Genomic DNA, 62,106 nt, shown 5'->3' with positions numbered 1-62,106 from the left:
TATTGCAACCTCCAGTGCATTGGTTACCGGATGTAGGTGTTGAACATCAGTGGCTGCCAACACCAATAGAAGTGACCACCAGACATGATGTACCACTTGGTAAATGAACACATGCCTAGAGTCTCATCAGTCCAGTTCAGTTCAATTCAGTTCAGTCCTGTCCGACTCTTTGCAACCCCATGAACTGCAGCACGCCAGGCCTCCCTGTCCATCACCAACTCCTGGAGTCCACCCAAACCTATGTCCATTGAGTCAGTGATGCCATCCAACCATCTCATCCTCTGTCGTCCCTTTCTCCTCCTGCCCTCAATCTTTCCCAGCAACAGGGTCTTTTCAAATGACTCAGCTCTTCGCATCAGGTGGCCAAAGTATTGGAGTTTCAGCTTCAACATCAGTCCTTCCAATGAACACCCAGGACTGATCTCCTTCAGGATGGACTGGTTGTATCTCCTTGCAGTCCAAGGGACTCTCAAGGGTCTTTTCCAACACCACAGTTCAAAAGCATCGATTCTTTGGTGCTCAGCTTTCTTTATAGTCCAACTTTCACATCCATACATGACTACTGGAAAAACCATAGCCTTGACTAGACAGACCTTTGTTGACAAAGTAATGTCTCTGCTTTTGAATATGCTGTCTAGGTTGGTCATAACTTTTCTTCCAAGGAGTAAGTGTCTTTTAATTTCATGGCTGCAATCACCATCTGCAGTGATTTTGGAGCCCCCCAAAATAAAGTCTGACACTGTTTCCACTGTTTCCCCCTCTATTTTCCATGAAGTGATGGGACCAGATGCCATGATCTTCATTTTCTGAATGTTGAGCTTTAAGCCAACTTTTTCACTCTCCTCTTTCACTTTCATCAAGAGGCTCTTTAGTTCTTCTTCACTTTCTGCTATAAGGGTGGTGTCATCTGCATATCTGAGGTTATTGATATTTCTCCCAGCAATCTTGATTTCAGCTTGTGCTTCTTCCAGCCCAGCATTTCTCATGATGTACTCTGCATAGAAGTTAAATAGGCAGGGTGACAATATACAGCCTTGATGTACTCCTTTTCCTATTTGGAACCAGTCTTGTTCCATGTCCAGTTCTAACTGTTGCTTCCTGACCTGCATACAGGTTTCTCAAGAGGGATCCAACCTGAGGCTCTAGCTGCTGATTTGCAGGAAATGCAGAGAATAAAAAAGCAAACTGAACTGCACCCTCAGCATAAAACCAGCAAAATCCAGGCTGTGGAAAAACTACAGATCAAACAGCCCAGGTTCCTCAACAGATAAACTGTAAGGAAAAGACAGGGATAGAGGAGACTCTTCAGATTAAAAGAGATGCATCAAGTTAAAAAACAAAAACAAACAAATAGTACAACTATGGAGTTCCCTGGTGGTCTAGTGGTTAGGACCTGGCGACTTCACTGTCGGGGGCCCAGGTTTAATCCCCAGTTGGGGAATTAAGATTCCATAAGCCCAGAGGTGAGCCCAAAAATATAAATAAATAATAAAGTGGGTTTCTGTTTTTAAAAAATAGTAAAACTACCCTATAGAGTATAGGGATGCACACGTGGGTGATAAAACAATAAAAGAAACTCAAGGAAGTGGTTTCAGTGAAGGTCAACAAGTTGGAAGAGGGGAGTGGGGAACCTGGGAAGGTGGGTAAAGCTCTATTCCTGTCCTGGTGGTGGTTACAAGGGTGCTCGCTTTCTAACAATTCACTGAGTTCATCTGCTTGTTTATTGACCAGTCCCTGAAATCTCAGAGTCTGGGAAGCACTGATTTAGCGCAGGTGCAGAAGCCGAGGCAGGAAGGGCTGCTTGCTGAGCAAACTGAATGCATTTGACCTCCCCGGAGCTGCTGGAGACGCAGTTGACTTGAGTGTCCTTGAAACATTGAGCTACCGAGCGTGTCTGTTCTTTTCTACTATGTCATTCGAAAAAGGAGTTGCAGCAGATTATAAAACAAAACACAGTATAAAGTGAGACACAGCACAATCAGCTGTTAGAAGGGGCAGAGAGCTGGATGGTTCCAGGAGAGCCTTGATTTGTAAAATGTGATTCACACTCACCTTCTCGGAAGCATCTGCTAGAAAGGGCGTTGTTTCTCCACTGTTTTTAGCTTATTGAGGCCACCAGCATCCTCCATTTAAGCATATAACCAAGAGCAGGGTGCCATGCACCCACCACACATAGCCAAGACCCACTGGACCGTTTGCAAGTCAGTCACATGACCACATCCAGGAAGGCCATTTATCTCCAACTGGCTTGAGCACTGGCTCAGGTAATCAGCACCCACAAGCTGGAAGGAGGCAGAGGAGAGATACCCCCAGGTTACCTATACAATACTGCCCCCTCTTGCTGCTCTGAGATGTGGTCCTGTCATGGGTGAGTCTGCCCTGAGTGAGACCATACATGTGGTTATGAGCACATACTCCAGGTGACCTGTTCAGACTGCACGATGCATTGGGGACACGCAGTTGTCATGTCTTAGCCCAGTAGTTACGCTCTGACCCCAGGTTTCCATTCCACAATCAGACAAGGAGGGCTCGGAGCAGCAGCATTCTTCACAGGTGCACATGTGCACAAGGAGGGCCGCATACAAGTGGTATGGCTTTGGTTTCTGGTGTCTGCAGCGTGCGTTCATTCATTCAGTCCACATCTACTGAGCACCAGCAACGTTCAAGGCCCTGGGATACCTGTCAGCCTTTTGTCTCCCATTTTGTGGGCTCACACATCTGCTCTCCTCCCTGTCTGACTTAACACTAGTACTAGGCTTCCCCATGCATCCCAGTCGGGAGGGCACATTCACATAGCCACGCCTTTGCCCATGCAGTTCGCTCTACATGCAACCTCCACTCATCTAAAAATCCTGCATCCTAAGCAGATATGGTCATGGTGAGCAGTATCTCTCTTGATGTCATGCTGCTGCTAAGTTGCTTCAGTCATGTCCGACTGTTCGACCCCATAGACAGCAGCCCATCAGGCTTCGCCGTTCCTGGGATTCTCCAGGCAAGAACACTGGAGTGGGTCGCCATTTCCTCTCCAATGCATTAAAGTGAAAAGTGAAAGTGAAGTCGCTCAGTCGTGTCCAACTCTTTGCGATCCCATGGACTGTAGCCTACCAGGCTCCTTCATCCATGGGATTTTCCAGGCAAGAGTACTGGAGTGGGTTGCCATTGCCTTCTCTGATCTCTCCTGATGTCTTACTCCCCCCGAAATACTTGCCTCTGAGCTCTCTGAGGACAGGGCTTGACACAATACGGTAATAACCATGACCAGCATTTACATACACTTGACCTGTTCTACGTATACATGCAGAGTTATTCAGTCCTCACAACAAGCCTATGATACAGTCACTATTACCATTCCCATTTCATCGACAGTGAGTAAACAGCTTGCTTTCTCAGTCCCAGTTGCAGAGCAAGGATTCAACTTTGGCCCACAGTTTGTGATGTTAACAATTGCCAATGAATTCACATATTCGACAGACACCTACTAGATACAAAACAGGTGTCAGTTAGTACTTCATGAACAAAGTCGGTCGGGTTCTTCCTCATAAAGCTTACGTTTAAAATTAGCAAATAACTAGTATTTGCAGGTTACAGGTGTTAGGAAGGAAAATAAAGAACAGGGAATAAAAAGTGACTTGGTATTTTAGTGGTCAGGGAGGTCTCTCTAAGGACATCTGAGCAGAGACCTGAATCCAGTAAGGGAGCAGCTCCAAAGCCACAAGCTTGGAGTAAACAGTGCTGGTAACTGCCGACGACTTACGTGATGTGTGGCCTTGGGCAAGTGACTAAACTTCTCCAAGTTTCAATTTCCTCACTTAGAGAATAATCTAAATTTGCCTTGCAAGTTGTGAGGAAAAGGGAGAGGTGTGTGTGCAAAGCATTTGGCTTAAGGTCATCTCTGGCCGAGCGCCCACAACACACATGTGCTCTGAGGCACTTTCCCTCCCACTTCCCCAACCTCAGCTTCCAAAAACACCTGGACTCCCGCGACCCGCTCACACCCCCTGCTGGCAGGACGGTGCACTGCGGCTGCCCCGAAACCTGTTGCTTCCTCACCTCTTCAAAAAGCCTCACCTGAAGAATGCCTAACCTTCCCTGGTAGCTCAGACGGTAAAGCGTCTGCCTACAATGTGGGAGACCCGGGTTCGATCCCTGGGTCAGGAAGATCCTCTAAAGAAGGAAGAACCCAAGAGTGCCCGGCTGCGACAGCGCAGGAGCGCCCAAGAGGAGCTACCCCACGTCCAAGGTCAGAGGTGGCGGCCGGGAGGAGCTAACCGCTCCCGAGGCCATGGGAGGCAGCTAAGAGGACCAACCCCACGTTCAAGGAGTGGCGGCTGCACGGGGACAGGAGGGCCGAGGAGGAGCTACTCCATGTTCAAGGTCAGGATGGCCGTGAGGAGATATCTCTCGTCCACGGTAAGGAGCAGCGGCTGCGCTTTGCTGGAGCAGCAGTGAAGAGATACTCCACGTCCAAGGTAAGAGAAACCCAAGTAAGACAGTAGGTGTTTCGAGAGGGCATCAGAGGGCAGACACACTGAAACCATACTCACAGAAAACTAGTCAATCTAATCACACAGAGCACAGCCTGATCTAACTCAATGAAACTAAGCCATGCCCTGTGGGGTCACCCAAGATGGGCGGGTCATGGTGGAGAGGTCTCACAGAATGTGGTCCACTCGAGAAGGGAATGGCAAACCACTTCAGTATTCTTGCCTTGAGAACCCCATGAACAGTAGGAAAAGGCAAAATGACAGGATACTGAAAAAGGAACTCCCCAGGTCGGTAGGTACCCAATATGCTACTAGAGATCAGTGGAGAAATAACTCCAGAAAGAATGAAGGGATGGAGCCAAAGCAAAAACAATACCAGGTTGTGGATGTGACTGGTGATAGAAGCAAGGTCCAATGCTATAAAGAGCAATACTGCATAGGAACCTGGAATGTTAGGTCCATGAATCAAGGCAAATTGGAAGTGGTCAAACAGGAGATGGCAAGAGTGAACGTCGACATTCTAGCAATCAGTGAACTAAAATGGACTGGAATGGGTGAATTTAACTCAGATGACCATTATACCTATTACTGCAGGCAGGAATTCCTTAGAAGAAATGGAGTAGCCATCATGGTCAACGAGTCCAAAATGCAGTACTTAGATGCAATCTCAAAAACGACAGAATGATCTCTGTTCATTTCCAAGGCAAACCATTCAATATCACAGTAATCCAAGTCTATGCCCCAACCAGTAACACTGAAGAAGCTGAACGGTTCTATGAAGACCTACAAGACCTTTAAGAACTAACACCCAAAACAGATGTCCTTTTCATTATAGGGGACTGGAATGCAAAAGTAGGAAGTCAAGAAACACCTGGAGTAACAGGCAAATTTGGCCTTGGAATACAGAATGAAGCAGGGCAAAGGCTAATAGAGTTTTGCCAAGAGAACGCACTGGTCATAGCAAACACTCTCTTCAAACAACACAAGAGAAGACTCTACACATGGACATCACCAGATGGTCAACACCAAAATCAGATTGATTATATTCTTTGCAGCCAAAGATGGAGAAGCTCTATACAGTCAGCAAAAACAAGACAGGGAGCTGACTGTGGCTTGGATCATGAACTCCTTATTGCCAAATTCAGACTTAAATTGAAGAAAGTGGGGAAAACCACTAGACCATTCAGGTATGACCTAAATCAAATCCCTTATGATTATACAGTGGAAGTGAGAAATAGATTTAAGGGACTAGATCTGATAGACAGAGTGCCTGATGAACTATGGAATGAGGTTCGTGACACTGTACAGGAGACAGGGATCAAGACCATCCCCATGGAAAAGAAATGCAAAAAAGCAAAATGGCTGTCTGGGGAGGCCTTACAAATAGCTGTGAAAAGAAGAGAAATGAAAAGCAAAGGAGAAAAGGAAAGATATAAGTATCTGAATGCAGAGTTCCAATGAATAGCAAGAAGAGATAAGAAAGCCTTCCTCAGCGATCAATGCAAGAAAACAGAGGAAAACAACAGAATGGGAAAGACTAGAGATCTCTTCAAGAAAATCAGACATACCAAGAGAACATTTCATGCAAAGATGGGCTCGATAAAGGACAGAAATGGTATGGACCTAACAGAGGCAGAAGATATTAAGAGGTGGCAAGAATACACAGAACTGTACAAAAAAAGATCTTCACGACCAAGATAATCACGATGGTGTGATCACTCACCTAGAGCCAGACATCCTGGAATGTTGAAGTCAGGTGGGCCTTAGAAAGCATCACTACGAACAAAGCTAGTGGAGGTGTTGGAATTCCAGTTGAGCTATTTCAAATCCTGAAAGATGATGATGTGAAAGTGCTGCACTCAATATGCCAGCAATCTAGACCAATCTAGATAGCATATTCAAAAGCAGAGACATTACTTTGTAAACAAAGGTCTGTCTAGTCAAGGCTATGGTTTTTCCTGTGGTCATGTATGGATGTGAGAGCTGGACTGTGAAGAAAGCTGAGCGACGAAGAATTGATGTTTTTGAACTGTGGTGTTGGAGAAGACTCTTCAGAGTCCCTTGGACTGCAAGGAGATCCAACCAGTCCATTCTAAAGGAGATCAGTCCTGGGTATTCTTTGGAAGGAATGATGCTAAAGCTGAAACTCCAGTACTTTGGCCACCTCATGCGAAGAGTTGACTCATTGGAAAAGACTCTGATGCTGGGAGGGATTGGGGGCAGGAGGAGAAGGGGACGACAGAGGATGAGATGGCTGGATGGCATCACTGACTCGATGGACATGAGTTTGAGTGAACTCTGGGAGTTGGTGATGGACAGGGAGGCCTGGCGTGCTGCGATTCATGGGGTCACAAAGAGTCGACACAACTGAGCGACTGAACTGAACTAAAGAATGCCTGTCACCAGGGAGGGAGATGAACCATAGACCCTCTCCACCCTCTAGAAGCTCAGTCTAAGAAGTGGGCCCAACGTGAAAGCAGACAGTGCCAACCCAGAAAGGAAGTCCTAGCATCTAAGAAACTACCGGAGCACAATGAAAGAGATTAACAGTACCCAGGGAGGAGTTAGCAGGTGATTCCCTAAGAAGTGGGCCCAACGTGAAAACAGACAATGCCAACCCAGAAAGGAAGTCCTAGCATCTAAGAAACTGCAGGAGCACAATGAAAGAGATTAACACTGCCCAGGGAGGAGTCAGCAGGTGATGCCTGAAGTAAACCCTGAATAAAGAACACAAGCAGACATGAGGGTAGGCATACCAGGCAGAGGGAACAGAACATGCCAAGTCAGGGAAGCATACAAGAGGACACTGATTGGCTTGAGGGGCTGTACGTGATTGATTGTGCTACACCTCTGGAGCTTCCTGCCAAAGCAGCTTGGCTGAAAAATAAAAACACATCAAGCTGACTTACGGGGCCTCCCCGATGGCTCAGCAGGTAAATAACCTGCTTGCCAATGCAGGAGACAAAGGAGACACAGGTTCAATCCCTGGGTCAGGAAGACCCCTTGGAGGAGGAAATGGCAACCCACTCCAGTATTCTTCCCTGGAGAATCCTTTGGACAGAGGAGCCTGGTGGGCTACACTCCATGGGGTCTCAAAGAGTCAGACATAACTGAGCACACCACACACAAGCTGATTTCTGGGAAACTGACAAAGCTCTATCACCTGCCACGCTGGGAAAAAGCTTTCTTTCCCGAGGGCAGACAGATCTCATGTGTCCAGTGTTCCCGTATCTGGTCTTTCTTACCCTTAAGAAATGGCCCATCCTGTCTCAGTCAGTTGACCATCTTTGCAACTTAGGTCTTTTTCCCCCGCCTCAGCCTCCTCCTCTGGAAGGTGGGAAAGTAACCCTTATTTGCATTCCTCTCAAACAGCCATGGGAGCTCCTGGCACCACAGTGGATAGGATCCAGGACCCAAAGCCCCTCATCCCTCTGGGCAGGCCTGCTGAGGCAGGCAGTGCTACAGCCCCTTCCTCTCAGATCAAACTGTGCTCTCCACCACCACTCCACACAGCCCCCACGCCAAAGTCAGGGGCCCACACAGTTTTGTTTCAGGTGTTTTATTAAGTGGGCCATACTGCAGCTGGTTTGTAAGTTGCAAAACAACATAAATTTAACAGTAATAACAGCCAGTTAGACTGGGACAGCTTTTTCTTTCCTTAAAAAAAATTGAAAAAATAAAAGAAAAAGACTTAAAACATACAATGGAGGGTTAAATAAATAATACATTTTTAAAAAAAAGGAAAACCTGTTAAAACATGCTTATATTTACTTCTGTGCAACTGTGTGCCAAGAGGAAACGTGATTCTCCGCACGATGATCTATCCCGGCATGTCACCTTCCCAAATAATACTGACAAAACAGAAAAGACGTAGGGCTGACTCATCAGTGCTTACAGAGGCACTACTAAAAATCCCTTTGATTGGAGTGTGGGGATTCCTGCTCAGCACACCTGTGTGGCCCGTGAAAGCCAAATATCTATAATGTTAATATAGAAAACATTAGTTTAAAAACGATGTGGAATGGCCTCATTAACGCGGCAGGGCGAGGAGGCAGAACTGCCCCGCGGCGCCGCAGGCTCAGTCCAGGGAGGCCGCAGGCTCCAGCGTGGCCACGGCGAGGGAGGGCGCCAGCTTCAAAATAAGCGGCACCAACCTCACCTCCCTCTCCCTATCACTCTTTCACATGAAAGTGTGTAAAAAGCAAATCAGCAAATAAACTCTAAAATAGATTATTTATTCCAAAAATCCTCTACTTTTCTTTTTACAGTGAGTGTACATCTCTCATCTCCTGCACAACTCGCTTAGGTCCCTCTGGGAAGAAGGGGCGAAGTTGCAGGCGAGTCTCTGGGTCCTGCTGCTGGCTGGTGCTGGGAGGTCAGATATCGATGCCCTTGACCAGAGACGTCTCCAGTGTGATGTTGAACTCCTGCAGCGTCTGCAGCACGCGGATCAAGGAATTGACAAGTGTGTGGTCTTTGATCAGCGCCACATCCTCATACATGTGTGCAGTGATGGGGCAGTCGGCCAGCAGGGCGATCCAGTGGTGCAGGAGGTGGTCTCTGGCAGGAAGGATCCGTTCCGATGGGTCAGAAGGACGGGAGAAAGTTAGCGAAAGCCCAAGGGGGAACCTGCCCCATCACCTCCTGAACCAAGTGTGAAGCAGGAGAAGCAGGTCTCTCCCCACAGTCCCCTTCCCCCTCCCCTAAGAGCACCTGGTGAAGATGCCTTATAAGGCTTTAAAAGGCTCCTACTGGGAGGTACCTGGCTTCCCAGGTGGTTCAGTAGTAAAGAACCCGCCTGCCAATGCAGGAGACTTGGGTTCAATTACAAGGTCAGAAGATCCCTGCAGAAGGGAATGGCTACCCATTCTAGTATTCCTGCCTGGGAAATTCCATGGACAGAGGAGCCTGACCAGCTAGTCCATAGGGTCACAAAGAGTCAGACACGACTGAGCATGAGCACAGTCAGAATCTGCTTGGGGGCTACCCAGTCCCAGGAATGCTGATCCAAACAGACCCTGTCATCCGCACAAGGCCTGCTCCTCCTCCCCTGCTGCCCCCTCTTCCCTCCAGACACGCCGTCAACCAGACACTACATCTCCTCTGCATCACATCCTCCATCTCCTAGAACCTCACTCCTCTCCACAGCCACCACCACCAAAAATACACAACAAGCTGACACACAAATAGCACTTAGCATGTGCCAGGCCCCTTTATAAGAGACAACCTTCATGACAACCCTATGATGTGAGGGAGCTGCTATCAGTGCTATTATTATCCCCATAGTAGAGATGAAGAAACATCTACTGGTTGATGGAGACAAGCATTTATTCAAGAGCACACCGCCAGAAAGTAGCTGATCTGCGATGCGAACCTGGCAACTCTGGTTCCAGAGTCTGTCTTTAACCACTATGCCAACTCCTCCCTTCCACGGCCTAAATAAACCACCCTGTTTATCTGGTCTTTGTGCTCTCACCTGACCCCTGGAATAACCCCTAACAATCTTGTCCACTCTGATGTGTGCCATTCCTGATATCAAATGACTATCATTTCAGTCCCCTGATTAATCAACCCTGTCCCAGCTCCTCAAGGCCCCCATCCTACTACCGCCCATCCCACCTTCTGCCTGCTAATTCCTAACCCCACATCCTCTGCTTCGTTTAGGGGCTCTCTGCTAGTTTCGTCTGCTTCAAGTCCCCTCCTGACGTCTATCCTTTTGTTAAGGCTCACCTCAAACGCCACCTCTTCCTCAAAGCCTCCTCTGGTCTTTCTCCTCTGCGTTTTCAGCAAACCTTATCAATGAGTACTTTATCAAATTCTCCCAAGCTTCTGCTTTGTGCTGTACTTAATTAGGACAAGTGAACTTCTAAATGGTAGGAACCATGTTTTTATTCAGCTTTATTCCCATACCTTCCATGAGACCTAGCACATTCAAATGTTTGTTGAAGGAGTGACTAGATACATATACTCTGCTTCAGATTTTACCAGGGGGGCAGTTTTATTCCTTCCCATCAAAATGTGGCCCTTCCTCCCCAACTAGACATATGTTCTCATCCCCACACCCCCCACACACATGGTATATGAAGGAAATTAAGGGCGTCCACCAAGCTCACAAGGCCTTACCCAACCAAGGGCATGTGGTCGCAGGATATTCCCCACCCCCAGCACCTCTAGCACCACCTGCAAGGCTGGCTGCCTGCATGCTGGGCCACGGGGCTGCAGTACCTGGCTCCCAAGCACACCAGCATCTGAAACTTGCCATCCTTGCCAATGTTCCGGGGATTATTGTTGATTGCTGTGACAAATCGGCAGAAGTTCCGGGCCCTCGTATGCCAGTTTTCCTCAGGGACAAGTTCGTTCTGCTCCAAAGTCTCATAATAGGTTTGTGCTTTTTCTGTGAAGAGGAGAAAAGCTTGCCAGTGACAGAGACTTTCAAAACGAACCTATCCCTGACTGTCCTACCTCAGGCCCCTCCATGTCAATGCAGGTAACTCAATGAGAACAAGGGTGTTCTGATGTCCCTGGTCACAGTTCAAAATGATCCTTCTGTTCCCTAGCTCTGTGTTCTAAATTCCTTAATGTGCTTCTTGATATAAAGATGGTCCTTTCTCAACAAAACTTCTGAGGAAGAAGCTTCTTGCATCTATTTCTCCAGGTGGGGTCTAACAAAGGGCTTGGACTCCAGTGCTATCAACTGGCCTCTTGGACCTACAAGTAGGAAGTATGAGGGCTCATGACTAAGCCCGTATTATATATAACAGATGCCTGGAAAGAGTCTTTCCAATCCAGTTCACAGGAGATGAGGGGTGAACGGTGGGGTAGGGTGGGGGTAGGGGTGTTGTCTCATTACCTTCAAGAAAAGCCAGGGCCACCAAACAACAGATCTAACCTGAGACTCACTTGATTTGGCTTCTGTATCTCAGACCCTGGTGGTCAGCACCCACACATTAGGCTGATGATCCCCTCACGTCTGCATGCTTTTCCCACCCTCAAATCCTAGCCCAACTCACCCAAAAAATCCCAAATGAAGACATTTTTGAAGAGCCGTGGTGACTTAAATCCATGCTGGAAGGCCTGTTCCAGGGCCGAGACAAGGCCGCATTCTCCACAAAGCAACAGCGTCAGACTACCTCGCTATATAAGGAGACAGGGGAGAGTGCCAGGCTAGCGTGATCAAGATGCCCTGCAACCACTATACCCCAAGCCCACCACCCAGACCTGGGACGGCAGCAACACTCAGGCAGGGACCTGTCTAGTCTCCCAGCATCTGGAAGGGCCCAACTCAGAGCCAGTCTCAGTGAAAAGCTGTTGAGTGAACAGATGATAGTTCTGGGTCCCCAGTAGGAGCCAAAGCCAATGTGGCCGCTATTAAGGAGATGCAGACAGATTCATAAAGACGAGAGAAATACACACACTGGACTCTGCTGTGTTGTCAAAATGTAAGGAAAACAGGGTAACCCTAGGCACAGGTCCCCGGAGGAAGGAATATGCTGAATCTCAAACTAACTGAGGCACATCTTTGAGCCTGGAACAAAGTTATTCTCTCTTATTCAATATAAGGCCCTGGACTGGAGGGTAGGGAGGCTCACCTCTTTCTCAGGCTTATGGAAGTGCTTCACGATGCCATTGACTGCCTCACCGATGGACTCTTGGATCTGCCCAGTGTTCAGCTCTGATTAAAAATCAAGCAGATATCCAATCTCAGAGGTTAATAGTGCTTGGTTGACAGAGCAAAAGACTCAGGACATAGGGAAGGCCCACAGGAGAGGTGGGGCAGCCTGGACCCTGGGAAGAGTTGAGTTGCTCTTGGCTCACCCAACTTTGTGGAGCTAGCTCTTCCTAAAATCTTAGGACAAAAAGCAACATCTGTGATACCTTGGAGTCTGGTCTCTAACAGATGCTCGGAAAATTTATTATTTGCCCTGGAATTCTGGCAACCAAAAGAGTGCCAAACCTTGACAGTGAAGTCAGGAACTTGATAGTGAAAACAGGCAAGGCCAGAAAGTAGACCCCTCTCCTCCATAGGGTCACATACAAATAGCACAGAGGATTGGGCCTGGCTCCAGGAGCTCTCCCCTCTCCTCCCAGTCCTCTAATGGGAGTGCCAAATCCCTGCACTGCTTCATGAGAGGAGGGTGGCAACGCCTGATGCTGCTTTGCAGAGGTAGTTCCTGAAGCAGCTGTGCAGGCACGGATCTGGGCTCCCTCATCAGGGCTCCCAGAAATCTGCCCACTCTCCAGGCTGGGCAGTGTGAGGGCCCAGCCCCACCTTCCACTTACTGGGTCTGTTGTTGGGTGAGATGGTAACGAGCCTCCGGATGACGCTGGGAGACTGCTGCAGGGGTGGGGTCCGGCACGGCCTCTCATCCACCTCAGGCTGGGATGTGAGCAGCTCCCCGACCAGAACCCGCTCCAGGCTCCCGTCATCCATGCCCTTCCCCAACCAGCGGCCACATGGAAACCTGAGGTTCAGGCAATAGCCTGTCAGAGCTGTCAGCTCCTTCACTGTCTTTCCCTTTGCTGATCCACAAAGGCCATCAACAAAGCCGATCCCTGGCGACAGGCTCTGAAACTGGCCTGGGACCCCTCGTGGCCCTGCTCCTCATCCCATTGTGAAGCACCAGGGAAGCCACCTGAGTGATGGGTGGCCTGGACAGTGGTAGCAGACACATCCACTTGGAAAACCCTTTTTTGTCTCTTCCAACAAGAAGACTCAGCCTATCACACCTAAAAGGTCTCCCTGAGAAGCCCACATACCCAGGCATCAAACACAGCCCCTGGTAGTACACCAGGCCCCACTGTCTCAGGGCAGAGCTGAAGAACACTTACTTGTAGGTATGTCCTGTGATCTCATTCCTAACCATCACATACTCCACCAACCATTTGGCGTAGAGTCCAGAGTTATCATGGCCTATCTGCACAGTAGTGAGTTTCCCCAAGTTCTGGCACTGTAAGAGAACAGGGAAACAGAGATGATAGGAAGGTCAAGAAAATAGGAGAAAAGTGCCACACTGCTCAGAGGCAGAGATCTGACTAGCTGCCTGCAAGCTGCAGAGCTCATAGCTCCACCTGCCACCAAAGCTGGCAGTACAGTACTATCTCATGAGGAATGATGCTGAGAAAGAAAGATACTACAACCTAGAGGAAGAACTAGGGCCTGGGAACAGAAAGCTCTGGAAGTGGCAGAGCAGTCTGAGGTTTCTGTGAATCCTTGGGTTCAGCAGCTGAAAGAACTCTTGAGAATTCCTCAACACGCCATGGACAGGGAGGTATGCAAGTCCCGATGGGTGTTTTCCAGCCAGAGACCATTTACACAGGACAGGCTCCCTCTCCTCAGCTCAACCCTTGGCTCTGGCCTCTGGTCATCCTGGGACAGGTCAGCTGTGCTGAAACATAATACTGTATAGAGCAAGGCCTCTATAAAACTCTGGAGGAAGGTGCCAAAGTAGCAGCTGAAACTCAGACGCCCAGAGCCTGGGGATGTGGTCCCGGGTAACACATACCTCGAAGGTCATCTCTAACAGGTTCCTGGGAATCTGCAGGATCTGTGTCTCACCCAGTTCTCCTGAGATGCAGATCCATGGGTTGGCGGTGAACATAGAGCCCCCCAGCTTCTTGCTCGGTACGATCAGGATGTGGTAAGGAATCACTGTTTAGGGGAAGGCATAAGGCGTTGGAGGAGATCAGGAATCCCTCCCTTACCTGAGAAGGCCCTGGCCTGCCCCAGGTGTGCTGGCGTGTCTGCAGCTCCTGGTGCAGAGCCTGGAGCAGCAGGGCCTGAGGCCAGTTTAGAGCATTAGCCAATCTTCTCAGTCTCACTCCTCCCAGGGTTATCACCCAAACGTCCACGCCCATCTGTGAGCTCAGAGCTAAGAAAAACTGTCCCTTAAACATGACTGCCAACTCAACACTACTGAATGGCTTTTCAGAGCACTTTTCTATCTGTCATCTCAAGGACTCTAGTAACAATCTCCAGGGAAGCCAGGCAGGCATCACAATCCTTTCCTAAGCCCCCGAGAGGGAAACAGTTTCCCTCAGACCTCCTACATTCCAGTCCAGCGCTGCTTCCACCAAAGCCTATGACCCTCTTCCCTGGGGAGGAGAATGAGTGTCATATGAAAACAAGAGTCCACAATGCTGAGTCACTAGCCAAACAACTAGCCATGGGCAAATTCAGACTCACTTCAGTTCAGCTCCTCAGTCATGTCCAGTTCTTTGCGACCTTATGGACTACAGCAACTGTTTACCTAACAGAGCATCCTGGGCCTTTCTGAGACCATTTCAAACCCTTCTCCTCACTCTGCAAATAGGGAGATGGAGGCCCATTGCAGGGGCAGACACAGATCCATAGTGAGTTAGGGCAGAACAGGGTCCAGACCCAAACCTCCCACAGCTGTCTGGAGTTCTTCCTGCTACTTCAGGAGCTACTTTTCCCTGAGGGCCAGTCTGAAACTTTCTCTGATATTGAATGACTTTCTCAACCCAAAACAAAAGGGAGATTTCTTTACAGGTGTGCAGAGCAGGCAGTGAACTTCACCATCCCCACCCCACTCCATCTTAGGCCCCCAGAGCTGTGCCCAACCACCGTGATAACACAATGGCCAAAAGTATGAGCATCCTAGTTCAAAACAAGAAGAAACTTCAGAGAAAAAACAACCTCCAAGGAGCGCTAGTAAAGACCTCTCTCCCCACAGAAGAAAGGACAAGTGATCATCTTCTTGATTTAAAAAGGGGTCAGTAAGTTAGCCTCTGACAGGTTCATGAAGACTGGCAATGGGAAGGCTAGGGGGGAGCACAGGGCCACTCACGGATAGTAGTGAAGACATTGGTGAAGCAGAAGTAATCGACGGCATTGAAAGAGAGGAGGTGATAGAGGAACTGTTCCTTCTCGTCGTCACAGCGCAGGAAGGCGTAGCGCTTGTAGAGTTTTCTGTCGGAGAGGAGGTAACACATCAGTCTCTCAGCCAAAAGTAGGGGAAAGAGGCTAGAATTATTCAGTTCCGGAGGGAGATGGCTAAGGAAAGAACATGAGGGCAAGCCTCAAAGTTCTGTAGCCACCTAAAAAAGGAACAAAGCCAGCAACTCCATCTGAGGGGTAACGTGAAAGTAGCTTAACCTATAGAGGAACAACAAAAGCCAAGCTCTACTCGTGTCCAAGAGCTGACGTTACTGTAAAGTGTCAGAGGTTGTGGGACCTCATTGCTAACCTGAAGGCTTCTACAGGGCATCATCCCAGTGTGTGGCATGCAAGTAGCAATGGCAAGAGGTCGTGGTCAGCATTCCTACCAGAGCTAGTCTCAGACCCTCAGCAGACCTGAGACCCAGAGGTCAGAACACTGCTCTGAACATGTCAGAGGCAAGGAATGGAATGATCCAGGTCTCAGGTAAGGAAAAGCTGTACAGAGAATGTTCTTACCCTCTTTTCAAACTTCCTCCCATCCCCATCCGTCCACTGCTCACTCCTCTGCTGGACAATGCAGGCACAGAGGGCCTATCTTCCCTAAGTATCAGGGACACAAAAAGCCCAATGCAGAGGACCACAGCACAGAGAAACACACAGAGAACAAAGCAAGGTCCCTGTCCTGCCTGCCCAGACTGCCATCACCATGCCAGAGAAGTGTGGGATTCAGCAGACCTGTGAGGTTCTACCTAGACAGTTTATACAGTTCTTCACACAGATAATTCACCAACCCAGGAGCCAGAGAGGGAAGCCTATCCTCAAATACGGTCTAGATGAATAAACCTGCTCAAGGCCACAATACATAACCTAACAAGTTGCCAAATAAAAGGCTCTAAAAGGTTCTCTCCGGAAACTGAAAGAGCCGTAAGCTTTGATGGTCCTAGAACAGAAGGGGCCTGAAGGACAGTACATTCAGACAGGGGTTGCAGAAGGAGGACAGGGTATAAAAGCCAGTTTAGCTAGAGTTGAGAGCTCGGGGAAGTAAACAGTTAGCAAGAGACTGAAAAGTCTGGCTAGGGTAAAATGAAAGTCAAAGTGAAGTCGCTCAGTCGTGTCCGACTCTTCGTGACCCCACAGACTGCAGCCTACCAGGCTCCTCCGTCCATGGGATTTTCCAGGCAATAGTACTGGAGTGGGTTGCCATTGCCTTCTCCGTAAAATGAAGGCAGGCCTAAATATTCAGGCTAAAGAGATTGCAATCTGCCCTACAAGTAATAGTTTTCTTAGAGATAAAGGGAAAGACATGACCAACTTCAAGAAATTTAAATTCAGCACAGCTGAAGGGTGAAAGTGGCATGAAAGTGAAACCCAGGGAGTGGCAATAAATAAGGAGACAGATGGAACACCAGCTAAGGACCTGAAATGTGTATGTGGGAGGTAAAGCTAAGCAAGGGGTCACACAGACTCAAAACCAGGAACCTAAGTAGGGAAAATGCATACAAGGAAAGGTGTATGGTTCCCACCTCCAAAGAAAGCAAATTTTATTTTATTTTTTGTATAGCAGAGTTTTACTAAAGTATAAAAAGGGACAGAGAAAGCTTCTGACATAGACATCACAAGGGGGCAGAGAAAGCCCTCCTCGCTAGTCTATGCAAGGAAGTTACATACTTTTAAAAATTAGTTATAAATCAAAAGAATGTCTCAAGTTTGTAAAGATCTTACTAGACCTACTCCCATAATTTATATTTTAAGATAACAGGATCAGCCAGGTTTCAGGAAGGAGAAACTGTCCTCAATCAGGATACACTGTTGTTATATAAACCTTAGAAGAGAAGTCGCTCAGTCGTGTCTGACTCTTGTGATCCCATGAACTGTAACCCACCAGGCTCCTCGGTCCACGGGATTTTCCAGGCATGAATACTGGAGTGGGTCACCATTTCCTTCTCCAGGGGATCTTCCCGACCCAGGGATCGAACCTGGGTCTCCCGCATTGTAGGCAGATGCTTTACTGTCCAAGCTACCAGGAGGAGTTTAAACTGAATTGTTTGTTGTGTAATCATCAGTTCCTGGCTTAAAGGAAAAACTGTTTTATGTAACTAAGACTAATGAATGTAGAGAAAAATAAAAAGGAAAAAGATGTTTGTCCTTTCCTTCTCCCTGAGAATTTCAGACCCCATCTCTGCTTTGAGAGCCACAGACCCCTTTCTCCTCCTCCGGTACCCTGGACTTCTTATCAACCCACCTAGGAATTGACTCTCTCACCCCTTCTCCTTTTACCTTCCATCTTTCCCAACATCAGTTTCTCTTTTATTTTTTAATTTATACTTTAATATAAATTTATTTATTTTAATTGGAGGCTAATTACTTTACAATATTGTATTGGTTTTGCCATATATCAACATGAATCCGCCACGGGTGTACATGTGTTCCCTATCCTGAACCCCCTCCCACCTCCTTCCCCATACCATCCCTCTGGGTCATCCCAGTGCACCAGCCCCGAGCATCCTGTATCATGCATCGAACCTGGACTGGCGATTCATTTCACATGATATTATACATGCTTCAATGCCATTCTCTCAAATCATCCCACTCTCGCCCTCTCCCATCGAGTCCATAAGTCTGTTCTATACATCTCTGTCTCTTTTGCTGCAGAGAAAGCAAATTTTAATAAGTGGCAAACAAATAACGATAATGATAACACACCCCACCTGTGGTTTAAAAAAAAAAGGAATGAACAAGTACTGTAACAAATGCTATGGGTGCCTGGGGAGGAATGGACCAGGTCGCTGGGGTGTCTGGGCAGACCCCAGCAAAGAAAACTTGTGACTAGGCCCTGAAAGAGCTTAACACATCCTGAGAAGTATGAGGGGTCTAAAGTGGCTGGAGCTGTAAGCAAACTGACAAGAAAGATGAGAGGGGTAGGATGGAGGAGTAGGTAGGTTTTGATGAAGTATCTTTCTCTCTCCCTATACCCCACCCAAAATGCAGTCTGTGGCAGCAAAACTCTCCTCATTTTCTAGCCACTGAAGTAGCACAGGGGTCAGAATATCATGTGAGAAGTTACTATGTAGTAAATGAATTCTGAGCTGTCGTCCTCTAACAGGGCCACAGTTTAAAAAAAACAAAATTAGCCTCCTCACCAAGGTCTGGGCCCTGTCTGCTCCTGCCTAGACCTTTAAGTTTACAGGCCCTAGACCCATCTACTGCCCTGGACTCTATCATAAAGTTCCTGGACTGGGGCCCCTTTCAGCTACCTCTGTACCCTGTCCTCCTGCCAACCTGGAGCCATCTCCTAACAGACAATGCCCACACCACCCCACAGGAATCTCTCCTATCCTGTCAGACCCCAGTGCCCACACAGCCACAGATTTTTCTAGGACACACAACTGGCCTCCAGACACTGGTATGCAACTGACTCCCTTCCAAACTCCAGGCTGTTTTCTTTTAGTTGTCTCCCAATCTTCTTTTATTCCTATACCTTTTCATCCTTAAAGGGAATCAAATTCAAGCACTTTAAGAACTGCTATTTCATAACCTCTCAAAATGAGCTCCCTAACCTATCAAGCTTTTGAAACTAGCCTCTTGTTGTGATTTAAACATACAATAAAGTCTTTAAAAAAAAATCACAGTTTCACTTTAAATAAAAACAGATTCTACAGTTTTAATCAATTCACTTACATAAAATTTCTGCTTCTCTGCTTTATCATCAAGGTCTGCTTCTCTGCTTTATCATCAACAAGCAAGTCACATAATAAAGGATACCATTAAAAGATGCTCAAGGAAATAGCAAAAAGAAAAATCCCCAATAGATTTGCTGATGATGAAAGAATCAAAAGTATTACATATAGGAGAAGACTGAGAGATGGTAATCAGAGAAGGGGGACAGCCGCCTTCTCCCTCCTGCTCTAGTAATCTGGGTACAGAATGAATGCAAACATAAAATCAAGAGAAGAGAACTGTAGGGTTAGTGGTTCTAGGAGCGAGGAAAAGCGAGAACTTAGCTACTTTGGGCTAGCCCTAGGCTCAGGAGAGAACAAAAAAGGTAAGCGGATATATTAGAAGTTTCTTTTCAATTCTCCAATCCTTTCCCCCTGAAGACAAGAGAGAGACCAATAAAACATCCTATGCCCAGGAAGTATGTAGGTCATTTGAGTGCCACAAAGAGAGGAGGACCCCCAAAACTCTGAGGTACTCAATGAGGGTTCCATTCTTCTCACTACCTCTGCAAGAAAGCTATTTGGGGAGGTGAGAGATGCAGGTTGAGAAGACAGGAAGAATAGATAACAGATAATAATAGAATTATCTTCTACAGATAAAGAAGGAGAAGAAGAAATGCTGCATCACAAAAATCACCCAAACAAGAAAATCCTCCCATCTTCTTTATGGGAACTGACCCAAGGTAGAACTCAACAAGAGCTCACTGGCTGACCAGCGGCTGAAGGAGCCAGAATAGACCACAGGAGGTCCCATAAAAGGAACCAACAGCCAGAAGGGAGGACCAGTGCTTCCGGTAGTGGTTGTGGCTTAGTCTGAAGAATCCAGGCCTTCAGACTCAGTTCAGAGAGCACCCAGTCGACTGCTTATGTCTGAATGTTCCTACTAAAACAAGCATGCTGTGTTGAGCACTGCCAGAAGAGTTATTATTCAACAACAGGAAAACAGAAAACATATTTTGCAGTGTAGTACACAATAGTGTTCTACACAGAAAGGAATAAAGAAAAAGAAGAAAGGCTGCAAAACCTTCCCATGCAATTTGAGTTTAGCTGAATTCAGCAGTAATGATACACCACATACTCTCCTTTCCCATGGGTTTCCAATCCCTCCCACCACTCTCAGGAGCTGGTTATACTCCAAGTGGAATGGCCTTACTTGGTGAGCTCATGGTCTGAGAGAAGCTGCTTCAGGTGTCTGGAAAGTAACTTTTTTTCCATGGACAGACGCACCCACGCTCTGGCTTTTCCCACATCAGTCTTGATTTCTCCAATGTTCTGGATGTGCCTGAAGGACAAATGGGGAAAGCGAAGTGGAGGGTGGGGTGGGAAATGAACTCACTACCAACACCTCCCCTATAATGCCAAAGGAAGCCTGGTGAGGCAGTCCCACCCTGTCCTGAGAGACTCCATCTCTCTTGTTCTCAAAATCCTGAGCTTCCATGAAGCTTTGAAGGATAGGCTCACCATAACTTAGGGGGTTGGTGAGGAAGACAGTACAGCTTTCAAAAAGCAAGGCTAACCCCAGAGCTCTTAGGCCTTGAAACACCCTGATATAATTCTCCAAAAATCTATGGAAACACAACTGCTTGTACAGCTCTACAAATGCATCATGAAACACAGGACCATTGAGGAGGCTTCCTGGTTAAATGAGAGGCTGTAGAAGCCCAGGTCACTGAGACTCTGCTATTTAAAGTGGACTCCTAAGCAGCAACTGAAAACAGAATTCGAGTGGCTAATCACAAATGAGCCCAGACTGACCTCATATCCTGAATGAGAGAGATTCTCAGGGGAGACATGACGGAGCTGGCATCAGACTTCCTCCGTTCTGAATCAAGAAATATTCCTAGGAAAAAAAAAAAGTTGCTTAAATCCAAAGAGATCTGACTACCAAAATAGCTAAGTACTCTTTTTATCTCAAATCACAAATTTCTACAGAAAAAAAGCTGGTTACTTTGAAAACACTTTAATCAATCATTTCATGAACGTTAAGTACCTATCAGGTACCAGATTTTATACTTTTATGCATGCTGTATCACTTAATTCTCTAACAACTTATAAGATAGCCATGGACAGTACCACAGAGGAGAAAACTAAAATTCAGAGAGGTGAGCTGCTTTGCCCCCAGTCAGCAAGCAGCAAAGTTGGGACTGGAAGGAACACAGATCCTCTGGCTCCTAATCCAACATGTTCTCAACATAATCCTTGGAAGCAGTGGTTCCGCTCAGGGCTATACTCATGTCCTACTCCTGCCTCAAAATGCACTACAAAAAGACCAAGGGGATGTGTAAGGAATGCTTAGGACTTCTAGACACAATTCCTGTATATCCCCATGTCTGGCCCAATGTTTAAAATTAGTATCCTCATCATTCAGCTGCGGAGACTTTGTGGCTACACTTTATCCCTTGGCAATAACTTCCATGGCTTTCCTAAGAAGATTTTGTTCTCATACCCAGAAAGTGGACTCAAAAACTTCTTATGAGGTTACTCAGGGAGCTTTTGAATCTGATTTTTTGCAAACTATTGATATTTTCCCCATGCAGTGACTGCTTGTTGAGATCAACTATTTCAAGGGCAAAGACAATAAACACTGAGTTGATGACTACCTTTTCACCTTCACTTAAACTGATTTTTACCATTAGGACAAGAACATATAAGAAAAGTAAACAAACTCCCTGGCAGAGAGAGGAGAGTGAGGGATGGTATGAAGAGGAGATGCTGCCAAGAAGAAAAGGAAGAAGGGAGACAGTCCTGGAAAAGACACTGCACGAGGTTATAAAGAACAGCAGACCAGGAGACAAGAGGCCTGACTCCTGATCTGGCCTCTTCTATCAATTCACTGTATGATCTTAAGTAAATTTAGTTCCTCTCTGGATCCCAGTTTCTGTCTCTTGTAAAATAAGGGGACTGGACTAGACGATTTCTGGGGTCCTTGCCAACTTTGATATTTTTAAAAATAGAAACAGAAAGCAACTTCAAGGGATCATGCACAGCAGGCCTGGACTTTGAGAAGTTCCAAGGCAGGACACTGACAAACAGGCTCTCTTAATTGATGGGAAATCATCTCAACGCTCATCTCAGAGAAATAAAACAAGAGTCTGAAAACACTTGCTCCAAATACAGGGCATCAGTGTCAATCCAAATTCATTTAAAATCCAAATTTATTCTAAGGGTGGCCTCTTGCTGATATAAATCTTCTATCTCACTCATTAAAAGTGTATAGAAACACATAATAAAAGCAAACCCCACGGCCTTGGCATGCTCTGTGGTCCAGAGAGCCCTGTGGCTTAAACACTACAGAGTGAAGGCTTCATTGACGTGGAACAGTCTGCTAAAGAGGATCACTTCAGTGGGGAATGGGAAAGTGAATGGAGGGAGCTTGCCCAATGGTGCTAAGACCATCTTACCTGAGGTACTGAGGCTTCCTGATGTGAGTTTTCTCTGCCGATTTTCCTGATAATGTAACAGGTGGGACCACAAGGCTGATTTCCCCTGGAACCAATGCAAGGGAGAAACATCTATCAGTTTAGATTTCTAAGGGTAAGTCATCTAGTGAGCAAAGTCAGAGATAATTTTAACATACAGATGTGGGCTTTTGCTAAAAAGTATCTGTCCTATTTTTTATCTCAATATATGCCCAGATGCATATATCCCCTACCTAAAATTAAGGAGAAATACAAAGAATGAAAGGGAACAGAAAAAAGAAATGGTCCCCCACTGGGAATAGGAAGGACATGGTCAAAAAAAGAGCTTGAGAATGGACCAGTGGATAAGAAAGAAAAAAGCAAATAACCTTTCAATCTCTAAATGGTCTATTGGTTGAAAGTCAGCTTGGGTAGTGCATGATGGCTTTTGCAGAGGAACAGATACCCAGCCTACAGGGATCTATAACAGCTCCCAAATTTCCTAAAATAGTTAAAAGCATTCCTGCCCTCTGCAGCCTAGGGAGAGTACATCATCACAAGGATAAGGATTTACTGTGGAAGATATTTTGAAGAAGCCTGCAGAAGAGGCAGCTGGTACTTAACTACATATCTAAGATATACTACTGTCAACACAGCAGAACCTTGGCACTTGAAAATGTAAAAGCTGCAGCTTAAACTGTTGGAGACATGTAGTATTTTGTCATTTTCAGTTCAGTTCAGCCACTCAGTCATGTCCGACTCTTTGCGACCCCATGAACTGCAGCACACCAGGCCTCCCTGTCTATCAACAACTCCCAGAGTTTACTCAAACTAATGTCCATCAAGTCAGTGATGCCATCCAACCATTTCATCCTCTGTTGTCCCTCTCTCCTCCTGTCCTCAATCTTTCCCAGCATCAGGGTCTTTTCCAATGAGTCAGCTCTTTGCATCAGGTGGCCAAAGTATTGGTGCCTCAGCTTCAGCATTAGTCCTTCCAATGAATATTCAAGGTTGATTTCTTTTAGGATTGACAGATTTTATCTTCCTGCTGTCCGAGGGTCTCTCAAGAGTCTTCTCCAACATCACAGTTCAAAAGTATCAATTCTTCGGCACTCAGCTTTCTTTATAGTCCAACTCTCACATCCATACATGACTACTGGAAAAACCAAAGCTTTGACTAGATGGACCTTTGTTAGCAAAGTAGTGTCTCTGCTTTTTAGCATGCTGTCTAGGTTGGTCATAACTTTCCTTCCAAGGAGTAAGTGTCTTTTAATTTCATGGTTGCAGTCACCATCTGCAGTGATTCTCGAGCCCCAAAAAATAACGTCTGCCACTGTTTCCACTGTTTCTCCATCTGTTTGCAATGAAGTGATGGGACCAGATGCTATGATCTTCATTTTCTGAATGTTGAGCTTTAAGCCAACTTTTTCACTCTCCTCTTTCTTATCCATCAAGAGGCTCTTTATTTCTTCTTCACTTTCTGCTGTAAGAGTGGTGTCATCTGCATATCTGAGGTTATTGATATTTCTCCTGGCAATCTTGATTCCAGCTTGTGCTTCATTCAGCCCAGCGTTTCTCATGATGTACTTCTGCATATTAGTTAAATAAACAGGGTGACAATATACAGCCTTGACATACTCCTTTTCCTATTTGGAACCAGTTTGTTGTTCCATGTCCAGTTCTAACTGTTGCTTCCTGACCTGCATACAGGTTTCTCAAGAGGCAGGTCAGATGGTCTGGTATTCCCATCTCCTGAAGAATTTTCCACAGTTTGTGGTCGAAAGCTTTGGCATAGTCAAATAAAGCAGAAATAGATGTTTTTCTGGAACTCTCTTGTTTTTTTGATGATCCAGCGGATGTTGGCAATTTGATCTCTGGTTCCTCTGCCTTTTCTAAAACCAGCTTGAACATCTGGAAGTTCATAGTTCATGTATTGTTGAAGCCTGGCTTGGAGAATTTTGAGCATTTCGTAACTAGGCTGTGAGATGAGTGCAATTGTATGGTAGTTTGAGCATTCTTTGGCATTGCCGTTTTTGGGGACTGGAATGAAAACTGACCTTTTTCAGTCCTGTGGACACTGCTGTGTTTTTCAAATTTGCTGGCATATTGAGTGCAGCACTTTCACAGCTTCATCTTGTTCGTAGTGATGCTTCCTAAGGCCCACCTGACTTCACATTACAGGATGTCTGGCTCTAGGTAAGTGATCACACCATCGTGATTATCTGGGTCATGAAGATCTTTTTTGTTCAGTTCTTCTGTATATTCTTGCCACCTCTTCTTAATATCTTCTGCTTCTGTTAGGACCATACCATTTCTGCCCTTTACTGTGCCCATCTTTGCATGAAATGTTCCCCTGGTATCTCTAATTTTCTTGAAGAGATCTCTAGTCTTTCCCATTCCGTTGTTTTCCTCTATTTCTTTGCACTGATCACTGAGAAAGGCTTTCGTCTCTCTCCCTCCTATTCTCTGGAACTCTGCATTCAAATGGGTATATCTTTCCTTTTCTCCATTGCTTTTCAATTCTCTTCTTGTCACAGCTATTTGTAAGGCCTCCTCAGACAGCCATTTTGCTTTTTTGCATTTCTTTTTCTTGGGGATGGTCTTGATTCCTGTTCTCCTGTATAACGTCACAAACCTCCGGCCATAGTTCATCAGGCACTCTATCAGATCGAGTCCCTTAAATCTATCTGTCACTTCCACTGTATAATCGTAAGGGATTTAAGTCATACCTGAATGGTCTAGTGGTTTTCCCTACTTTCTTCAATTTAAGTTGGAATCTGGCAATAAGGAGTTCATGATCTGAGTTTTTGCTGACTGTATAGAGCTTCTCCATCTTTGGCTGCAAAGAATATAATCAATATGATTTCAGTGTTGACCATCTGATGATGTCCATGTGTAGAGTCTTCTCTAGTGTTGTTGGAAGAGGGTGTTTGCTATGACCAGTGCATTCTCTTGGCAAAACTCTGTTAGCCTTTGCCCTGCTTCATTCCGTATTCCAAGGCCAAATTTGCCTGTTACTCGAGGTGTTTCTTGACTTCCTACTTTACCATTTTGCATTTTACCAAGACACAAATCTGGATAACATTTTCAAGCCTGATGTTAAGGGAGCAATTTGCCTATAAAGTAAGTGAGCCCAGCTGGCCACCTAGCAACTGCTTTGTATCCTTAGTCTAGTCATCCTTCTGTACATAGAGACCCTTGTCTCTATGTTAACTTGTTACAGGATTAAAACTTTTACTTCAGATTCATGATAAATATTCTCACATAGCAGATATAATATAAATGTAGTAGAATTTTAATAGTAGGATTTATTATGGTCATTTTACAAGTGATTTAGTTCTATATTTTACAAGAGTAATAATGACAGAAACTACCATGTCTTGACATTTTCTATGAACTAAGCACTATGTTAAAAGTTTAAAATACAATATTTTATTTAATGCTTCCAACAATCCTATAATGTAGGTACATTTATCCTCATTTTCTTTAGAAAAGAACAAACTGAGAATCAACTAAGTAACTTGTAAAAGATCATACAACTAGTAAGTATTGTGATGCAAGTTTAAGTACAGCTAATATTAGAACCATTACTGTTAATAATGATGCTATACAAATGGAGCTTCTGGAAGAGAACATTTAGCTTCTGAAGCTGTATTTTCTGAAGAAAATTTTACATTTGGGAATGAATTTGGGGAATTAAGTCTCAAGATTTTTCCCATGAGAATATGGAAGATCTGTTTTATTTTTATCCACCAATTGATCTGATTGGGGGGGGGGGCAGAATCAAGCATTTGAATGGGAAAAACCCCCCATCTACAGATCAGCAAGCTGTTGACATGAACTTTCTGTAGGTCTGGATTTCCTACAAGATTTAACCAACTTAAAACCCAACAACCTTAATGGCAGTTTTGTAAAAAACACACAACTAGAAAAGACCATTTTTTAAATTCACTGAAATACAAAATGTTTGAGAAAACAGATGTTCAACAAAATCAATGAGACTTACAACTCTTATACTGTTACGAACTGGTTTATTAAGACTATAAAGTAAAAGACAATATGAGAGCTCAAAATATTCATGGTCTTTGATTTAGTTAATTTAACTTCTAGAAACCCATATATCCATCCATTTACCAAAACCACTATTAACTCCTGAAAAAGCAGAGACTGCCTTATGCATCACTGTATCCCCTAAATCTAAGCAGACTCAGGAGGCAGCCTCCTTTAACACAACTGTCTGGATGTGACACAGAAATGCAGCTGGTCACCAGAGTCCTCACATGTAATGATGCCAAAGGGCTAAAGGCAAGAGCAACTCCAGCCACAGTGCCAGGACACCCAGGTGCTCAGTGATTGCAAGGGGGCTGACTGGGGCTTCAAGATTCAATATAGCCCAGCTACCCATTTGGGAGTGTGGCCAAACAATATATAGCACCAGATTCTCCAAGAATGTCACACGCATGAAAGATGAGAAACAACCCCTTTTCACTTATCAGTCCTGAAATGACAGCAGTTACTAAATCAGTATGAAAAAACCAAACCTTAGAAAAATATACTAAAGGAAGTCCATATCCTTGGAAATGTCACCAGAAGCCAAAGAGAGTGGTGAGGTTAACACAGGTTCTTACGAGGACCTGCTGTTGGCAGCCTTTCAGGCAGGCAGCTGGTAACAAACTGAGACTAGCAGCAAACACTGCGGTTTGAGTTCTCTTTGACTTTCTAAGCAGGTAAGTAGTTGTTCAACAAGGTGCCCCCAGAGGGGACTGAGACGATCACTCTTTGAGAGTGAATTTGGTCACAGTTGGGTACATTATTGAGGGGACCAGGGAACCAGGTTATAATCCCTGGACTGAAACATAACTGAAGAACTTCTCATCAGGAGAGAAAAGTGGTCTAAACGAAGGTTAACAAAATGGAGGCCTAAGGAGAACACGTTGTAGGTATTCAATCCCAGCTGAACATGTGACCCTGCCAGAAGGCACGGATCTTCAATTCCTCTGTGACACTGTCAGTGCTTCACATTTAGAGCTCCGAAATCAGAACTCAGAACAAAATGGAAGCTCAATTGAAAAGCTCCCACTATTCTGTACTGGTTTCTCATCAGTAAGTAGCCTCTGTCTATCCAGACTGAGAGGGGGAGCAAATGGGCTCCAAACAAAATTCCCCAGGCTGTGGGAATTCCTAAAGGATATGGTTGCAAAGCCTCAGAGGACAAGTTTAAGACACCTGTGATGATATGGTATTACTATTTTTTAATAACTAATTCCCTAAAGACTTTTATGGAGAATAAGAAGTTTGGGGGGTGGCGCGGGGGAAGCATATATTTTACTTAAAAACTGAAAGGGCTCAACTATATAACCAGGCTTGCTAAACTTAAAAGAAATGATAAAATGATCATATATAGTCTACTCATTTATTACAGAGAAAAGGAAAGAAACATAAATCCATCACATGGAACCTGGCATAATAAGAGTTATTATATGCTGCATACCTACCACATGCCAGGTACTTTTTTTTTTAACCATATCTAATTATCATAACAACCCTGAAAGCTAGGTTTTATTAACTCTGTAGTATAGATAAGGAAGACGAAACTCAGAAATTGCAAGTCACTTAAAGTTATCAAGAGGAGCTAGGATTAAAAACCAGGTCTTTCTGATTTCAATGCCTATAGTGTTGCTGCTCAGGAGAAGGCAATGACAACCCACTCCAGTACTCTATCCCATGGGTGGAGGAGCCTGGTAGGCTACAGTCCATGGGGTCGCAAAAAGTCGGACACGACTGAGCGACTTCACTTTCACTTTCATGCCCTGGAGAAGGAAATGGCAACCCACTCCAGTCTTCTTGCCTGGAGAATCCCAGGGACAGGGGAGCCTGGTGGGCTGCCGTCTCTGGGGTCACACAGAATCGGACACAACTGAAGTGACTTAGCAGCAGTGTTGCTGCTCTACTACAAAACTCTCAACATTTTAGGGATGTGATACACAATTACTAACATTTTTAAAAGCTTATAATCACAGTGCTGTTCTTAATACTGATAAATCAGAAATAACTTAGATAACCAATAATAAAGGATTGATTTAAGTACTGCACATGTATACAGTGAAAACAGTCATTAAAACTGAACTTTTAGAAGAAGAATAACCCAAACATTTTTAGAGAACCTCCCAGTTTTAACAGGCTCTGAACTTAGTGCTTCACTCAAATTATCTTTTCAAATCTTCATAAAAGTCCTATGGAGGTATGTTCTTTTACAATTCCATCATGGACACGAGAAAAGAGAATGTTACAGAAGCTAGGTACCGTGCTCAGTTTCACAGACTGAAAGTAGGAATTAAACCCAGGACTATCTGATTTATAGTCTCAGCTCTTATACTGTCACCTAAATTAGTTAAGAACATGGAGAAGACATTCTGAGGCAAGAAAAAACAAGTTCCAAAATATTATGTACAGGATGATCCTATTTGAATTGAAAAAAAAAAAAAAAACCTTTGAGACATAATTCATATTACCATAAAACTCACACTTATTAGGTGTACAATTTTCTGTACCAAAAAAAAAATCAATTTCAAGTCTCACTCCACAAGCACCACATGACATTCTTCAAAGCCAGCCAGCTGGAAAAGTGGCGAAACTAGTATGCAAAAACAGGAAGACAGTCTGCTCAAAAGGGAGAGGCCAGACTTCATTACCTGTTTCACCTGTAGCCCATGACTCCAAATCCTTTCCAGTAGGTCACAAAGACTGGCAATCAAGGTGTTCTCTTCCACCCCCGTGATATTCACTTCCCCATGTCCTAGTTCCACAGCCTCTCGCCCCATCTTCTCCACCAGCATCCTCTTGGTCTATAAGAAATCAGTCGGTAAGATTAGACACCCACATTAGCCAGATCCCATTCAACTAGACAGGCTTGTGCCCACCTGCCAGGTACATCTGTTGGGCTGAGAGGAAGACCCACAGGTAAAGAGTGTATTTACTTTTCACCATATCGGTCAGGTTACATAGTAAAGTGCCTTCTTTAAAGAAGATAAAAACACAGAAATCACTGACCGTGGACATGTGATTTCATCACTCAGGATTCAGTTTTTTTACTTATGAGATGAAAAGAGTTGAATAAAACCCTTTGGTCATGCTCATTTCAGACATTCTCTGATTCTCATTGCCTAACTGACCTTTTAAACAAATTTTTAAAAGCATTTAATCCTAGAAATATATCTGAAGTAGCTGCCAAGGGGATAAAAAGTTAAGAAGTAATTTACTTTTAGGTAAAAAAATTTTCATGTGCTCACTGTAAAACAAAAACCATGCTGTATAATGGTTTCATTACTATGTGCCAGGCACTGTACTAAGTATAACATTATCTCAGTTAAGCCAAATAGCTCTGTAAGAAGATATTATTTTAAGTAGTAGCAGATCTGGTCTTTGAATCTAAAGCTGCTTGAATATTGAATCCAAGTTCTTAAGGAAGATTTAATTGTGTTATAATCTGTGACATATAAAAATCTAAGCAAGGAAAAAATCACCCCATACTCTACCTTGCATAAGCAACAACTCTTAACACTTTGGCATATTTCTTTTCCAGTGCTCCTATTTTTAACATTTTTATTGTGAAATATATCTCATATACATACACATATATGTGTTTATGTGAGTGTATACTATTAAACTAACTTGACCTAAGGTTAAGAAAAACAATAATGCCCATCTATACCTTTGAAGAACCCTACGTGCCTTCTCCAATCACCTTCCCACTCTAGAAGTGATCACTTTCCTGACTTGTACAATAAAACTACAGAAAAACAAGGAAATGATTAACAATGTAGTTTATTTTCTTTTCTTTTTCATTCAACTTTATGTCTGTGAAATTCATCCACACTAAACAGATCCGTTGTGCAATTTAAAATATGTTAAGGTGATAAATCTCATGCTGCCTAAGCACACACACAAAAAAAACTGCAAAAGAATATAAGGAAATTTTTGGAAGTGACAGACATCCTGATTGTGCTAGTGGTATCACCAGTGTATGCATATGGATATATGTATACCTATGGCCAATATGTGTTACTATATGGCAGAAACCATATTGTAAAGCAATTATTCTCCATTTAAAAATTTTTTTTTAATTTTTAAATCACCTATAGATACCTCCAAAAATAAAAAATGATCAAGATGTATACATAAATGTGTGTCATTTTTTATATATCAATTACATCTCAATCAAGTACCTTTAAAAAAATTACTATTCTTGTAGAATGGCAAAAAACATGCCAACAGCAAACAAACTGAATAACATACTTTGGTCTGACACACAGTAGGCACTCAGTGAATTCTTTTGTTTGTAGACATATGAGATCAGCGTTATCAGTAAATTAGAGAGGCAAAAATATCTGCATATGTGTAAAATGAATCTGTTGACAATTTAACTACATTAAAACTAATGATTTTAAGTAACACAAGATATCTAAAATTAAAAACTACCACTGTCTCTCAGTTTTAAAGAATACATATTAAATTTTTATCAAGCAAACTATGCTTGCTCTCAATCAATGTTACATTTTATGGAACACAAATACATCTAATTCCAAGTTAACAGGACCTTAACACTAGTACTATCTCAATATTATATTAACAATATTTTAAAAATCAAGAGAAGAATGGTCAGAGCTAAGCCTTGGTCTCGCCTTGGCTGCCAAGGAAAATACACATTCAGAAGAGTCCACAGCTCACCTTGTTGCGGCATTCCTTCAGCAGACCTTCCACAAACTTCCAGTTGGTCTGGGCAATCACTGACGGGGAGAGGTTGGACAGTTTGGGCTGGCGGATGGTGCTGCCCATATTCCTGGCTTCCTGGATGTACTTCTAAAGCAAAAGGAAAAATCAAAGACTTTGTGCCCATGCATACAAATCACAGGCAACCAGTACAGATGGGTGCCTGAAGAGGGCACTACCACCCTGCACTATCTTACTGCCTCATTCTCAGGCTCAGGACAAAGTTTGAAAAGCAACACTTGTATCTTAGGGAAAACTAAGAGAACAGGGTGAATTAATTCTTTTTCTGAGGTAAAGCACTCCTTGAGTGCTGGAATTATCTTGGCTTTAATGATACAAAAGGTAAAAAACACACAGCTGCAACACGTATGAGTGTGCAAACTCCTATGCGTGGACAAACCAACTATAATCTCAGAGTACTATTGAGAAAAATCATTTTCCCCACCAAGTTGGGAGGAATTTAATCCCTCTGCTCATATCAAAGATGTCCATCTTTGCTAAACTGTTGTAAAGTTGTCTCAGACTTTTTGTGACCCCGTGGACTGCAGCACGCCAAGCTCCCCTGTTCTTCACTATCTCCTGGAGTTTGCTCAGATTCATACCCACTGAGTCAGTGACGCTAATCATCTCATCATCTGCCACTCCCTTTACCTTTTACCTTTAATCTTTCCCAGCATCAGAGTCTTTTCTAATGAGTCCACTTTTCGCATCAAGTGGTCAAAGCAGTGGAGCTTCAGCATGAGTCCTTCCAATGAATATTCAGGGCTGACTTCCTTTAGGATTGACTGGTCTGATCTCCTAGCTGTCCAAGGGACTCTCAAGAGTCTGCTCCAGCACCACCATTTGAAAGCATCAATTCTTCAACACTGAGCCTTCCTTATGGTCCAACACTCACATTCGTACACTACTACTGGAAAAACCACAGCTTTGACTAGACAGACCTTTGTTGGCAAAGTGATGTCTCTGATTTTTAATATGCTATCTAGGTTTGTCATAGCTTTTCTTCCCAGGAGTCAGCATCTTTTAATTTCATGGCTACAATCACCATCTGCAGTGATTTGGGAGCCCAAGAAAATAAAATCTGTCACTGCTTCCACTTTTTCCCCATCTATTTGCCATAAAGTGATAGGACCAGATACCATGATCTTAGTTTTTTAAATGTTGAGTTTTAAGCCAGCTTTTTCACTCTCCTCTTTCACTTTCATCAAGAAGCTCTTTAGTGCCTCTTCACTTTCTGCCATTATAGTAGTATCATTTGCATATCTGAGGTTGCTGATATTTCTCCTGGCAATCTTGATTCCAGCTTGTGATTCACCCAGTCCGGCATCTCGCATGAGTGCACACTCAAAACAACTGCATTTTCCGCTTTTCTATAATTTGCTGGTGATTCCTCACATGCTGTGTTTTAACACAGAACCCACATCAATGCAATAAACTGTACGCTGACACCTTCTCGGTACCCCCGTTTCACAACCAACATTTGTACCCAACTTCTTTCTTGCCCATGTTTATTCCAGAAGTACAGTTCTGTCCATTCTAGTTTCTGGCCCCTCCTTCTGCCCCGACTATCAACCCTCAAGATTAGGCTTCAATGACTATCACCTGCACTACTGCTATCTGCTTTCTAACTTGCTAGCTTCCTCCAGTACCTCTTGCTTCCAAAATATTCTGCCCACAGTCTCCGTTACTCAATCCACCACCACACTTTGGGTCCTGCCATCTTCTCTACTTGCAATGTTCATCTCTGTTCCTAGCAATCCTATCATCCTTAAGACTAAAACAGATGCTAGTTCCTCTAAGCAGTCTTGTGTGAGATTATCCCAGACAGACTGGAACTCTATTTTCTCTAATCAATAATCAAACACTGGCATGCCTCCCATACAGCTCTTTCAAAAAACTCTTCTACTAAAGACAGTTGCATACCTACCTTTGCCCCCTTAATAAACTGGCATTCCCTGAGGACAAGGCTATCTCCTTGTTATTTTTATATTTCAAAGTGTTTACTAAGTGATTTTGACCAAGAAAACGTGCTCAATAAACCCTGCTGAAAGAAATATTATGGAGGTTAGGTAGAAGACCTAGAGGAGAACTTTAAAAATAACACCCACACCCTACATTATGCCATCCTCACAAAAACACTAAGTGCAACTGTACCCTATAAACCAGCAGTTAAAAATTCATGCCCATACTTTGCAATTTTAATTTATTCATTTAAAAAACAGCAAAAGCAAAATATTTTCCCATCCACTGAGGTGCTAGACACATATGAAAATAATATGCTTTATTTTGTATAATATGCTTGACTTTGTATAAAATGCAAACTGCAGGGTCTTTTCTTAAAGAGAAGTTGCTGAAATAGGTTTCTGAAGCTTAAGCTCCATTTTCACAACTTCACTGCAACTCAGTAAGGCAGGGTCTGCAACTTGAGGTTTATAACTAGAAACTTTACAGGGAACAAGTTATAGCAGTGCTGAGAAACTCTGCTTACAAGCAATGAGGACTCAGGTCAACTGAAGAATCCTCAATCCCCAGGCACCTGATAAAAATATTCCCTTGGCTCCTCTGAGAAAAAAGTCAAGATTACCTCTTTTAAATTAAGATGAAGAAAACAAATAGGTAAAAAAGGCTTCTCCTCCCCATGTTCAGAGATTCACAGCATTAACCCAAGTTCAGCTTTTCCTCCATCTCACTCTAACAAATTAATTTCTATCATACCAGACACACACAAAAGCCTCAAGAATTTTCAAAGTAATTTTTCCAAGTTGTAGAATCTTACCTCCTGATGTTCCTGTCACCCCTACCACTCTCCCTACACCTGGGAGAGAGTGAGTATCATGCACGAGTGACTAGTGAAACAACAGTGAAAGGCCTTCTTCCAAGTACTGGGAGCATCACTAAACACAAGTGCAAGTCTGGCTCAGGGAGAGGATGCATGTGGTTAGCGGCTGCTGCCACTTGTGAACCACTGTACATCCTAGATTTGTCACAAGCCAGGCCCATATCAGGTATCAGGAACTCACTCATTATTAACCCTTCCCTGTGGGAAGGATGTTTGAATCAGATCAGAAACCAAGGACGTAAAGAGAAGCAGGGTACAGCACGGTAACAGGGTCGTTTCTTATCATTCAAGGTGTCTTACCTCTCTCTGGTCATTGTCTAAACGCAGGTGTTCTGTGTGCTGCTTCTGCCGGTCTTTACGCCTCCACTGGGCAGGAGCATTCCTTTTTGTCCACCTGACAGAATCAAAGCAGACAATTAAGAATATTCTGCTAAGAAAGTAAGGTCAACTTATAGGAGAAAACTTAAACATCTAGGGACCAATGGGAAGCTACCAAGAAGTCACCAGAGGTAGCTCAAACCTTGATATAAGGGCAGGTTAAAGATCAGTGACTGGGCAATAAAGAGATATCTTTCCAAGGAACCAAGACGTTCTCTCTCTTGAAACATCTACAGAAACTTCACTAACAGATCCAAAACTATTTTCACTCATCTCTGCCTGGCCTTCGATAAACTTATCTCCAAAAGTTAACGAAGAAAAAACAATTCTGCTAAGTTACTGAGTTTCAGGTCAGACTCCAATTATTTCAACCACCACTTACTCTACTCCACCACTTACAGTGCTAGCTAGGTGCTGTGCGGGCCCAGTTATGAGATTTGCAGATGATTTCAACCCATCTGCAGTCTGGCCTTTTACAGGTCCTGATACATGGAGCTATCCCAATTTGCACAGTGGAGAAGGGAGCTGATGATGCTCTGTCACCTGTTTCCTTGTTTAAACAAGTGAACAATCTGGACAGTTTGTATCTTCTCCACATTTGCTTTACAAAAGTCAAGGTCTTCTGGAAATGACAGTCTAGGTTCAGATACTATATTACCACTGTGGGGAATCTCTGGGGTTGACTCACTTGTTGCTGGCTGGCCCAGTGGAAAGCACGTCAGACTGTAGCTTAGGGAAGAAGCCTGGTTCATACTTCCCTTGTCCAATCTTCATGTCAAGTAAATGGGGGTGAATCGCAGTATGATCAATTTTTGCCAGTCGCAGCTCAATTGCTTTCTCTGGATAAGAATGAAAAAGAAAGTCCAGTACTTTAAAAAATGTATCAAATTCTGGGCCATAAAACAAGTCTCAATAAATCTGAAATAACTTGATTCAGACAAAGTTAAGTCCTGTGACCAACAACAATCATTAATACCTTAAAACTAAATAACACATTTCTGAATAAACCAGGAGTCAAAAAGGAAATCAAAAAAGGAAATAAAGTATTTTGAGCTAAATAAAAAGGAAAACACAAGATACCAAAATTTGTGGAACTTCATTCTTTAAAAAAGAATTTCCAAGATCCTCTCTAAATGTCACGTTTTAAAGAATCTCTAAAAAGTCGCCATTAGCTATGTTTTTACCATTTTCCAATCACACTGATTCAAGAAACTGAGATGTCCATGCAGAATGAGATGATGTAGCTGAGCTACTCTAGGCTAGAAATCTGAAGCCAGCAGGAAGAACCCTGAACAAGCATTATTGGATTACATATCTCAGGAATATACCAATGGCATTACTCCTGGGAACAGAGTGTGTAGTTGCGTGGAGGGTCTTTGATACTCATTTTTCTGAAAGGAGTCACAGAAATAAGGGTTAGTTAGCTCTCTTTCCATATCCCAAACCCCACATTCTAACAAGACCACAAGAATTCATGTCCTGGCCACAAATGAGGCCAGTGTAATTCATATCAGTATTTGGTATTCAACAAATGGATTACAGATGGGCTGAGAACTGACTGCCTCAACCTCTGGGTAGGAGAAGGTCTCAAGTCACTACAGCCTCTCATTTCAGTCTCTAGTATAAGCAGACTCCTCCCTTTAGCCCCACAATGTTACGTTAAGTTGCTTCAGTTGTGTCTGACTCTTTGTGACTCTATGGACTATAGCTTGCCAGGCTCCTCTGTCCATGAGATTCTCCAGGCAAGAACACTGGAGTGGGTTGCCATTTCCTCCTCCAGGGGATCTTCCCGACACAGGGATCAAACCTGCATCTTTTATGCCACCTGTATTAGCAGGCAGGCTCTTTACCACTAGCACCACCTGGGAAGCCCTCTGACACCACAGAGCTATCTACAAAAGCAGGCTCCTGCTCTGGACACTCTTGGCTACAGAAACACATACCCAGGCAGGCCAGCTCTGCACACAGTGCTAAGGCCACACGTGTGCGGGCATGCAATCCCTGCTCTATGGGGGACCAGCCTGACCAGCTGTAATGGGTAGACCTGGACAACACTTCAGGATGTGAGTCCTCTGGGGAGAGGACATGCATCCTGACCAAGCAGGCCCAAATTCAAGGCTTCCTGGCCTTAAGTGGTAGACCTGGGCTCTCAAAGCCATATATAAATATTGTCATTTTCAAGTATAACACAACATGAAAAGATTGGGAAGTCCTGCTTTAAAGTGATGGTTTAGGAGATCACTTTGCTCCCCAGGACCAAAACCTTAGGCAGGGTTCTGGAATCTGAAACTGGATGTGCTCTAGGAGGCAAAGATAACTATGTCAGAGTACTCCACCTGCATGGGCAACATGTCCTCAAGTCTTGGCCAAGGGGACTATCATCTTAATGAAAGGCCTAGAGCATGAGCTGAAAGATAAAGTCAGAAGGCAACCAAGCATAAGGTTGAGGAAGCCAGTCACCACTTGTATCTTCAAAACCTAAAAAAATGCTTGGCACCTTCATTCATTCATTTAGTAAATACTTGGTGAGCACTTACCATACACTGGGCACGAAGTATTTACATTTAGTAAGTGAACAAACAAAACATACCAACAAGCTACAAGGACACTGAATATCACTCACAGAAGTGAGCACACTACTTAGTTTGACACCTCAGGCTGAGACTATTCTCTAGTTAAACTGATCCAGACAGAATCTCTATGAACAAAAAGGTGTACTCCACCATGCAAGTAGCAAACAACGTTTAACATCTATATGTTCCAGGTACAATGTCAGAGGACTAGGAGTAAGACAATGAGTAAATACAGTCTCAGATCTTAAATTGCTCCCTGATAATGATACCTTAGAACAGAGATTATAAAGGGGAGGCAAGAACAAGGTACTACAGAGCTAAGCGAAGAAATCAACTCGGCCTGAGAGCATCAGAGAAGGCTCCAGGGAAAGAGAAACATCAGCTGGATTTCTGTTAGCAGCTTACTTACCCATAACTCACTCACCCCTTCTTTCTTGCTAACAGAATCTCAATACAGTTTGGGCTAACATTATACCAGGTCAATACTCACTTTCATAGCCTCCCTTGCACTTAACGGTAGTCACATAATATGCTTTTATGAGTCAATAGAAGTTGTTGGGAATTTCTGGGAAAGCTTTTGCTTTCTGATATAAGAGGGACAATACAGCTGGCATCAACTTTCCCCTTTGCCCTGAATTTGAACATAAAAGGCCTCTTGTAACAATGAGGCAATAAGCATGAATATAATAAAAAGTCAACATGTTAAGAATATTGGAGTGAAAAGATAGAATTTCATTTCCTGATTACAATGCTGAGCAGCCGAACCACCACCAGTTCTGCCCTTCTTGATAATTTGAGAACAGTAACTCCCATTTATTTAATGAGCTGCTAATTAGATTCTCTAGTACTTATAGGAGGACTCATTCTTAACCGACACAGTGTTAAAGGATGAGAAAAAGTTTGCCAGGCAAAAAAGACAGAGGAAAGCATTGCAGGCAATGGAAACAACTTATGCAAAAGCAGAAAACAAGAGAAAGAAGCTGGCATATTTAGGAATAAGGACATGTTAGTGATATAATCCAAGAGGCTAGAAAGCTAGCAACAAGGAGGCCTCACTTGCTTCTTCCACAGTGGTACACTTCTGGTACATGGATGTGCGCAGAGTAGGTGTCCGAACATTCAACAGCCTGATCTTGTCTACTCGGGAGTCAAACACCCGGAGCACAGGATCTTTATCATCATCGTCATGACACATGATTTTGTTGTCAATGAAAGAAGCAAACATCTGAGTCTCCAAGAATCTTGAGAGGAAAGGCAGGTAGGGCTCAGGCTGATCTGACAGAAAAGATGCCTGGTGGGACCAAAAGGAAACAGAGTGTCATCAAGAGGGAAGAGGTCATGTCAGCCTCAATCAACCAAGCCTACATACCCATGAGATTCAGTAGGTTAATTGTTCTCTGAGGCTTCCCAGGTCTTTATAAAAAGCAAAGCACAAAACCTCATCATTTTAAAAAATTTATATATTTCAAATATCCTGCAACTTTGACACATTGGCCTAAACTTACTCAGGTAACCTACTGTGGCAATCAACGTTCCCAGAATCCTAATGTTCAACCTGCATGTGCATCTTTGCCTAACAGAGCTCTGACTGAAGGTAAATCACCTGATAGCCAATAACCAGCACTCTGCTCTAAAGCAACCAAACATTTTACCAACATCAGAAGGACCGAGAACTTGTTTCCAGCACGTGTTATGGAAGAAAAACTCATATTCAGTCACATCTTTAAATGTTCTCATTTCTTACCACCTCCCCAGCAGGACTATATTAATACTTACTTTATCAAAATTTTGCATCTGTTCTCTGTTGGTAAACCAGGATTCCTTATCCTGGCTGGGCTGAATGACAAACACCTCATAATCTGCAAACATCTGAGTGAAACGATTTGCAAAAACTTCCCGGATCTGAATGTTTAGCTGGTAAATCCTGAGTTCTTCTTCATCACACTGAACTTTGAGATCCTTATTGCTACTGGGGTCTTCACGCACTTCCAGCTACAAAAACAAAACAAAACAAAACAGTTGAGAACACCCGAGTTTTTCTTTTTATCCCAAAGAAAGGCAACTTATCCTTTTTTCCCCACAAGAGTCACTCAAAAGAGAAAAAATGGGGGGGAAAAAAAGAAAGGAATTCTGACATGAAGAAGAGATAAATGAGGGTGTTCCACTTGCAGGAATCCAGGAACTCAATGAAAGTGGAGAGAAACTCATTACAGGCAGAGAAATAGCATTAGAAGAAAAGGCACTAGTTATCTCAAGGGTCAGGAAAGAAGGAATTTGGGAAGGCAACAAGAAAATGATAATGTAAAGCACCTAGGTCAGCCTCTCATTCTCCTTTCATCTCTTTTTCTCCCCCATATTTACGTTCCCTTTCTCCCTAAAAATTTTTCCTTATTGGTCTCTTTCAACCTTGTAAACCTCTCTAAATATTTCTCTGCTCTTCTTTAACTGGCCATTATTTTTCTTTTTTAATATCTGCACTACTAACAAACCAGGAAAATGACATTTCACACTGCACTAAAAAAAAGAAAAAGAAAAAGCCCAACAAAATGATTATCCTATTTTGTTTATATGTAATTTAAGAAAGTGATATAACAGTGAGAATGCAGAGGGTGAAGAGATGAGTAAACAACTACAGAAAGCAGACAGTCTCCTCAAAGTCAGGCAATGGAAAGCTAATACATCCCCAGGAAGAGCAGAGGACTAGAATTCAAGAGGACCAGGTTCTAACTTCAAGTCAACCACACAGAGGCATTTAATCTTAAGCAAAACACTCAGGCTCTCTAAGTCAACAATTCCTGCTCTATGTGCTCCAGGTTGCTATGACATTCACATGGCAATGGATCTGAAAGAGGCCCAAACTCAGACTACCACCGTCATCCCTCTAAGTCTCTCTGCTGCAGTGTTTAGAGAATGACAGCAGTTTCTCCTTGATGTCCAAAGTGAAAAGCTACCCAGATTTAGATTCAAGTAGCATTCACATGGGGGATCATGTTTGCCAGAGCCAAATCCAGGGTCTTCCACACAGAGCATCCTTTCACTATTCACAGGTATGCACTGCCCTGAACTGGGTACTTTCTTACCCTATACTTTATTTGACACCTTAGCTCAGACCCATATACAACATCTTACCTTCTCCAGGCTCACCCCAGTCCTCTTGACCAAGGCCTGCAGGCGGGCGATAGTTTCATTCTCCTTGAGGAACTCATAGGAATGTAAAGGGGAGCCTGCAATATTTCCATTCCTCTTGTCAGAGACGAGCTCAGAGGCCCGGAGCCTCTTCAGCTTGGAAGCGCTCTCGCTACAGTGAAGGTTTCCTTCAGGGGGAATGCCAAATGCCATGAGAATCTCAGAGACTTCCTGGACAAACTCCAATTTGTTGGGAAACTGAGGCAAGTCCTCTGGTAACTCAATGAAGTGGTTGTCAATGTCCACAAAGCAGAGGTTAGCCTGGTAGTCAAAACAGGAGGAGGACTGTGAACAACTCCAGAGTTATTTAGAGGAATTATGAAGAGAGGAAAGAGCAAACATCTGCAATGGGCATAAATTAGGTGTGGCATAAAGACGGGGTGGAAGGAGGTTGACCTGAGTTCCAATCCTGCCCTGATGCTTTCCAGTCTTGGGATCTTGGGAAAGTTATGAAACTCTGTTTCCTCAGTTATAAAATGAAGATAAAAATACTTATCTTAGTGATAAGGATTACATAAGTACATAGATGCTTAGCATCTAGCACCAAATTCTCATAGTAAATGCTCATAGAATATTTATTGAACTCACAAATCCTTACAACAGTAGAAAGAATACTAGGAGAGTGTCAGAAAGTCTGGGTCCCAGATCTGACTCTGTCACTATCTCCCTATATGGCCCTGAGCATGCCAGTATTCCCTTCTGAGCCTCATTCCTGATTTGTAAGATTTGATGGCTGGTCTTGATTTCTGTGCTTTCTTCTGTTTTTAAGACTGCTTCTGAGAGGATACAGAGAAACAGTACTTTCATACACTGCTGGGGAGGTAGGTAATCTAGATAAACAAAAAGCAACCTGGCAATAGTTATCCTTATTTTACAGACAAACTGACACAGAGAGGTTAAGTAACTTGTCCAAAGTCACACAGCCAGTAAGTAGTACAGCCGGGATCTGAACTCAGCTAGCCTGACTTAAGTCGTACCCTCAAGCTCTTACCCATCCTCTCTTCTCCTGAGAGGTCTTATATGTTTCTTGTTCAGTTTAACTATTTCATAGTTCTCAACCATGTTGGAATTCTTGAGTAATGCAGCTATAAATTAGAAAAGTCTTCTATCTTTGTATATTTATCTTATAACCATGAACCAATTGCCAAGACATCCACTCTTCTCCTAAGAGGTCTTATACATTTCTTGTTCAGTTTAACTTAAATATTTCATAGTTCTCAACCATGCTGGAATTTTTGAGTAATGCAGCTATAAATTAGAAAAGTCTTCTATCTTTGTATATTTATCTTATAAACATGAACCAGTTGCCAAGTACCTTTGTATATTTATCTTATAACCATGAACCAATTGCCAAGACAATTGTCATTTGCTTCACTGCAGAGTATTATTATGTGCTTAATTAAGCATTTGTTATAACAAGGATAAAGAGACAACCAACATCAAGGATTTAGGACAGTGTTAGTATACAATAAATGTCAATCGACACTGTTATTATCACTGCGGAATATAAAATTTCAATAAATGAATATACACACAAGTACACACTATATATTATTAAATAGGAAAATTCCATAATGAAAAGATGCTAATTATCTCCACATTTATAAATTTAATGTAAAATGGTTTTAAATCCCAGAAATATTTTTACTTTTTTGAAGGGCATATCTGATGAACTGACTGAATCTTACCCATAAAAATAAAAGAAAAAAATAGCCAATTCTGAGGCCACACTTATGGCAGAAAGCAAAGAACTAAAGAGCCTCTTGATGAAAGAGAAAGAGGAGAGTGAAAAATTTGGTTCAAAACTCAACATTCAGAAAACTAAGATCATGGCATCTGATCCCATCACTTCATGGCAAATAGATAGGGAAACAATGGAAACAGTGACAGACTTTCTTTTCTTGGGCTCCAAAATCACTGCAGATGGTGACTGCAGTCATGAAATTAAAAGATGCTTGCTCCTTGGAAGGAAAGTTATGACCAACCTAGATAGCATATTCAAAAGCAGAGACATTACTTTCCAACAAAGGTCCGTCTAGTCAAAGCTTTGGTTTTACCAGTAGACATGCACAGATGTGAGAGTTGGACTATAAAGAAAGCTAAGTGCTGAAGAATTGATGCTTTTGAATTGTGGTGCTGGAGAAGACTCTTGAGAGTCCCTTGGACAACAAGGAGATCCAACCAGTCCATCCTAAAGAAAATCAGTCCTGAATATTCACTGGAAGGACTGATGCTGAAGCTCAAGCTCTAGTACTTGGGCCACCTATGCACAGAGCTGACCCATTTGAAAAGACCGTGATGCTAGGAATGATTGAAGGCAGGAGGAGAAGGGACAACAGAGGATGAGATGGTTGGATGGCATCACTGACTCAATGGATATGAGTTTGAGCAAGCTCTAAGAGTTGGTGATGGACAGGGAGGCCCGGCGTGCTGCAGTCCATGGGGTCACAAAGAGTCAGACACAACTGTGCAACTGAACTGAACTGCCTTGCTGGATTCTAATACAAATGTAAAACAATAATCTGTTGGAAAAGAATAGTCTTGAATAGACCAATCTATTGTGGATGGATCGTTCAATAAATGTTTTGAGGACAAATGGACATTTAGAAATGTTAAAAGTATAATACCATACTCAAAAACAAATTTGAGATAGACTGACGATTTAAATATAAATAAAGCCACTTTATGTCATAAAAAAGAATTTCTACCTTTTAGAGACACAGATGAAATATATGATGACACAATAATGTTGTGTGAGATTTGTTTCAAAATAATCCAGTAGGGTTCATCCAGTAGGGTAAATGATGGAAGGGTGGAGGATACAGAAAGAAGAATGGCCATGAGTTGATGATTACTGTGCAATGATGGATGTTAGCCTCTCGAGTTGATGATTACTGTGCAATGATGGATGTTAGCCTCTCTATTTTTACATATGTTCAACATTTTCCATAACAAAAAGTGAAAAAATATGAAAACATTCACAAAAGTATTAAAAGAAAATATAAATGATTACTATTAAGCCTTAGGGTAGAGAGTTGGGCTTTTTAAACTTTGGTGGTGGTGGTGCTGATGGTGGTTTAGTTGCTAAGTCGTGTCTGACTCTTATGACCCCATGGACTGTAGCCTACAAGGCTCCTCTGTCCATGGAATTCTCCAGGTAAGAATAATGGAGTGGGTTGCCATTTCCTTTTCCAGGGGATTTTTCCAACCCAGGAATCAAACCCAGGTCTCCTGCATTGCAGGCAGATTCTTTACCAACTGAGCTATGAGGGAAGCTTTAAACTTTATACAAGGTTAAAAACTTTGTATAAATACTGCCATTAAAAAAACTTTTTTAATAATCTGGGAAATAATAATTGTCATACATAACATGTAAAAGATTAATATTCAAAGAAATTATTGAGATAAAGCTAATTCACCCAGCTGGAAAATGGCTATGAAAGGTAAACAGAAGAAGCTTCTGTTAATTTCAAATATATGAAAAGATGTTCAGTTTTACTAATAAACCAAGAAATGCAAACAAAATATTTTTTACCTACTAGGTTAGCAAAAAGGTAAAAGATTTACAGTGTCCAACGCTGGCAAAGTTACTAGGAAACAAAGACTATTACTGGGAATGTAAGTTGACAACTTTCTGGGAACAATCTTAAAGACATTATTTTTTTTTAACCAGTCCAACCCAGAAACTAGAAATTACCAGTATTTTTATCTACCAATGTACTTCTCCCCAACCTACACAGTTTCACCCCCAGGTAATCACTATCCTGAATTCTATGTTTGTTATCTTTTTGCCTTTTTTCATTTATCACATATGTATATATGCCTTTAGATTTTTTGCTTGTTTTTAAATTCTGTAAAAGGATCACTGTCCTTTAAGTAGTCTTGTGGTACTACTTTTCTTCACTCAACATTAAGTTACTAACAATCACCCATTTTGTTTTATGTAACTACTCATTATTCATTTTCACTCTTATACAATATTTCACTGTGTGTATATATAACAATTTATCAATCTTCTCATCAAAAGGCCTTCAACTAGCTTTCTGTGTATTGCTTTTACACTTTTATACATTTTTGCTTGGACACATGTGCAAGATCTTCTCTTGGTTATATCCTAAGAGTGAAACTGCTATGTCATAAGGTATGCAAATATTCAATTTTACAAGATAAGTCCTAGCTGAGTTCCAAAGTGCTTATAACAATTTACATTTTTGCCAACAATCTACAGTGATCCTACTAATAATCCAAATATTTTCCAAAACTTGGTATCATCAGATTTCTTAATATACCCACTTAAGTTCAGCTTAGTCGCTCAGTCGTGTCCAACTCTTTGAGACCCTATGGACTGCAGCACACCAGGCTTCCCTGTCCATCATCAACTCCTGGAGCTTGCTCAAACTCATGTCCATCAAGTCAGTGATGCCATCCAACCATTTCATCCTCTGTTGTCCCCTTCTTCTCCTGGCTTCAATCTTTCCCAGCATCAGGGTTTTTCCAATAAGTCAGTTCTTCACATCAGGTGGCCAAAGTATTGGAGCTTCAGCATCAGTCCTTTCAATGAATATTTAGGACTGACTTCCTTTAGGATTTTAGGGTTTGACCTCTTTGCAGTCCAAGGGACTCTCGAGTCTTCTCTAGCACCATAGTTCAAAAACATCCATCCTTTGGTGCTCAGCTTTCTTTATGGTTCAACTCTCATATCCATACATGACTACTGGAAAAACCACAGCTTTGACTAGATGGACCTTTGTCAGTAAAGTTATGTCTCTGCTTTTTAATATGCTATCTAGGTTGGTCATAGCTTTTCTTCCAAGGAGCATCTTTTAATTCCATGGCTGCAGTCACCACTTGCAGCGATTTTGAGCACAAGAAAATAAAGTCAGATACTGTTTCCATTGTTTCCACTTGAGTGGGTACATTTAATTCACACTTTCCTGATTACAAGAAATGTGTATTTTTTATGCAATCCCTCTCGCTCAGTCGTGCCCGACTCTTTGCGACCCCATGGACTGCAATCCACCAGGTTCCTCTGTCCATGAGATTTTCCAGGCAAGGATACTGGAGTGGGTTGCCATTTCCTTCTCCAGGGGATCTTCCCAACCTAGGGATGGAACCCGGGTCTCCTGCACTGCAGGCAAATTCTTTACCGACTGAGCTACAAAGATCCTGATTACAAGAAATGTGTATTTTTCATGCAATCCCTCTTCATATGTTTAGCCCATTTATCTATTGGGTTGCTCATCTTCTTACCGATTTCCAAAAGTTATTTATAATCTCTTGATGCTAACTCTTTAAAGGATGTATGTGTCCTACACATATCTTCTCCTAGCTTTTATCTTTTCATTTTAAAATGTCTTTTTCTTAATTAAAAAAATCAAATTTGTCAATCTTTTATTTTATGGAAAGTGTTTTCTTCATCTTGTTCACAAAGTCCCTACCCTGAGATCAAGATTGTACTAACGTTTTCTTTTAGAAGATTTAAATTTTTGCTTTTGACATTTAAATGCTTATTCCATCTCAAGTTGACTTTGTTATCCGATTAAGGTAAGAATCTTTTTTTCCTATGGACAAGCAATTTTTCCAGCTCCATTACTAAAAAGTTCTTTGGCATGATATGTATTATTATGTATCAAAATGCTGTTCCACTGTTTCTGCTATTTATCCCTGTATCAGTAAGTCTTATATTCTAGGAGGTAGGAAGACCATATGTTAAGTCCAGCTTTATCTAACTATTTCACAGACTTTCAATCTATGAAAACTGCATGTTTTAACATGTCCATGTGCCATGTATGCATTCATTCAATACACATTTGCTGAGTGTATAAATTACTCCATTAACAAATCCATAACTAAAGAGAACTTTCCCATAACCAAGATTCAAAAATTAGAAGAATCACTTTAAATTCCACTTTCCAGAGTTCCTCCACTAGAAAACAACTTTGAACCCTTCCTTGCTTGTTAAAGAGCTAATACCTGTTTAACATCTAAAAATAACACCTACTTTTACATTTATTCCTTTAAGATTTTAAAATCATAAATGCCTTTGGATCAAGCAATTAAAAAATACAGTAAAGACAGAATTAAATCATCTAGTCTTGAAAATCACCTGCCTCACAAGCCCTGTCCATATAGCTAACGAAAGTAAGCACTGTGACCTCTCCCCTCAGAGGCACACAGTGCAATTATTTATCCTCTTGGTTCTCCTCTCTTTAGAGGGGGGAAAAAACAGTTTATTCAATAGGAAACACAGAGGCAGCTAAACACAACTACATCCACTCAACAATGCTTGGCTGCCGTTTCTCCCACTGCTCTTGACCAAACACAGAACATCTGTGAAGAATCTGATAAACTCCAAATGCTGTATCCACATATTGCAGATACTCCTGAGCAGAGGCGGCTGGAGAAAAGAAAGCAGCTCAGGCGCACTTCGGAGGTTAAGACAGGAGCCTCTGAGACAACACTACTAGCCATTCTTCACAGAGCTGGGCTGAGGCCGGTAGGGATAAGAAGGCAAAATGAAAAGAAGGCCATTCAGCTACCAGACTAACACAAGAGCTTCATGCTCTTTCCTGTCAGGACACAGAGGGCTCTGACAAACAGAAATAACTTGAAATCTACCTTAAACCCCTTTCCTTATGTGAAAAGAGGCCAACTCCTACAAACAGCTTGAGGGACAAGAAGCAGCCTGGAAGAGGCACTGAACCCAAGTGATCAGTTTTCTTCCATTAACCTTCTGTCTCATCAGGAGAGGCTATGGGAAGACTTAGCTACTCTGGGGCAGTGATCACATAGATATCCCAAACCACAGAAGTTTCCCAAATCCCTTCCTGCAAAAGGTCACATTGGTCTTTCCCAGCCCTGAGTTCCTAGCACCAAATCACAGACAGCCTCACTGGTTAGTCTCAACAGATTACTGGGGAAAAGCTACTGACAAAGTATCCTGAGAAAGAAGGAAAGAAACAGCGACCCAAGACAGAAAGAAAGAACACCCCCTCCCCCGACACAGTTGTGGAGGAACTGCCTCCTTCCTGTGCTCAGACAATGAAACCCAAAAAAGCAGCACAGGACAAAGAAAGCTTCACAAAAGCGGCACAGCATTCTCACTTGCTCGGGGCCAGCTGAGCTCATGTGTTGGTGTAAAAAGAAACAAAGGGCTTTTCACAGACTTCGATGCCCAAAGATGGGGCAGCAACTGATGAATTCTGACTTGGGGAGGTTAGGGAATGTACACTCTTTATGCCTCTGGATAAAGTCCCTTTTATACATCAAGTGTGCCCAGCCCCAATACCCTAACGATGCCCACTTACAAAGGCCTAAGTGAATTTCCCAGCCTTAGTTATCTCTGGGTGGTAAAATCTGAGGTAATTTTTTACTTTATACTTCTGTGCACTGTTAGAATTTGAAACTATAAATGTATCATCTCTGAGACATCCTAAAATTATCTTTCAAAAATATTATCACTCTCCATTTATTATGTGTATCTTTGATGATGCTTTACTCCTTGAGAAACTCCCTCGTTCTTTACCAGCCTAAAGTTTACCAGGGGGACTTACACAGACTCAGATACCCCAGAGGTCATCTGCTAAAAATTAAGGTAGAAAATATCCAGCTGTGTAACTATCCCCACAAACACATGATCTTCAGAGGGACTGGCTGGATGAAGTGGGACTCTGAAACCCTAGAACTGCCTATAAAGTACACACAGGTATTCTCCAACCTGCCACTCCTTCTCAACGGGACCACAAGGAGAGGCAGAGTACAACAGATGCAGCAACAGTGGCGTACAAGAGAGTTCAAAAGGTCCAGCAGGCTGGATGCAAAAGTGGAGGCTCCAACATCCCGGAACAGAGTGAGATTCTGGGTTTCTCAAACAACCCACAGTTTCTCAAACAGTCCTGTTAAGAAAACTGCTGGTCTCCCAGCAGCCTCTTCACATACCCACATACACAAAGCCCACACAGAATGATACTGAGAGACCCTACAGGAAATAGAACTTGACCGCAAGTGTACAGCCAGCTGATGCCAAAGATGAAAATAAAACAAATCTGGCTTCTTGCCTAGTGACCTATTTATTAGATTATGCATGCCTCTTTGCCTTTCTATCTTCAATCATTTCTACTGTTATTCTTATTTGACTTTTACAAAATTATAGTTAGGTTTACCAGAAAGAAGTGTCAATATTAAATATACAATCATTTAAAGCAACAACAAAAAGCTCTCCACACTCCAATCTTTGATATCTACTCTTTAGGCATTTTAGTAGACAAATACATATAAAAACCCAATACCCCAAAATGCAATGGTTTTCTCCATCATTGTGAAAGTCAAAATGGAGTCAGTATTGCTAAAAGAGATCTCTAAAATGGAGCCAGGAGGCCACTAAGGAAGTATGTTTGCACGACTCAGGCTGGATGGATTCAGACCTTTTAGCCTGATGAAGTTACCCAGAACACCTCCAAAAACTCAAGATACTAAAACGCCCTTACCCTTAAACAATTTGTGACAGTCTATATATTTATAGGACCCCTACCATAAAATAACTTGCGATTTCTTAAGGACAAATATTCTGACTTAGGTTAGAGTCGATCACAACTCTCACAGGGCAACTTTTAACAACTTCATGGTCTTTTGTCCTTATAAGTCCCTGACTCTTTCTTTTCCTTGGAACACTCTTTCAGGGCTACCAAATCTGATTCTCCCCAACTGCAAATTTTAAGTCCCCAAATAAACTCTGTTCTTTTTGCAGACTTCTGAATTTTTTTTAAGCTGACATCATTTAGATCTTTTCTTTCTTAATTCATCTTGTCCCACCCCAAAAAGCACAAAGCACTATAGAATCAAAGAAGCAAAGGAGGCAGAAGAGCAAAAACTACAAAGAAGACATTTAGATTCTAAAACCAAAGGACAGAGAAAAAGAGATGCATCTGAATATAATTTAAATATTACAGGTATGATCTAATTATCAGGATTGTTCATCACCGTGGCTACCCAGACATGCCCAACAACATGAGGCTGCTCAGACCCAATTCCATGAGAATGGTCTCTTCTTTGGAGGTCCTTTCACTCATATTCCTCAGCTGTACATAAAAATCTTCCCCCAAAAAATCACTGGTAGAGGGATGACACCATTGTGTGAATACTCCAAAGTGTTCTTCCCAGGCCTTTCCACTGACTATGAAATTCAGAGTAGTAAAGCCCAATTCCCCCAGCTAGTTTCATACCAGCCACGAAATGACCAAAAGAGGTAGACGAGTTTTACCTGTAGTTCTAGGAAAATAAACAGTGAACAATCTTATTTCTAATGGTGCTTTAAATTTATTTTAGAATGAAGTACTAAATAAATAAATACTTATTTTTAATCAGTTATTTTAGTATTTGAAACAATAGAAATGACCAACAGACCATTCTCATACTTCATATGTTGAATCTAAGTATTGAAAACAGATTCACTAAGCTCCTCTTCCATGTAAATTTAAAATTTTACATAATAAGATTTTCTAATAAATGTCTTATAAATACATAAAATCCTGTGTTTGAAAAATTGTGCATGAAAAAGGCAGTTCACAACAGTATAAACACAGAGATTACAATAAATGTTATGTCAGGTGATAAACAAGTGTTTCTGGAATGATATAAATTGAGCTCAATGTTCATTATTTTTACTTTTTTCCTGGAAAGTTATTTATGTTCTCCAAAAAGAAAATGAACTTGGCGATAACCACCCTGGACTCATCCCAAAGCCCTTCTCTCCCAAATCCTGTATCAGGGCCACAGGCATCAGCACCCAAGCTCCACGTTTCTCTTACCTCTTGAGGCAGCTCCAGTTTTGACCGGTCATCCAAGCCATTGGAATGCAAGCCCATCAAGTATGGGACAGGAGCATCTAAGAAATGTAGGAGAGAAGCCGGGAGAATAGGAACATAGACATGCTGCCACTGGAAAGGAAACATGAGGGCTGTAATTGTCTCCGCCACAGTCATCAGTCGCTGGTAATCTAGGTCAAAAAAATAAACACATACACACAAACCAGTCAAAAACAAGGCATCTGCTTCTCCAATAGTAATTTAAAATTTTTAATACAATTCCACATGTAGAAAGAACAGTATAAACTTCAGCAAGGGTGCTCAGAGCATGATTTCCTTATGGGAATCAAAGAGACAACCCAGAAACCTCAGTGGATCACATGCTGAAGTATACATTCCCCCCCACACACAGGTCCATACTCATTATAACATTTAATATGAATACAATAGAAATCATAAATGGCACCTTGCTCTAAATACTAAATGAGAAGGTTAAGTAGATTCTCTTAAGTAGAAAGAGGGTAGAGAACTAGAACAAAAAAAAAGGAACTGTGGTCTGGTTTCTATTCAGCATGAATGCCAAACACCTCATTTACCGCTTACATGCGTCTGCATTCTCTAAAGAGCTGATGTGAACTTTGCAGTCAAGATCAAGACCAAAGAACCACCAACCAAGCAGAAGCTGGTTTTCTACCCTTAGCCAAGTCTGCCCCCAACCTGACAACCTAGCCTGAATGGAAACAGTATGAAAGTGTCATTTTAACACTTTGATAAAAACCTTCCCTAGAACTTGACAGACTCAGAAGACTGATTTTCATTACTCAAAAGCCTATTCTAGGTCAGAGAGCATAGCTTGGAAGAGAAGGCTTATGTTCAAAGTTTAACTTTTCTTCAGGATGCAATTTCTAGACTTGTTTTTCTTTTAGTTTTTGGAGTTTTATTTTTAAAATAAGCAAAGCCAATACAATAGATTTATTAAAATCAAAATTTAACAAGTTACTATTTACAAATGGTATGATGGTTTCAGATACTTAAGGACAAAGTAGGAACAAAAATTTTAAAACCATATGAGTAATATCCTCCTGGAACAGTTGATTTCAAATGAGTGAGTTTTCACAGGGGTTAAACAGCTTTATGCACTAAAAACTCAGCCCACCATTTAAGCAAATCCCAGCTTAACGGAGTTATAACTAACAAAAAGCTTTCCAGAAAATGAAGACAAATGAGTAGGAAGTGAGCAGAAGCTGATATGCATCAACTAGATAGAGAAGTTTTAGCAAAGCATCCTGTGTGGTCACCAATAAAACTCTGGAGCAGCTTACACGTTGTTCCTGCCTAAGCATGACCTGGAAATAGTTTTTGTTTTTTTTTTATTTAACTAGTAATGCAATAATTAAAAACTGATGACTAAAACTTCATCTTCTCAAACATTTACAGGTGGCCCTCTGCTTCCCTGGTGGCTCAGCTGGTAAAGAAGCTGCCTGCAATGAAGGAGACCTGGGTTCAATCCCTGGGCTGAGACGATCCCCTGGAGAAGGGAACAGCTACCCACTTCAGCATTCTGGTCTGGAGAATCCCATGGACTCTACAGTCCATGGGGTTGCAAAGAGTCAGACATGACCGAGCGACTTTCACTTCACTTCACTCTCTATCTACAGTTCCACATCCAAGGATTCAAACAACCATGGATTGTTCATTCTTATAGTACATATTTATTGAAAAAAATCCACATATAAGTGGATCCATGTAATTCAAACCCATGTTTTTCAGTGTCAGCTGTTTCACCCAGTTTAAGTCAAGAAACATGGGCTTCCCAGGTGGCACTAGTGGTAAAGAATCTGCCTGCCAATGCAGGAGACACGGGTTCCAGCCCTAGGTCAAGAAGATCCCCTAGAGGAGGGCATGGCAACCCACTCCAGTATTCTTGCCTAGAGAATCCCATGGACAGAGTACCCTGGCAGGCTACAGTCCATGGGGCTGCAGAGTCTGACACGACTGAGCAACTGAGCAGTCAAGAAACAGTAACTAAAAAAGCAACAAGACTTACACAAGTCTATACATCAGCCAGAGACAGGAGTCTGAAACATCATTATTTAAAACAAGTTGCAAAGTGAAGCCTCAGGAACCACACTCAGTCAACAGAGGCTTTTCTTGTTTGTTCTGCAGCGTTTAACAAGAACACTGTTGCTGCTGCTGCTGCTAAGTCGCTTCAGTCGTGTCCGACTCTGTGCCACCCCATAGGGTCCTCGTGAAAAACTGGAAGATCTAGAAACATCAGGCCAGGATTTCCAAAGGAATTAACTGGAGCTAACTACTGGCTGTCCATTTTAGATGGGGTATATGCTATTCAATTCACCACAGTCTCTATTACTTCAAATCATATCCAGAATCCAACCATTTCACACCACTTTGCTGTTACCTCCTTAGTGAAGAGACAACATAGTGTCTCACTTGGATTATTACAATGGTCTCCTAACCAACATTATTCAGACTTTGCCCATGGACCAGATCTGGGACAATTTGACCTCAAAATAAAAAAAATTAATTATAGTAATGGACCATATAACCTACTGAATAAAATAAAAATCTATGAGTCCATACAATAATAAACAAGGGAGAATGAAATGTTCTTCCTCACAGCCTGGTAACTAATTCAGACTAGAATTATCAAAGGATGCTAAAGCTATTAGGTAAAACTTTGAACAGCAACAATAAATTTATAGGGTTTCAAAGTATCAACTCACAAATTAGTTATTAATTACAAAGGTTAAAAATGATAATGTTCAGTTAAGAAATTCAGCAGACATCACCTTAACCAAGTGATCAAATTAACATTATCAAAAATGGGACAAGCGAACATCATGTGCCTCCTGTGATAAAAATAGACATGATGTGCCTCTTGATATAATGCACTGAGAGAACCACTACATCACTTCTGTGATATCACAGCCAAAAATGTATAACCTGAATCTAGCCAGAAGGAAACATGAGAAGAAAAACCCAAATGGAGGTTCATTTTACAAAATACCTTGCCTGTACTCTACAAAAATGTCAGTCATAAGAGACATGAAGAATTGACTACTAAAAGCAATATGCATACTACATATGTTACTGGACTAAAATTCTGAACCAGGAATTTTTTTTTTTAATTATCATTCACTTTTATGTGGAGTCTAAGAAATTAAACTAGGTTATAACAAAAAAGAAACAGACTCATAGAACAGACAAATGAGAGGTAAAAACTATTATGTATAAAATAAGCTACAATGACCTATTGTACAGTGCAGGGAACACAGGGAATATTGTCTGTATTCTCTGACAATATTTTATAACAACTACAACTGGAATATAACCCTTAAAAATCATGAATCACTATGGTGTACGCCTGAAACTTACATAATAGTGTATCAACTATCCCTCAATTTTTAAAAATTTATCATAAAGGACATTATTGGACAGTGGTAAATGAAACCTGAATACAGTATTATTATTTTGTTAATGTTAAATTTTCTAAATTTATTAATCATATTATGGCTATATTAAAAAATGTTCTTGTTCTTACAAAATAAAAGCTGAAGTACTAAGGAGTCAAGGAACATGGGATCTACAGTGACTCTCAATGGTTCATTTATGTTCACACACATACAGAGATACAGAGGGAATGATAAAACAATGCACCCAAATGTTAACAGTTGGTGAATTGTGGCAGAGTACACAAGAGCTCTTTGAACATTTCTTACAACTCTTCTATAAGCTGGGAATGATTTCAAAATAAAAAGTCAAAAATCTTCAAACCTCTAATGACTAAACATCTCAGAGTAACAAAGTCCTTACAATGGCCTACAGGACTCTACAATTTGGCCTCCTGTTAAGTCTCTAACACCATCTGCTATTAAGCGCCTGCTCTCTCACACCATTATATCCATCAGGCACCCTCACTGTTCCTGGACATATCAACTACATTTTTGTCTCAGAACCTTTCTATTTTTTGTGCTCTTTGACTGGAAAACTTTTCCCACAAACATTAACATGGATCACTGAGAGAGGCCTAATCTTTGCCAAGCAAGCAAAAATCACCTCTTTCCCACTAAAATGTAAGTTCTATTATAGCAGGAATGTTTATCTATTTTGTCCACCCTGAATTTCTAGCCCCTAGAATAACACCTGGCACACAACACACTCTCAGTAAATATGTTCTGAATGAATGAATTTTATGTTACTCAATTCACTCCCTTAATAAATATTTTTTCCTTCTGCTCTACTTTATTGTTTTGTCCAAATCCGCTACTCAAAATCACTTAACCTCTCATTTATAAAAAACAATTCAGTTATAACAAACAACAGAGAAAAGCAACACATTCTCATTTTCTCAAATATATTTTTTTCAAATGTATGAAGGGTCATCACTACCATCAGGCTGAGGAAGGGGCAGAAACAACTCTGCAGAATGATAGGACAAACTGCTAGAAAGTATGTCCCACAAACATCAACTCCTGCCTCCTCTTTTCAGCATCAGTCAGACTTTAGGAGGCAGGGTTCTCCTCCCAGACTGCAGAGTCCAGCAAAAGGCCATGATGATAGTCAATAAGAAATGGTAGACCTCTCATGTTCCATTAGTTTGCCATCCAGCGTGTGTGCATACTAAGTCACTTCAGTCATATCTGACTCTTTGGGACTGTATGGACCACAGGCTGCCAGGCTCCTCTGTCCATGGGATTCTCTAGGCAAGAATACTGGAGTGGGTTGCCATTTCCTCCTCCAGGGGGTCTTCCCAACCCAGGGATCAAACCCATATCACTTCTGTCTCCTGCTTTGGCAGGTGGGTTCTTTACCACTAGCGCCACAAGTTAATTAAGTTGATGCTAAATAGGGAATTCTGTATTTGTTCTTTGCAATTGGTTGAAAATTCACATACTTGGAATTTACAAAAGCTGATGAGTCATGGAAAGCAAAAGATCTGGATTCTGCTCAAACTCTAACAGCCCTTGGCCTTTACAGTCACCCCCATTGTTACCCGAATTGGAAAAAAAGAGAGGCCCTAGGCAGGAAGAGACCTCTAGTAAGCACTGACTTACGCTGTGAGTAGAGCAGGATTTGAAACTCCAGAAGGGCACAAGTAAAAAGCTGAAAGACATTCTCCACTCCAAGCAGTTCAAAGACCTCTTTGACAGGAAAGTCGAACAGGGGAAGCTCATTGGTACTTGGTCTCTGGCAGACGATCGGCCCATAGACCCCAGAAAACTTCAAGGACCGGCCGGGAGGTGGGAGTGGCACCTCATATAGTACGTTGTATATGTAGCTCTCAAGGGGCAGTGGAGGGGGCTGAGGCGAAGTGACTGCCTGGTGAAGCTGTTCCAGCACACTCCGACATGCTTTCATGAAGGACATGGGCGTGATGAGGCAGATGCACTTAGAGACGTAGAGTGTATCCCGGCTAATGTCGTAGGAGTTGAAGCGCTGCAGCTTGGTGCCAGGAGTGCCATCACCATCCTCCATGCCACTGAGGTCTCGGCTATCCCCAAGTGGGGCGTGGAGGACATCATACTCTGCATTGTGCATGTGGTAGAGGGTCTGCATTGCACTGCAGATCTGCTTGCTAGTCACCTCCTCATAAAATGTGAGAGCAAACCCGAAGGTCCGAGAGCCATCCTCCCTAGTGATGATAAAGGCATGGAACTGAGGCTCCCTGGGATCAGCCTGGGTCTTGAATGCCAGCCCTTTGGGCATGCATAGCTGTAAAAGACAACAAGAAAATAACGAGTGAGAACACACTGCTATTCCTCTTCTCAGAACACCAACACTACTTATTTATTAACACTTAAAGAGCACCTACTATGCTGTGTGTCTGGAATATCAAGTCCCACACAGCAAACTATCTGCCCTAAAGAACTCCCATTCTAAGACACACACTACTAACTAAAATTACATTGTAGTTATCAAGGCTATATAGAAGTATACACAAAGTACCAGAGGAACACAAAACAACTCAGTCTCAGTCTTCATTAGAAAAGGCTTCAGAGATGAGCTTATGCCTGAACTCATTAGGTAGACAAGAGAAAGAAGGGTATTTCATGGGCACACACGCAAAAAAAGTGCATAAACAAGGTTAAAGAAAGCTTGGAGAATTTAGGTAGGTGGTCAAGCATGACAGCATGTATTAGGAGATGATGCTAGAAACATATCTAAAAACCAGATAGATGCAACTTCATACCTAAAAATAAACCAAGTTTTAGACTCTATCCAGTTCACAAGATTCTGTCATCAACAAAATCTTCTCTTTTCAGAGGGAAAAAAAAGGGGGGGGGGGGGGAATGTTCATTTCATATAATGCAAAGAGATGACATAATCAGGATAAAGATGTACTTTTTTCACTTTAACTCAGATGCGTTATATAAAGAAACTGAACAGCTAATCAAAGTGACCTGAATCAATCAGTTGTCATTTTCTACTTTTTCACCAACCTAGTCATACAAATGGACTTTGAGGAGCCTGGGTTAACAAGTACAAGGAGCTACATTATGGTATTTCCATTATTCTTGAACTTGACTTCTCAAAGCCTAAATGTTTCTAGAATATACCATGTTAAAAGGAAATAAGCACCAGACTAGGAGTCAAAACACTTGAGGCTCTCTAGACTCAGATTCCTCCCCTGTAAAATGAAGATAATACTGTTTACTCTGCCTACTTCACAGGCTTATTGTGTCCATCAAACAAAATCATCCTCACAAAGCTATTAAAAAATAATGAAGTACAAAGATGTGGTCAAGGGCAGAGTTCTGGAAATAGTATTTAAGCTTACTCAAACAGCTCCTTAGCCATGTGACTTGAACACATTACCTAACCTCTCTGGATCTTAGTTTCCTTACCCATAAAATATGTGTGTCTGTGTTTATTTAATATTATCTACATGAAGGATTTCATTTTTTGCTGTTTAGTCACTAGGTCGTGTCCAACTCATTGCGACCCCATGGACTGCAACCCACCAGGCTCCTCTATCCATGGGATTTCCCAGGCAAGCACACTGGAGTGGATTGCCATTTCCTTCCCCAGGGGATCTTTCCAACCCAGGGATTAAACTCACGTCTCCTGCATTGGTACATGTGTTCTTTACCACTGAGCCACCAGGGTAGCCCACGTAAGGGGTACTATGAGAATTAAATGAGTTAATTCATGTCAAGTACTTATCACAGTACCTAGCATAAGTTGAATACTCAATAAATGTTATTCATGGTAGTATTCTTCTAGAGATTAAAAATGCTGCCTTATCTGTGTACTAAGTCACTTCAGTCGTGTCTGACTCTTTGTGACTCCATGGACTGTAGCCCACCAGGCTTCTTTGTTCATGGGATTTTCCAGGGAGAATCCCTGGAAAATGGAATGTGTTGCCATTTCCTTCTCCAGAGGATCTTCCCAACCCAGGGATTGAACCCATGTTTCTATGGTCTCCTGCACTAGCAGGCAGGTTCTTTACCACTGGCACCAGCTGGGTGCTAAAATTCTACTAAAACAAAGATTCATTTCTGCCGTATTACTCAGATATATACAGTACAAATTAAGATTTAAATCTCAACATACAGTATCAATGCTATAAGCAACTAAGAGCTCAATCTCACAAAAAAAGTTCACTAACCCAATACTAAGTACTTGTCTGACTCAACAGAAGCACACTGTGACTTTTGGTATAGCTGATATATTCTGAGTATTTGATAAACTGATCAAAATGCAGAATCATGAACAACATGCATATTACCCCATCTTCAGAAGTTATTGATCCTTGGTGGAATCATAGCTACCATAGTCTGAACTTACAATCCTAGTGTAAATTACTCTGTAAATTATCTCACACTTGTAGCTAACAAATACTAACCATTCCCACTGCATCTTGGTCAAAGGGATTCCAGTCCACATTCTCAGGATATCGTGCAAGGACCTTAGACTTGAATGTTCGTCTCAATGGTGTCTGCTCAAAATTTTCTCCTGCAAGAAAAACAGAGCAAATCATCTCCACAAAGTCCCTTGAAACCACAGGGTTATGAATATCTGAGCTTGGCAGTCCAGCAAGGTACAGAAATGAAGGCAAAAGGGTTAGTATGTCAACCATCTAAGAACAGGAAAGGCATTATAGTTATTAGATTATAGATCAGTAAAGAAGCTGGAAAAGTTTAGCATGGTTAATACTGGACACTGCTAGATACCTTGGCTTTTGTTTAAAATGAAATCATTACTACAAATCCAATAGTTAATCTTATTGAGAGAAGAGGGGAGAAAACACAAGGGAAGATGAAGGATTATATCGTTGTTTCCCACCCCCCCAAAAGCAATATTTACTTTGGTAAAAGTCAACTGAAAACATGACAGAAGCATAAATTATTTTAAATTAAAAATAAAGTATGCATTTCTATGATCTCTGAAAAAATACAAGGCGGATTTTTCAGGATAAATGAGTTATTTGTCAGTTGAGAATCATTTGAAATTTCTGAATTCCTCCTTTGTTTCCTCCTAAAAACATTAAGAGTAGACAGAAATAAGGACATTAAGAAGAAAAGAGGAAGAATCAAAGAACCCACCACCTAGAAGGATAGGAATATGAAAAATCTGTTGGTCGAAAAAGGCATAAGAAAGTTAGAATGTCAAAGGGTACAAAATGCCGCCAGAGAGACTTATATAAGAGCCACCAGAATGCTATGGGTGTTTTCAAGTTTGTTTTTACCTTCAGTTGTACTTGAAATGAAAGAGCTGGCACCATCCCTGGCTTTAGAAGCCTGTATGTACTGGCATAATGCTACATGATAAATAAAATAACACAGGATTACAATAAAGCAATGTTAATCAAACTTTTTTGACCATGACTCCAGTATGAAACAAAGTTTATATCATGAAGCAATAAACACATACATAATATGTATACATAAATTCACTTAAAAATTTCACCCAAAAAATACTTACCCTTACTACATGAGATGTCTTTTCATAATTTCTGCTCTATATCATTTAAAGCCAAAATGCTACCTGCAGACCTACTAATGGCCACAATTCAGTTTGAAAAACATTACAATATAGTATAATGGGAAAAAGAGCTCAACAGATGTTAAAGTACTATAAAGCCACTAGTGCTTTCTCTGAAAGTATACCACCAAATATTGTTTTTCCCAAGGAATGAGGGAGAAGGGGACAAATTAAATGCACCTAAATATTTCAAACATATAAATTTACTAGCAATCATGGGAAAATATGTGGGAAACATGACCAAAGACAATTCAATTGAATTACGTATCTATTTACTGAGTAATCGTGTTATACAAGGGCCTTAGGTACTGTGGAGGATAGAGATGAACCACCTATCCTCAAGAACCGTTCCATCAAACGTATATGAAACATTCTATAGGAAAAAGAACACACACAAATAACAATTTTGCAGGGAGGTTATTAGGTGGGAGGCTCCGCTTATGTGATTTATCCATTCAGAGCACACTTGCACAGGATCCTGTTCATGTGCTTCCAGTAGCCAGAATAAACTCTGCTCCAACTAAAGTTTTTCTAAGTTGGCTTAGAATCCCCGGAGGCTGGTGATTATTAAGGAAGATGCACTTCTCACCAACACAAGATTGGGATGAACCTAAAGTCAGAATGTCCTTCACTTTAAATCAGCCTAGAGGCATCTTGAAAGCTTCTGGGAAAAAAAAGTTTATATTAATTCTAAGGCACCTGTTTCAGAAACTAATAATCATTCCAGTCAGAAAGTTACTGCTTTTAGAATTAAAATTTTCACATCCATTTTCTGTCAGGTTCTGTCCATCACTGTCATCATAAGCCCACTTATTCATAATTTTCAACTTCTGACAAGGCCCAACCTTCTTTCTGTTAATAAAGCCAAGTTCTACAATTTCAATTTCTCTCACATCCAATCCCTTCTTTCAAACTGATTTTTCTGAAACTCGTATCTAGCAAGTTTCATTTCTCAAAATACATTTGGTAATCTTCACTGAAGAAAACTTGCAAAATCAGCAGGCAGCTGGTGATATTGGAAGCAATGCAACAAAGCTCTACAGCTATGTCAAGCAAGTCTCAGAGCTTTCACTAACACCTGCAGAGTGCAAAGAGCCCACCCATGCAAGCCTGCACTCACTGTACAAAGTAATTAAACTGCAAGCAGCTGACAAAAGATCTTGTCTACATTCTGACATTCTCAGAATGTATTTTTAAACTGCATCCAATTCTGAGAGAAGATAAACCATTTCTTCCTCATAAGCTTCTTTACTTTTAATTGTCAGTTTTTTCATTTCTTTCTTAGTAGGCTAAAAAATCCCCTCAGTAAAAACCACAAAATATCTGAACATACACAGAAGTCAGGGCGGTTAGCAATGTCCTATATGAAAGCCTTCAGAGAAAGACATTTTCCTCAGATGGCTATGAGGTACCCCCTAAGACCTGAAGAGCATTCAAAAGATGAAACAGGGGACTATTTAGGGGGAGAATTTCAAAGCAGTGAGATGAAGAATGGAGCCAAAAGTGAACATGATGAGCTGACCTGGAATGTAGACAAAGGGGCGGAGGAAAGCTATGATCACTGAAGTGGTCCTCAGATCCTCTGTCCCCACCACTACCTCTCCACTTCCTGCTCCTTCTTTAAACAAGCTGAGTAAAGAAGTCTTGTTAAATAGTCAGGTTCTGAGTAAACGCACAGCAGACAGTGCCTCTTAGACAAAAGTCCTGCTGTGTATTAGACTGAACCAGTAGCAGAAGCATAGTATTTTCACTGCAAGGGGAAAGGCGATGTGTAAAGAACAGGTATAAGGGCCCTGAGACCAAATCATGTTCATTATAGACACTATATGAAGTGTCATAAAGTAATAGAGGAAGGAGATCACAAACCTAAGATCTTTTTATTAAAAACAACTTAATCGCTGTTCATTTACTGAGAGCTGAATTTTTCAGAGAATAAGCAACACACACATATTGCCTCAGGAACATCTAGATAGCCCTATCTCCTCGAACCTACACGTGTCACAGGTCCCTTAAATCCTGTTATTTAGACCTCTGGAAATACAAACAATACCAGGAATATGACATCACAACCACAGCTGTTCCATTGTTCTATAAACAATAACTAATTATTTGCCCAACACAAATGTCAGCGGGTCTGAACATCAAAAGGCACATTTCTAACAACAACTGAAAAATTAGTCAACTAGGTATCAATCTATCTTTGTGAATCTGCCCCCTGGAAAGTACAGTTCAGATAAAATCACAACAGATTTTCTTTAAAAGCCTGCATGCCTTACAAGGACTTCTAATAGGTTCTTTGTTTACTTGTCCTGCTTTGGCCAAGCCAGAAACAAACTGACATTTGTATTGCTATTAGCTTCTTGGTACTAGCTTGATTTGAATAACCCTGAATGAGGGATGCTGATGCTGAGAAGCTTCAAAGGAACCCCTAAACTCTGCAATGCTTTACAAATTTTTGTAGGAAGACGTCTGCATTTTTCTGGGGAGAACACACAATTTCTTTCAGATCTCAAAGGATTTCATGACTCAAGTTAAAAGCACAGCTCCAAATATTTCTAATATGGGCAGAAAATGTTTTGACCACTTAAAAGTTAACCTAAATGAGCAGGTTTTCACAGAGTCTAAAATGAAATACACATACTACTAAATAACTGCTTTCCAGGTTGATAATGACCCAAATTAGGACATTATTTGTTGATTGCTTCATGTGAGCAAGTTAAAATAGAAAATACCTCAAAACTTCTGTCTGAAGTCCAGGTCATCAGAAAATGTTCATCAAGACCTCCACATTTATATTAAACTTATTATGTTTGTATTTTTAAGCGGTAGAGGGATATGAAAAGGTAGGTCTACCTGAGGAAGACCCAATATAGTTAAATCTCAACCTGGTTTATGCTGAACCACCTAACTTCTCCAGATCATAGTGTTAGCTTAGATTCAAGCAAAATAAAAGTAACCATTATTTCCTGGGAAACTGTTTATAGAATACATCTGTTATACCTACATCTTGGATTAGATACACCAAATAAAATGAGTATCTAATTTCTAAACTAT

General features: G+C 42.0%; 1 protein-coding gene across 1 annotated transcript; it reads right to left on the bottom strand.

Annotated features, from left to right (window-relative positions):
• Positions 1 to 8,067: 8,067 nt before the first annotated feature.
• Positions 8,068 to 58,006, bottom strand: DENND5A (DENN domain containing 5A). Its single transcript, XM_068989167.1, has 21 exons — positions 57,914 to 58,006; positions 55,122 to 55,779; positions 50,050 to 50,237; positions 40,187 to 40,504; positions 38,834 to 39,049; positions 38,114 to 38,348; positions 35,173 to 35,323; positions 34,407 to 34,500; positions 31,226 to 31,357; positions 29,191 to 29,343; positions 22,502 to 22,586; positions 20,856 to 20,940; positions 20,254 to 20,382; positions 15,293 to 15,414; positions 13,988 to 14,133; positions 13,314 to 13,432; positions 12,765 to 12,946; positions 12,074 to 12,156; positions 11,495 to 11,618; positions 10,710 to 10,878; positions 8,068 to 9,044 (listed from the first exon to the last, which is right to left on the bottom strand). Exons 1-21 carry the CDS (start codon positions 57,914 to 57,916, stop codon positions 8,861 to 8,863), a joined length of 3,576 nt encoding a protein of 1,191 aa, XP_068845268.1. The 5' UTR covers positions 57,917 to 58,006; the 3' UTR covers positions 8,068 to 8,860.
• Positions 58,007 to 62,106: the final 4,100 nt, after the last annotated feature.

Source organism: Capricornis sumatraensis, chromosome 16, assembly GCF_032405125.1.
Source record: "Capricornis sumatraensis isolate serow.1 chromosome 16, serow.2, whole genome shotgun sequence".
Classification (NCBI taxonomy): Eukaryota; Metazoa; Chordata; class Mammalia; order Artiodactyla; family Bovidae; genus Capricornis; species Capricornis sumatraensis.
Note: the sequence above shows the minus strand (reverse complement) of the source record. Positions and strands in the feature narration are given on the sequence as shown.

Coding starts and splice junctions, on each gene's coding strand:
- DENND5A (XM_068989167.1), bottom strand. Junction 20,941..22,501: donor AGGAAGCCTCAGTACCTCAG/GTAAGATGGTCT, acceptor TTTTTTTCCTAG/GAATATTTCTTGATTCAGAA. Junction 13,433..13,987: donor TGTTAGAGATGACCTTCGAG/GTATGTGTTACC, acceptor GTTCTCTTACAG/TGCCAGAACTTGGGGAAACT.